We start from the raw sequence: 71,698 nt of genomic DNA, 5'->3' as shown, positions 1-71,698 counted from the left end.
TGCAGACTGCCTGAGAGTGTCTATGCAGAAGCTCTGGTAGTCCCTGGAGCCAGCAGCAGCCAGCCTCCCCACTCCTCACCCCCAGCTGGGATCTCTGCTCCACCCAGCTCGCACTGTCCTGAGAATCATCAGGATGCTGAACAGGCAGCATCTGGATTCGGCTCACACTTGCCCCGTGGAGCCAGGGGCTCCCCGCACACCTGAGGGAGATAGCAGTGTGGTAGCTGCCAAGGGCTCCTGGCAGCCCTGAGGGAAATACCAGCATGGTAGCTTCCACGGCCTCCGGACAAGAGTCACAGTCGTGAGCCTCATTCAGGGGGTATGAATTGCAGAAAGCAGGTGGGCGTGGTGATGCACACCTGTAATCCCAGTACTTGGGAGGCCGAGACAGAAGGATCATGGATTTGAGATCTGCCACCACAACTTAGCAAGACCCTGCTTCAATATTTTAAAAAGATGAAATAAGAGCTGGGGGTGTAGCTCAGAAATGGAATGTCCCTGGCTTCAATCCTCAGTACCAAAATAAATAAATAAATAAACAAATAAAATCCAGGCATGGTGGCATCCGGTGAACCAAGTACCTGAGAAGCTAAGACAGGAGGTTTGCAGGTTTGGGGCCAGCCGCAGCAATTGAGCAAGACCCTCGGCAACTTAGATCTTGTTTCAAAATTAAAAAAATAAAATAGGAGCCAGGCGTGGTGGCGCACGCTTGTAATCCCAGCATTTGGGAGGCTGAGACGGGAAGATCGCGGTTCGCGGGCAGCCTCAGCTACTTAGTGAGGCCCTCTGCAACGCAGTGAGACCTGGTTTCAAAATAAAGAATGAAAAATAGGGCAGGGGGTGTAGCTAGGAGGTCGAATGCCCCTGGGTTCCACCCCTAGACCTGCAAAAGAATTAAATTAAATTAAATTAATTAGGGCTGAGGGTGTAGCTCAGAGGTAGAATCCCCTGGAGTCAATCCCCAGTGCCACCCTTACCGACAGCAGGGACATCTAATTTAGTTTGATCACCTCATCACAATCACTGCACCTCAGACTTTGGCGATCTCGGGCGCAGATCACAGTGAAGCTGGTTCTTTGTGGTTAGGAGCTGTCACCAGACTTTACCTGTCTCCTGTCCCTGGCTTGCAAATGGTGCCTACCTTGTCACTTACTGCCCTGGGAAGCAAGTCCTCATTCTCTGGGCTGTTTCTCCATCCATTTCCAGGGAGCCATTTACTGGAACAAGTAAAACCCAGTTACCTGCGCTTTGGTCTCTGACTCATCAGGGAGATATTTGCAGCGAAAGTGCAAGTGCAGAGAGCAGAGGGCTGGTCAGTCTCCTGCTTGGGAGCAGGTGCAGCTGTTATCAGTCACCCACTGCTGTGTAACAAATGACCCCAAACACTGTGTCAGGCACAGTTGCTGTGGGCCAGGATGGAGGCGCCTTTGCTCGTCATCTGCCACCATCCAGCTGTCATCTGGGTCCTCAGTCATGGCAGCATTCAGCTGGAGCAGGATCAGGATGAAGCCCCCCAGGACTACTGGCGGCATTATGTTCTTTGTGGGCTGGTGGACAGAGAGACTCTGCTGCTCCCCAGCTGTGGGCTAAGGCTACCCTCTGTGTTCCTTTCCCAGGGAGCGGTGTGTGTGTGTGTGTGTGTGTGTGTGTGTGTGTGTGTGTGTGTGTTACTAGGGATTGAACCCTGGGTCATTCTACCTCTGAGCTATACTCCCCAGGCCTATTTATTTATTTATTTATTTTTAAATTTTGAAATGGAGTCTCATTAAGCTGCTAAGGCTATCCTCAGATCTGCGATCTTTCTGTCTCAGCTTCTCAAGTACCAGGGCATTCTCCATCATGACGTCATGGCTCTGACAGAGCCAGCCGGATGGAAGCCGTGATTCTTGTAACCTGTCGCAGTTATGAGTTACCCCAATAGACCCACGCTCTATTGTCTAGAGCAAGTGGCTCGTGGAAAGGGGACCGCACGGGGGCGGCTACCACAGAGGGTGTCCTGGGGTATCTTGGGGTCCAGAGCTGACACAGTATAAATCTCATAGCTACATTAAAATTGTAAGTTGGTAAAATTCAGTAATATATCTTATGTAATCAAAGACATCCGAAATATGATCTCAGCATGTAATCAATATAAAAACGATTAGAGATATTTGCAATCTTTGTTTCCTTCTCAGTTTTGAAATCCGGTGTGTACCACAATATGTTGCATCTCCACTGTAATACCCGAGTGGCTAATGGCACCCCTCCTTACCATGCAGCTTGGAAGAGGTCTCCTCTAGGTGTTGGTGGGCCAGTGGGTTCTGCAGTGGGCAGGGGCACAGGAGGCTGGGGGTGTCCAGTGGGTACTCTGAGGAGAAGGGGAGGCTGCCTGGTGTCAGCCCTGCGGACTCTTTCCAGGACCTGTGATTCTGCTGCTTTCTGCAGTCGGAGCCTGCACTCTCCTGGATCCCTGTTTCAAGCATCCATCCTGTGGGGCTGGGATAACAGTCTAATCCTCACACTTTGCCTAGCAGTCACTCCGCGTGTCTGAGCTACCAAGGCGGAAGGGGCCTTATGCTGAAGGACATCTGTGTGACTTTGGGGCCCAAGGAGGTCAGGGCTGGCTTTTGATGGAAGCTTATGCAGATGACTTGCCTTTCAGGAGGTAGTTCAGATGGAGGCCCCGGGGAACCTTGGGTCCTGGCTCTTCCTTCTCCCCTGCAGGACTTCCCGCAGACATGCTCTGGGCTTCTGGCTCACCTGCTTCCCCTGGGCAAAGCCACCCTTACCTGGCTCACCGCTGTTCCGAGTTGACCAGGGCCCTGTAGTCTTTATCCCAGTGTCCCCTCCTCACTGGGAGATTCTAGCACCTCTCCTCACTGGAGAGTCTCAGATAGCTGAAACAAACACGCCCACCTTTAGCACATTCTGAGGGCTTGCCCTGTGTCCTTTCTCAGAGGGTCCCTGAAGCCCACCAGCCTCTCTGGCGGACATCTGGCCCCAGCTGGGCTTTTCTGCTGGCAACCCAACCAACCATGATTCGCTCCAAAGTCTCTAACTAAGCTCCAGGTCTCCACAAACCCTTCTCACCACATCTAAGAGCAGGATGTAAATTTCACCTCTCCAAAAAAAGCAAGCATTTTCAGGTCTGTAAAAGCAAATACACTGGGGATTGAACCCAGCAACTTCCAGCTCTAAGCTAGACCCCAGCCCGATGTATATGTTATTTTGAAGCAGGGTCTCACTAAGTTCCTAAGGGCTTCATTAAAGCGAATCTGTTAAAATATCTTAACAGTGCTCACTTTAATTGGGACTACGGTGCTCTGGGGGCTCATGAACGGCTGACTCTTGTTGGGAGGGACTTTCAGGGCAAATGAGTCTCCTTAGACTTTAGCTATCTCCTTTTTTTAAAGTAAGGTAAAATTATCTTCTTCAAGTTTCCTGTCTTAGAATATGATTCTACAGCGATAACTCAGTGGATAGTAATGTTTTAAAAATGTAATCCATTTTCTCTTTCACTGCATGAATCCAAGCAGAAGGCTTGGTTGGGTTTCCCACCAAGCGGCCCAGCTGATTGGGAGCACAGGGCTGTAGCTGCACACGGAGTCCTCAGGCTCCCCTCCCCGGGCCTGTGCTGTACCAGGTGGCGACGTCCCCTCCTGGGTAGATGCCTGGCCCTCACCCCAGAGCGTGGTGGAGGACGCCCACGGGGCTCTCCTCCCCAAACCTGTAATTACAGGAAGCGTTTGTGGGGGTTTCTGTTATTGCTTAATGCCACATCTCAGTGCCACTTACAGAACAACAAAGACGGCTCAGAATCTGTCGGCAGATGTACGTCTTAGAGGGAAAACCCATTCTATTTCAAAACTCCAATATTTTGAAAGAAATATAGATAGGACCCAAAGCAACGTACACATATGCACACATAGCATTGTCTCTCCTTCTGTGCTGGGAAAGATGCACTGGGATGAGGTTGGAGTCAGATCCCAAGCAGATGAGTGCTACCCGGAAAAGGGATCCGTGACGGCAGAGGAGCAAGAGTGGAGCTGGAGTGCTTCCTGGCTAGGTAACGCCTTCAGCCCGATGGGACCCCAGGCCCATGGTCCTCTGTGGGCCTTGAACTCTGTGATCAAGGGAGGTCGCCTGTAGATGAGTAGCTAGTTGGAGCTCACTTGCGATAGGACCAATCAACTGGGAATTTAGAGAGCAGCTGAGGTCACTGTATTTGGTCTGGGAAGGTAGGTGGGGCTCCTGTGCTGCTGGAGCGATTAGGAGAATACCTTCTCAGGGGACCTCAGTCTCTGCTTCTCCAGACGCTGACTGGATGGAGGAGGCCCACCCACTCCATGGAGGGTAATCTGCTTACTCAAAGTCTACAGATGCAAGTCGTATTTCAGACTAGTATCTGCAGACTAGTGTTTCATCAAGTAACAGGACACCAAAGCCCAGCCAAGATGTCACATCAACTTAGCTGTCCCAGGGGGATGCTGGCTCTGGGGTGGTACTAGTTTTTATCCCCTGCTGGGAAGCTGAGGCAGGGCGCAGGGCATGTCTGTGCCTCACATGCTCTTGTGGGGCGCTTGCCCATGCTGACCCGTGCGGGGCTTTGGGAGAGATGTGCTTGCTGACCCGATGCACTCCCCTAAGTGGCTTCTCTCTGGCTCTCCGTCCTCCTTTCCCGGAGTGACCTCTTATGCTCCGCTCTTTCTCACAGTGAGAGACGTGAGTTATCTTACATGGTCAAAAGCAGAAGCTGTTTCCAAGAAACATCCTCCCTTTTTGATAAAGGTGCGACAGAGTGTGGAGGTTTGCTGGGTGTTCAGAGAGGAAGTGGCCCTGGATGATGCCAGCACAGTGGGGTACTCGAGAGAGGGCTGCCCATAATGGGAGGGGCTCCGGGTGCTCAGGGAGGCTGGCCCCCACGAGGGGCTCTGGGTCCCCATGCAGGGCGGCAGAGGTGTGGAGCTCCTTGGAGGATGCTGGGCTGGGCAGTCCCCATGGTGCACTGCGTGGGTAGCTGGGTGAGGACCCCAGGGCCTCCCACGGTTGTGCAGGATTCTGGGAGATGTAAGACTGTGGCTGAGACCTTGTTCCTGCCCACACGGCACACAGAGGACCAAAGTCAGAGCTAAGTGGATTTAAAGATGATAAAGACTTGGTTGTGATGGCCATGCCTGCAATCCCAGTACTTGGGAGCCTGAGACAGGAGGATTGCAGATTTGAGGTCAGTCTCAGCAAATAGTGAGACTGTCATTAACCTAGTGAGACCTTGTCTCAAAATAAAAATGATAATAAAATACACTGAGAGTATAGCTTGGAGGTAGAATGCCTCCGGGTTCAACCCCCAGTGCCCCTCCCCCCCACAAATAAAAAGATAATCAAGAAGAAATGGCTTGGCCTTCACCGTTTGCTAGATGAGAATTTGTACCTCTTCACTCACCTGTTCTCGCTCAGCACCATCACTGTTATCATTGTCGTCATTTCTTTTCCACCAGCAGCTATGGTCATAATGAGGTTATTTGTGCCAGTTTATCCAGACCACCCCTCACTTGGCCCTGCAGCCTCCTGAGGCTGAGCGGGGCCTCTCCCCTCTGCCCAGTGATCTGGCCAGGGTGGCTGGCAAAAGCATCAGCCTCCGTTAGCATCCGCATGGAGAGGCAAGCGCAGCTTCTCCCACTCCGCGGCCAGCCAGGGGGCTCCTGTGCACACACGGTCCAGCTGGACTGGCGAAGCCAAGCTGGGCCAGGCCAGGTGGCGCCTTTCAGAAAAGACAGCAAATGCGGCAGAGGCCAATGATCCCGTCCCCTCCCACCATGTCATCCCAACCTCATTCCTTCTCTGGGCTCGGATGCTCTGACCTTGACCTTGCTCAGGAGAACTCCAGCTCCATCCTTCTTCTTCTTCTCAGCCAGCAGCCTCTGGTCTTTGGCGGGGTGGGGGCTCCTGGTTTTACACTGCCTGTGGTAGCAAGGCTGCAGCTGTCATGGCTGCTGGAACCGGAAGGGACTTTGAGACATGTTCCTTCTGCCACCCAATTCAGTGCCTTCGTGAGAACTCCGCACTCTTGGGCTTCTAGTGATTGGATGCTGGATGCTCCCTGTAATGGAGAGCTCGCCACTCCAGGTAGTTCTCCCTGCCCGTTCTATAGGAAGTCCTTCCTCCCGGGGGCTCCACTGGCTCATGGTTCAGCCCACTCAGACACACGAGGGCTGGCCCTCGATTAGGGGCGCATTCCTCAGGTACCAAAGTCCTTTGACCGCTGCCCAGGGGTCTTTTGCTAACACCCCAACTGATGACCCTTGTTCCTGTGAGAGGTGACAGGGCCCAAGGTGTCCTGGAGGGAGGGGGGATCGCATAGACATGCTGAGGAGACAAGAGGACCTGCTATTTCAGTATTGAAAGCCCTGGCTTGCCTCTTCCCTGGGCTGGTGCTCAACACACCTGGGAGTGGAGTTGAACATGCCCTTCCCCTGTCAGGACAGCCTTCATCCTGGGACAGGGGGCAGCCTTCATCCTGCACAGGGGACAGCATGCATCCTGGGACAGGGGACAGCCATCATCCTGCACAGGGGGCAGCCTTCATCCTGGGACAGGGGGCAGCCTTCATCCTGCACAGGGGGCAGCCTTCATCCTGGGACAGGGGGCAGATTTCAAAATGCAAGACATTCTGAAGGTGGGTGCTGATGTTGGTCAAAGGAGAATGCAAATCTACTGAACGCCACAGCACAGTATGACTAAACAGAGCTGAAATGGTAAATTTTATCTTACGTGTGCTTTCCAACAATACACATGCATTTATTTATTTATTGGTGCTAGAGATTAAACTCAGGGGCATTCTACCTTCAAGTAACACCTCTAGGTTTTTTTTTTACTTTATTTATTTATTTGATTTTGAAGCAGAGTCTCACTAAGTTTCATCTCAGTCTCTCAAGCACTGGGATTGCAGATATGTGCCACCATACCTGGACAAAGAGAGAGAGAGAGAGAGAGAGAGAGAGAGAGAGAGAGAGAGAGAGAGAGAGAGAGAAAGAAGAGAAGGGAAGGGAAGGGGAGGGGAGGGGAGGGGAGGGAAGGGAAGGGAAGGGAAAAGGGAAGGGAGAAGGGAAGGGAAGGGAAGGGAAGGGAAGGGAAGAGAAGGGAAGGGAAGGGAAGGGAAGGGAAGGGAAGGGAAGAGAAGGGAAGGGAAGAGAAGGGGAGAGGGGAGAGGGGAGAGGGGAGAGGGGAGAGGGGAGAGGGGAGAGGGGAGAGGGGAGAGGGGAGAGGAGAGAGGGGAGAGGGGAGAGGGGAGAGGGGAGAGGGGAGAGGGGAGAGGAGGAGAGAGAAAAAGAATGAGGAGAAGGAGAAGGAGAAGAAGAAGGAGAAGAAGAAGGAGAAGAAAGGAGAGGAGAGGTGGGAGACAGCCAGACCACAGGGACTGAGTTTCAGCCTGCCCAGGGCACAGGGGGTGCACCCCACTGGCCAGTCAGTGGGGGCCCTGTGGTGTGCAGTGCCCGCCACTGGCTGAGCCAAATGCTGGCCTGGCTAGAGGCGGCAGGATGGTGTCCAACAGCCTCATACTCAGCTCCTGTTTCCACATCTCTGATTCTGACCCTCCTGCCTCCCTTTCATGACCCTGAAGTGACAAGGAGCCACAGAATAAAACAAGAGGAGCCGGGCGTGGTGACGCATACGTGTAATCCCAGCATTCAGGAGGCCGAGACAGGAGGATCATGGTTCATGGACAGCCTCAGCTACTTAGCGAGGCCTTTGCAACTCAGTGAGACCCTGTTTCAAAATAAAGAATAAAACATAGGGCTGGGGGTGTAGCTCAGAGGTAAAGTGCTCCTGGGTTCCATCCCCAGTACCGCAAAACGAAACAAACAAAACAAAGCAAAAACAGAACTAGCCCCATTCCAAGGGCCTAACTTCATCGCCTCTGTCAGTCCCCTTGGCCTCCTGAGGTGGCAGGACTTCTGTTGACAGGTCCCCGGGGGATGATGTTGTGGCTGCCATGTCAAGACAGGCCAGTTTTTTCATGGCCCTCCCCTGGCTGGAGGGCCCTGGGCCAGCCCTGTGTCACTTGTTTAGGACCTTGGGGAACCCTCACGGGGTGACATCACACTCCTTGAATCCCATGGTGGAGGCTGTTGCCAACATCCCCAGGGGCCTCCTTTCTTTCCCATCCTTCCTCCCCGCCCAGCCCGGTCCCTCCCTCCTTGTCTCTGTCTTGTCACGGCGGCAGCTCTGTGGCTGCTTAATAAAGCCTCCCAACCTCCACTCTTCTGACCATGCAGGAGTCCCTTCATCTCTGCTTTATCCTTCTTCTTGCCATCCTGATTTTTTTTCTTTTCAAGTAAAAAAAAAAAAAATACTGAAAATACACTGTTTCCCCCCACCTCTACTGAAATGGAAGAACACACACACACACACACACACACACACACACACACACACCCCTGAACGTTCAGCAGCTCAAGTGGGCAATTGGGGCCCATTCTGTGGATTCTCTGATGTCCAGGCCCACGCAGCCTGCTCTCTGCCGGACTTCTTTGTTACGACAGCCCTGCTGGGCCCTGGTAGAATGCAGTACAGCCAGCCCCGGCGGGAGCGCAGCCTTTCATGGTTGCATCTCTTGTTTCCAGCCAGTGTTCAGAATGCTGGGGAAAGGCAAAGGAGCTTTTGAAAAAACCAAAAAACCAGTGAGAGAGAAGCAAAGGACAGGGTGGGCTCTAGACGGGTCTCGCCAGGTCTTGGTGTGTGGCCGGACTGGGTTCTATTTGGGGTTGAGAAATGTCGGCATGGAGATTGGGATCTGAAGGCAAGAGCCGACCCACCCGTCTGAGAAAACTTTGTGCCAGGGACAGCACCAGGTGGCACTGGGTGGCATCCTGCCAAGGTCTTGAGGTGGGGGCGGAGGCTCCAAGAGCACCCTGGGATTCACTCCTATCAGGATGGGAGAGAATGCCACTCCAGGGCAACTGGATTATTGCACATACGTACAAATTGGTGGCTCACTGGGTTTGGGCTGGACGAGCGCTGGGGAGCTGAGCAATTGAGAAGGTCCCACAAGCCGGCGCCTGCAGCCAGGCAGGAGGCAGCCAGCCTGCAGGGGCGGGAGGCGGGAGCCTCTCCGATCTCTTCCCCTGCTGACTGTTCCTTTGCTTCTGTCTAAGCCTTCGCCAGATCTTGCAGAAGCGAAAGGCAGAGGCAGCGGGGAGGAGAACGAGGTGCAAGAGGCTATTCGGTGTCAGGAAATCTCACGTGTGCAGTTGAGGGTGGTGTTTGTGTTGGAAGGAGTTGGACCTTCTGGGGTGGAGAGAGGTCCCAAGGTGCAGGAGGGCTTTTCCTTCTGCGCTCCAGAGTCAGGGTCAGGGGCTGAGCCAGAGAGAGTCCTGCTAGGAAGTCCTGTGGCAGCATTCCTCAGGGTTACTAGTGATGAGCTTACAGTTAATTTTTTTGTTTGTTTTTTGGGGGGGGTTGTGGATTGAACCTAGAAGCATTCTACCTCTAAGTTACTTCCCCAGCCTGATTTTATTTATTAATTTATATTTATTTATTTTATTTATTTTTTTTTGCGGTACTAGGGCTAGAACCCAGGGGCATTCTACCTCCAAGCTACACCCCCAGCCTTGGGATCTGGGACTTTTTATTCTTTACTTTGAAACAGGGTCTCACTGAGTTGCAAAGGGCCTCACTAAGTAGCTGAGGCTGTCCACAAACCACGATCCTCCTGTCTCAGCATCCCAGATGCTGGGATTGCAAGCGCGCACCACCATGCCCTGCTTCCAATTTTATTTCTTTATTTGGAAACAGGTTCTTACTAGGTTTCTGAGAGCCTCGCTACATCTCAGAGGCTGGCTTTGAAGCTGTGATCCTCCTGTCTCAGCCTCCCAAGCTTGTATGGGGATCACAAGCCTGCATCACCATCCTGGTTCAGGGTTGATCTTTTCATACCCAAATTACTTTTTCTCTTTCTTTCTCTCAATGCTCTAATTGCCCCAAGTCCACAAAATTCAGACCTCAAAATTAGATTTTGGGGCCAGGTGAGGAGCAGGCAAGGGAGGGCAGGCTAGTGAATCAGGGATGCTGGGAGCATCCGCAGGACCAAGTGGCAGGCCTGGGGCTTGGGCTGGTAAACACTGAGCCAGCGAGTGGAAAATGCATCCCTGTGCCCCAGGAGTAGGCATGGGGTTTACTGATAACCTACCTTGAGGGTCCATAGACCACGCAGAACTCAAGGCCTGGCCTTGCTCCTGTCTCCCCTGCCAAAGGCTTCACAGTGGCCATATGCACCATGGTCCCTCCTGTTGCTGGGCCGTGGCGTCAGTGGACTGTCCTGCTGATAGAGGCCGGGCATGGCCCTCTCTGGGTCCTAGCAGGGAGTGCTGCCTGGGAGTTGCCTTCTGTTCCCTGTACCCCTTCCCAGAACAGGGCGCTTTGCAACTGAGGCTGGGTTGGACTCCAGGTGTGCGGTGGGGAACTCACGGAGCACTCGGCATGGGTGGCCCTCGAGGAAGAGGGTGGTCTGCACATCCTAGAGGAGAAAGAGCTTTGCCTGGCTGCCAGCCAGACAGGGCCGGGATGTGAGCGTGTGTGCAAGTTTCCTGGCTGACAATGATGCCCAGAGTGCCCCCCAAACACATCTCCATGTCCCGCACCCTGGAACCTGGGAATATAATCTTATTTGGAAAAAGTCTTTGAGGGTGTCATTCAAAAAGAGGGAGAGATTAAAAATAGCCAATTCAGAAACTCCGAAAACTCTGAATCAAAAGAATTAATGCTTTTACCTATGAAACACATTTGCTTATCCTGAAGATTCACCACAGCAACTTGGTCCCCCAATGAATCTATCTTTTTCTTTGATCATTATGAATATTCCTTCCCCATAATGGTGGGAACCATTATGGGGCTTAGTGCTGGAGACGTCTACAGAAATTGACATTATTTGGAAAGATACTGGGTCGAGTGGCCTTTAGCACCTAAGTGTGTTTCAGATGAAATCCCCTAGCCACTGACACGGCCCACTATCGTTATGACCCCTATAGTTACTAGTAATGTAATTTTAGGTCTGAATTTTGTGGACTGAATGTTTGTCCCTTCAACATTGAAACATTTGAAAGCCTGCTTCCCCATGGGATTGTATTATTAGGGTGTGGGCAGGGTGGTGATGAGGACGAGATGAGTCCTGGGGCCGGAGTCCTTAAGAATGGATTCAGTGCCCTTTGAAGAGTCATGAGAAGCTGGGTGTGGTGAACCAAACTTATAATCCCCTTACCTGAGAGGCTGACATAGGAGAATTTCAGGTCTGAGGACAGCCTCACACCTCACAGCAATGCAGTGAGACTCTCAGAAACCTAGCAAGACTCTGCTTCAAAACAAAATAATAAAAGGACTTGGGGGTGTTGTTCAGAGGTAGAAATCCCCTGGGTTCTATCACCAGTAAAACACACACACACACACACACCTGATGTATGTAACCTTCTTCTCTTTGTCCCAAGGATTTTCTCTATTTTATTTATTTATTTATTTATTTATTTATTTATTTATTTTTGCAGTACTGGGGATTGAACTCAGGGGCATTCTACCTCTGAGCTACACCCTTAGTTCTATTTTTTATTTTTTATTTTGAAACAGGGTCTAAGTTGCGGAGAACCTCATTAAGTAACTGAGGCTGGTCATGAACCTGTGATCCTCCTGTCTCAGCCTCCTAAGTACTGGGATTACAAGCATGTGCCACCATGCCAGGCTCTTCTTCTCACTGTATTTTAAGAATTGCTTTCTCATAAAACTTATTAATTTCTAAAATAGAATACAGCTAAGTTGGTAAGGCTGGCCTCCAACATGAGATCTTGTCTCAGCCTCCCAAGTACTGGGATTACAGGAGTGTGACACCACATCCAGCTATATTTTATATTTTCAAAGGCACAGTGACTAGAAGCAGTAAGGCCCCCATTGCTGCTTCCACTTCAGCTCATAGGAGCTGAGGCCTGCGGGCTCTGAATTTAACTACCTATGCTTCTAGTTTCAACTTGAGTTCTTTCTTGTCATAAAGAACTCTTCACTAGCAGAAGCCATGAGAATGGGCTAGTTTTGAATCCTGTAAGCCACACGATGGAAGTGTGGTTGAACAGGCGCTGGGCCCAGGTCTTAGCCTGGGGACCCCGCACCAACTGCAGTGACCAGGACCTTCCCAGTGAGCTCTGAGACCTTTCTGTGCTGCTCCTTAATCCATAACTGGTGTGGCGGTTAGAAGCCAGAGGTTTTGTTTATATCTGATGCTCCAAGCTACCATTTACCCAATGCTGCTTCTGCTAAAGAGGTTTGAATATGGACGTCTGACCCTTGAGTCCTGTGAAGTCCAGGGCTCTGGGAACAAGAGAAAGAGGATATAAGACCCATATCAGGTGGAGAGATAGTCCCTCCAGAAGACCCCAGGCCACAGACGAGGAGGGGAAGGAAGAGTTAACATTGTGGGGAGGTATATAATAATTTAGAAATTAATATGTTTTATAGAAAAGCAATGGCAAAAGATGCAGAGACTAACATAATAAGAGATGAACCTTTGGAAAAATGAGAGTAAGATTACCTAATCAGGTGTGTGTGTGTGTGTGTGTGTGTGTGTGTGTGTGTGTGTACAGAATTCAGTGAAAGTGAGGACTATTTAATGCAACCTTACTGAGGTCATATCAAAGGAGTAAGCTTTGGAAAGTAATATTTCAGACTCTCCCCTGAAGTTGGAGATTTAAACGTTGTTGCTTTAAGATTGTGTTAATCAGCCTTTTGTCACTGGGGCAAGAATCTGGGAACAGCTTGGAGGAGGAGAGTTTTGCTCTGGCCCCTGGTTTCCAAGGTCTCAGTCTGTGGTGGGCTGTCTGCATTGCTTCAGGTCCGAGGGAGGGGAGACAGAGCACCGTGGGGGAGGGTTGGGAGAGGAAGGCTGCTCAGCTCCTGGCAGGGAAGCAGAGGTTAGAGGTGGGCAGGGATCAGGGCAAATAGATACCTTCCCGGGGCATGTCCCCAATGGCCTTCTTCCTCCAACCATGCTCACTGCCTGCAAGTCCCCACCTCAGCAGCCCATGCAGCTCTCAGGGGGTAATACACTGCTGGGGACAGCACCCTCCTGGTCCAGTCGCCTCCCCAGAGCCCCCCTCTGAACACACTATGCTGGGACCGGGCCTTCAACACGGACCCGTTTGAGGGGATATTTCCAATTGGAACCATAACAAGGATTGACTTCACGTAATGTTCTAGTGACATGGAAAAGTAATTGACTGTGTTAAGTCAAATCAGATTAGAAACATCAATTGCACTATCTTGCCTTCTTCCTTTCTGCAAGCCACAGGCTGCTGCTGTCCACTCAATCCACCTCGTGGTGCTGCCTACAGGGGTGAAAACAGACAGTGTCTAAAGATGACAGAGAAATTAAAAACGTAGCGATGTAGAAAAAGGAAAAAGTAAAGAGGTGATTTCCTATAGGGAAGCTTACTCACACAGCTTATAATTATGTGCTTAGCATAATATTCTCCAGTTCCACAACTTTCCCTGCAAATGACATTATTCTGTTCTTCCTATGGCTGAAGAGAATTCCATTGTCTGTACATCCCATAATTTTTATAACCCATTCATCTGTTGATGGACATCTTGGCTGGCTCCATAGCTCGGCAATTCTGAATTGTGCAGCTATAAACATGAATGTGCATGCATTACTGTGGTAGTCTGGATTCAATTCCTTTGGGTAAATTAATCAGTCACAAAAAGTGAAAGGTCGGATGTTCTCCCTCATATGTGGAAGCTAGGAAGAAATCGGGACACGGGGAGGACTCCAGACAAATGAGGGGAACCCTTAGTGGAGTGAATGAGACTGAACTGAGGGAGATGGGAGGGGGAGGAAGACTTGAAAAGGGAGACACTTCAATGCACAGGAAGTACACACAAACTTATCAAAGCCAATCAGAGCACAGGAAGGTGGGGAGGGAGAGGGGGCGGGGCGGGAGCTCTGTGACTCCTGTGTGTGCGCAGGCCTCTATCACTCTGAACTTCATTGGCTGCATGATTACAATGTAGCACTAAAAAAGAATTAAGTGATTAGATTTCACCTCCAAAATTATTTTTTAGAAAATAATGACTAAAAAATACATACATACATACATATATATATATTTGGTAGTAGAAATTGAACCCAGACTCATTCTACTTTTGAGCTACATATCAAAACCTGTGTTTTGTTTGTGTGTGTGTGTGTGTTTGTGTATGGTACTTGAACACAGGGGCATTCTACCTCTGGGCTATACCCCTAGGTCTATTTTTTATTCTTCATTTTGAAACAGGGTCTCACTAAGTTGTAGAGAACTTCACTAAGTTGCTGAGGCTGTCCACAAAACCTGAGATCCTCCTGTCTCAGCCTCACAACTACTGGGATTACAGGTGTGTGCCACCATGCCCAGCTTCCAAAAACATTTAAAAGTGTTCTGAGAAAGGCTAAAAAAAAGTTGTGCTTTCACAACTCACAACATTCCCGCCTTTATGCCTGTATCCTGGCCAATCGCTGCACAGTTACCCATAAGCCCCTCACCAGAACGCTGAGTGAACCAAACACAATCGTTTTAAACTCCATTTTGGCAAATAGCTACGTGTGTATGTTGACCTTGATATCCCTGTCTCTCTCCCCTGTTTAATTAGAACTCACTTGTTTCCAAAATCACATAACACTTACTCTGGCATGGAACAGGATCTCTGCAGGACAGACACTTCAAGGTTGTTGGGAACGGAGCTCAGGAACATGCATCTTGTAGAGTTTCGACCTGGACCTGTCTCCTTGACACAGAACACACCTTGAGTTGCCGGGGTCCAGGGTCTGTCCTGCTGGGCTTTTGCCTTATGAAAAACATGTCCCTGGACACAGGGACCGCGGCCAGCACCTGTCCATCCTCAGGCACAGCTGTGGCTGGCTGCGTGCTGGGGAGGGTGCGGCCGGGCACGTTCTCGCCAACCTCGGGCTTTCAGTGCAGTTGGTGCCCTGTCGAGGGAAGGATGTTTATGGTGTGACTGTTGAGAGAAGGATGCAGGTTGCCTGGGAACAGCAAGGAACAGCAAGATCCTGACAAGTCGATAGGGCTGAGACCCGGGCTGCATCAAATAGAACTTGTCGCCATTTCTGATGTGACTCTCTGAGCTCCAGTTACAGACAGGCACCAGGCTTCTGCTTCCCAAATAGAGTCCTGCATGTCAAAGCAGTCCCGATAGCTGCTGCACACTGCAAAATTTTAGTTTGGGAAGCAGAAAGGAAGTGTCTGGGGGCTAAGCGCCTCACCTGCCTGTGCCGGGAGGCGGAGGGGGTTCAAGGCTGTTTGATTTCACAGCTGAGGCCCGCTCAGAACCGAATTAGCATTTTCAGATTTTAAAAGAAAAACATGCTCCCAAAGAGAAAACTGCCTTGAATATTGACGGGGGCAGAGAAATTCTGCTGATAAACAGCTTAAAGTAAAAGCTGAAGCCAACTTACATAGCAGTGTGGAAAATGAGCTCCAGTGCCTTTTAGATAAATTATGCTTAAGATGTTTGAAAATTGTCAATTTCCAGCCTTGCTGCTCTGTAAGTTTTCCAAAGAAACATCTTTGTAAATCAGTGGTGTTTGAGGCTACTGTTCTGTGCTAAGTGCAGCATCTCAGTTATGTTGAGAAATGTTACTAGGAATCTTTGGCAAACACGTTTGCAAATCTTAACAAAGCAAGTGGCAGCCGAAGGAGAAATGTTCTGTGTCCTGTGGAGGCACAATTAGATTTGGTTCAGTTACATTTTGTTGATTCTTATGGAGAAACCCTGTGACATTACTTCTGAGCTTCCATTTGGCAAACCACAAGCAAGTCAATGCTTCAAAGGTCAGAGGACATCACGAGACAGAAAGCTATCCACATGGACCACGCAGGACACCGCACACGAAACCCAGAGAATACTGACAACCCCCAACAGAGACCATGCGTGCACACAACAAACGTTCCATGTAAAGACATTTATTGGTTTTAAAGGCTTGCTTTCCAAAATTATTATTTCTCCCGTTAGGGCAGTGCCTCCAGATTATTTACTCATGCATCGACCATCTTCCAGTGCTTAACATTTCCTTCCTATCTAGTTTATGGCACATGCATTTTCCTCGTTCTCCTTTCAAGGATTACAGAATTAGAGGACAGCTTTGGGACGAGTATACACCGAAGTCTGAATGTGAGTTGTGGCGGTAGTCTGAAGGCCACCGGGACCCGTGACATGGAGTCAGCAGCCTCCACCGTCATCAGGACAACGTTCACAAAGTGAGGTCACATGGAGAGAGGCCAAGCAGAGACGAGACCAAGCGCAGTGGGTACAGCAGTTTCCATCTTAGCTCACGAATGTGATCATTACCAGTGACGGCCCAAGACCTAAGATACAGAATGAACGCACATCGACAGTGCCGGACAGCTTCAGCTTTGCCGGAGAAGAGGTGAATTGGCAGTGGGACGTGGCGGCCTGCGGGGCTCTACTCCCTCAGGGCACCTTGCCTCGTTCCCTGGTGAGGGTGTCCTTGCGCCTGACCTCTCCGTCCACTCTATTTGTCCAGGCCCCGACAGCCTGAAATAAAAGTTTGCCTCCGTTCAGATCTATGCTCTCTTCAAACACTCGGCTCTCGTGAGATCTGTTTGGACAGTACGCTTTGCTCCTGTGTTTCTTCTGGACTCAAGTGAACCTCACTTATTGCCTACCCGAATGTCAATACTGTTTGGCCTTTCTAGTTCATTGGCTACGTTCTGTGGACCAGATGGGCCCTGGGGTTGAATGACACTCAATACTGCAAAACTAGGGGGAAAAAGGGGCAGAACATAGCATAAAAGCAAGGAGCAGCTGTATAGTATTTTAATGCTTTGGAGAAAACATCAAAATTAAGGACTGTGGTTCCCATGGCTGAGCTTCAAGCCTGTCCCTGCATTATCCCAGAGCCACTGAAGAGGATCTGCACCCTTCCCACTGCTTGCTTTTGGCAGAGTGGGTCACCGTGGGTGTTTCTGTGACACCTGGGAAGACCCGCGGCAGCACTAGCTCCAGGGTGGGAGGAAAGCGCGTGCTTGGCTGTGGGCCCTGGGAATTGTCTAACGCTCTTATGAGAAGCATCACAAAGCATCAGAAAGCATGACATGGCCTGACTTTGCCCCCTTGACGTGGGACAAGCACTGGCCCCCTCTGGGGTTGCCTGAAGTTTGGCAAAGTGGCTGCCTGACCACTCTACAGTCAGGCCATGAGCTCTGCTTCCAGCCCAATTCGAAGAGTTCGGATAAAATGCTGACTGTAACCCCTACACCCGGGGCTATTGAAGCCGCCAGGCTCCCTCCTGAGATCAGCTCTGAAAACAGGGTCCTGGCAGGAGCCAGGTGGTGGGGAGCCTCCAGCTCTCCCCTCTGCGCAGAGGACATAGCACACTCTCCGTGGGCTAGTCCCAGCTGCTCCCATTGCTACACCCACCCTTCTTCCCTTTACCAGCTGTGGCTCGCACCAGACCTACCGCCTGGCATCTCCCTGCTCAGGCGCCAGGAAGCTTGGGGCTGCAGCACGTCTGTGATTTCTGCAGCGCGGTTGGCACTAGTCTCACTTGTTGCTGGTTTTTGTGTCTCCTGAGACGCATCTTAACTTCTGGGCTTGCCCCGTATCTAAGAGAAGAGTACTGACTATGTGGAGACCATCTGGAAGGATGGCTGGCTGGCTTCATGTAGAGGACTGGGGACTGAAAGCAAGTAAGTAATTATAAGATAATTGCATTTTAACCACTCTAATTGCATGTTCTAAGCAGGTATCCAATTGCGTTCTCACTAGAGCCTACCATTGCAACAGGAATTTCCTGATACCGTGACAGTGCGGTGTGATGTTCACACAATGTTTGGTCTCAGGAGCACTTTCCCTTTGTCCTTTGAGTCCTCCTCACATCAGTCTAGTTAAGAGTTGACAGCCAAGGAAACTGAGGCCCAGACAGGGGAGTGGCCCGCCAGCCAGGTATGCTGGCTCTTGTCTTTCAATTCTGGGTCTTTTTGGTCTTTTTCACCGGTCCATAGGTTTTTCTCAAAGAAAAAAAATAAGGTTGAATTTTGATCGGTAGAATGTACTTGGGGGCCGAAAGATCTAGGCCCAAACTCTATCTATTCTGTGACTAGTGAATTTAGAGACAATCTTTGTGGGAGTATTGTGTGCATGTAACTGGGGGGACGGACTTCCTGCGTGTAAAGAATTCTTGATCTGCTAGAAAGTTCGCTATAAACTCACGTGGCCTCATCCAGGCTCTTGTCCAGCTATGGAGAGCCTCCCAGGCCAGGGCAACGGCTGGAGGGCGAAGGGTCTGCACTGTGGAGCAGCATGCGAGTTTGTGTTTCTGTTCCTTGGGCTTTGTGGCCTGCTAAGAGCCCACTGATAGACAAAGACAGTGAGATGAAAACATCGCCACCGCCGTCCAGTTACTCCCTTGCTGCCTGTGTGACGAGGACTGCCTGTGTTTCTTGGCTGTACGGAACCGTGGGCCCAGGGTACAGGCACGAACCTCCTTCTCCCACTGGGCTCCACAGGCAGTCATCTACTTCACAGGAGTGGGATGAGGCTCATGGCCAGGGCATGAGAACAGCCAGGGTCCAGCTGTGAGGACCAGCATGCAAGGGGGAGAGGCGCCTCAGCAGATAGGCACCGCCAGGCCTGCTGGTCCCAGTGTGGGACACCGGAGGGAAGCCAGCCATTGGGGACTGCTTTATGCTATTTCTCACTGCTCCAAAAACTTGGAATTCTTACTAAATAAAAAAAGGTAACCTTTTACTAAAGAATTGATTTCTTCTATAAGTTTCTAAAAAACCTAATGGAAATACCATGCAGCATAAATCAAATTCCAGGTGGGCCGCGCAGCTGGCGTGGAGCGGCGTGGGCGGCCACCAAGCGCACCCGGGGAGGTACCACAGCTCCTGGCTGCGCCTTCTGGTGTAGCCCACCTGGAAATGGTGGAGGACATTACTGATTTGCAATCAGTAATACTCAAAGTTGCCCAGCTTTGAGTGAATATATTTTTTTCCTTTAAAAAAAGAGATGCTCTCACTTTTACATTAGAAGAAGAAAATACCTGCAAATCATGAAGTTCAGGTGCTTTCCTGAGCTAGGACAAGGTCTCTGCTCTAGGTCTCCAATGCCCACAGTAAAATTCTATCACAACCAATAGTCCCTGAGGGCCAAAGACCAACAGCTGCACGCAGATTTCCAGGATGGGGAATTCGGCCTCGGAGAAGCAGATGGATCGGTGCCCCAAGCTCACTGTCACGGAGTTTCAGAACTATTACTGATTGGCTGAAACTCAAGCAGGAGCTCAGGCATTCCCAACACACTGTCTTTTCAGCTCAGCAGTTACATTTGTGCATTCAGGGAAAATAGGAAAGTGGCAAAAACTAAAAGCAACAATAAATGGTCAATTTGGCTGATCGACAAAAAAAAAAAGGGTAGATTTTGTTGATTGCCAGCCATGCTTGGGGAAGCTAACCCCTGTCCTTCCAGGAGAGGCCTCTCGGGTCCCTAAGAACTTTTGAACAAGTGAGTAGCTCACCAGGTGGCCAAGACCTCTTGAAGAATTGTCTATAATAGGCCAAGAAGATGATTGGCTCTGCCTTCAGAGTGGTCAAATACAATTGGCACGTTTGCATCTGACCCACCAGTTATCCCTCAAGGCTCTTGGTTAGATGCGACTCATCTCTGTGCCTGCTTCTTGAGACCATTTTAATGTACTCAGTATTTGCAAAGACTGTGGGAACCTAAATCTTCACTTCCCACCTGGGGAGTGCTGCCCCTGCCGACCAAGTTTTGGTGTTTGCAGTCTTTGAAACATTATGATTTTATAAAGCAGATGGAACATTCTAGACAGAAGGACAGCCCACAATGACTGAATTCTTGAGGCAGTGCATCAGGTATGATTTTATTTAAAATGTGTCCAATAAGATTTTTTTCCACTTGGAATGAACATCTTACCTCTTTCTGCATGTTATCAACAGTACTTCCTCATTCCCTGGAGTTTCTTAGAAAGCTCTAAGTGACTTAACAGAAGAGAGTAATGAAACCGCGTGGAGATTAAATAACGGGGAGTTTACACCAGGGCAAAGGTACTTGCATCTCAACCTGGGGGACACACGAGTGACTATGGGGTGAAGAGACAGACCCGGTCATGCAACCCACGTGCGGCCGCTCGCTGGCTCGCCGGCGTCCTTTGGGTTCTGGAGTTCCCAGCCACTAGCACAGGCAGAACGAGGCAGACGACTGCGGCGGGTGGGAACCCGTCTGTTGCTTTTGGTGACTGAGAAGACGAGAGCATAGATACACAGTCACGATAGCACCCCCTAGCATCGGAAGCGACTGTCCGCTCCGCCCGGCCCTTCTCTGAGTCCCAGGGGTGGCCCCTGGCATCCGAGCCCTTGTCCACCTGGTGCCAAGGCACCCCTGCCTCTCACCGAATGGCACTGGTTTATCTGTGAACAGCAGCACACCACAGAGTCAGCAGAGAGAGAGAGAGAGAGAGAGAGAGAGAGAGAGAGAGAGAGAGAAGAGAGAAAGAGAGAAAGAGAAAGAGAAAGGACACCTTTTAACCACGTGGGCAGGTGTAGTTTGAAATCACTAGAACCTGGCAATTGGCAAGTCTGCGTTTTTCAGGAGCCGAAGGTCAGAGCACGGATGGGGTCTAAACGATGCCACAGAAGACCACAGGCCACAGAAAGAAGAAAGACGCATCTTCAGGCGATGTTGACCTGCCAGGGAGAGGAAGAGGGAGGCCGAGCACAGCAAACAGGGGCTGGTGCGGGGCGCCCGGCCCGTGCCACTTAATCTACACGGACACAGAGCACACGGAGCAGAACAGGGCCAGCCGGTGGAGGGTCCTGCTGCTGCTGCTGCTGCTGCTGCTGGAGCTGCTGTCATGGAAAGAAGCAAGGCCAAGGCGCGGGCGGGCAGCGGGGACCATCACCATCTTGACGTGTGTTCTAAAGTGACTTAGCAATGACCACTCGTCGCTCGTCAAAACACAATCCGAGCGGCATTCGCTCCTCCTCCTCTCTGTAAACACATTTGTTCATAAATAACTTAAATGTCTCCTTCACGTTCAGGATGCAGTTCTGGCTGGAGTAGAAAAGGTCGGGGCGGGGGGGGATGCGCAGCGCTGGGAGGAGATGGATGTCAGGGGAGGCGGTGTGTGTGGACGGGCTGGAGCGTCTGACGCACGTGGCCAACATCAGCCGTCGGAGACGGGAGGAGTGACCCAGCCGTACTTTTCGTGAGTCTTCACCAAACTCTTAAAGGTAGCTTCGGCCTCCTTGCGACTGAAGGACTTTTTTGATTTGCCGGCCTTCCTGCAGATCCGCCCCTGTGTGAGATACAAAGAGAAGCAAGGTCGGGACCTCTGCAGGAGTTATGCTTGCCACCAAGTCTGCCAAAGACACACAAAGCAGTGGGGACGTCCAACCGGCCAGCAGCAAGGGTGGCCACTCTGGCTGGGCAGGCATCCGTTCCCTACTGTGGCCTTGGTAGGGAGCGGATGGGGGAGCCAGGGGCTAGCCAGTCTTCAGGGGCTGGGGGCTGTCTTCACAAACCCACAGCCTCACTTTACCTGGATTTGTGTCTTCCTTGAAGCTAGAAGATACCCGCCTACCCTGGGGCTCTGTGGAAGGACCAGCTCTATTTAAAGAGCCTGTTCTCCCCGAGGCAAACAGCCTTCTAACTTCTTGTACTTCCTCAGCTGAATGTCTTTGTAACTTTTAATTCTTTTTTGATAGCAGTGGAAATTACAAAATTTATATTTCTTAATATACAGATGTGTTTATTTTTCATTTTTTTATTTTTTTGGTGGTACTGGAGTTCCTGGAAACCCTTCTACCTCCGAGCTATACTCCCAGACCTATTTTATACTTTTTTAAAATTTGGAAACAGGGTCTCTTAAGCCAGTGAGGCTGTGTTCGAACCTGCACGATCCTCCTGTCTCCGCCTCCCAAGCGCAGGGATTACAAACGTGTGCCACCACGCCCGGCCAGATGTGTATATTTATGTTACTATATGCAATTAAAAAACTCTAGCTTTTAAAATCTGAGCTTGGGGGGCTGGGATGTAGCTAAGTGGCAAAGTGCCTGCTTTCCAGGTACGGCGCTTCTGGGTTCAATAAACAAACAAAAAAAGACCCTTTGAAAATCTGGGCTTGGGAGCAATGAATGACTCTGTGCGCCTAACATCACTCAGAGTCATTGTGTCCACTCACAGCCTGGGAGGTGGGTAGGGGCTGGGGTCAGGGCCACCGCCCTGGCAGTGACCAGACGTGTTCTGAAGGGGAGCATCTGGTTTATCTAAAGATGGCAAAAGAGGGCTCTAGACCATGAGAAAGAAAAAGTCAGGTTACATTGCTGAGAGTAGGTTGCACTGCCTTGGCAAGCCCTGGAAAATATGGTTTATTTGACATGAGAAGGTATGAGCAGACAGAAGCTCTTTGGGAGATGGGGTGATGTGGACTCTTGATTACACAGATGTGCTTTGCTTCTACATCTCATGTTGGCAGATGGCCAGAGTGCCCCTTGAGCCTCACGGGGACATCTCTTCCCTCTGGGCCTCGTGTAGGCTGTCCTGGGATTCTGCCGGTCTCCCTGAGTCTCTTGGACAAGCATTCTGTGGATGGGGCAGAAACACCCCGAAACACCTGGCTGCATTTCACCAACTAACCAGTACCACAGATGACAACCAACTTCTTCCCGCTCTTTGTGAGCTTTACTAATTTACTAATTTTCTCTGGATAGGACCTCTACATTCCCAGTGTGTAATGATTTTGCAACAGCACCACCATGGGCACGTGCTGTCGAATCGGCCTCGTCATCTGTGGCCTCCTGCCCCACGCTGCGGGCCCTTCCCTTGGACAGGCACCAGGGGCAGAAGCCACCCAGGTCTGTGTGGCCAGGGGCAGGCAGTGCCCACCAGTCTTGGCTCTGTCTGACAAACCCAGTGGGATGGTCCAGACTGCCTGTGAATCCTCTGGCAATTTGTATATCTGAAGCTAGGTGGTGGTTCCTACTCAGCAGCCGCCGCTGCTTCAGTGGGCAGGCCGAGCCGTGCTTGGGTGGGTGGCGGGGGTCCAGGTGTGGCGCTCTGTCCCCTCTGGTGTATTGTCCATCTGCCACCAAGGCAGGGACACCCTTGCTAAAGGGCGGCTGGGTTCACATCATTTGAGCTCCTCACAGGGAGCAGTAAGGCCAGGCGAGAAGCCAGAAGTAGCTATGAATAAAGCACTGGAAACTTTCCCACGTCTCACCGGGATATGGCGCTCATTCTGAATTACGTAATGCTGTGCTTTTTCTAATGGGATGTAGGTATGCTTGTTATTGAGGGACCACCGAGAGCTAACGTTTTCATTATCATCCTCATCATCATGGGCTGAGGTCAGTCCACATGTTTGTCCTTAAACACATGAAGGAGCATCTTTGCAGGGACCCTTGGCATCCATTTTTACATCCAGTGAGAACAGATACCAAGGGCTGTGTTGTTACTTTTTTTTTTAAATAAAGTACATGGTTTAATTTATCAGTCTTTTTAATAACACTATGGTATAGCTTGAGAATTCTGAACTAAAGGTACTTATGACTAACAGGCGCACAATAATCTGAATATTCCATCGCTCTGGGAATGAGCATACACTTTGCCTGTTCTTTGTGAAAGTCTCAATTGTTACAAGAAACAACAAACAAAACCCGGCAGGAACAGGCTGCTCCTTGTTGCTGTCTCTTCCCTGGAGGGATGATGAACATGGAGCTCAGGGCTTAGTCAATTCAGCGACCAAGAGACGGAGCCTGTTATGAACTAGTTGGGGTGGACGGCTTTCACTCCACTGTCAGTAAACAGCTCTCAGCTCCTAGATCTGACACCCACCCCGACTGGGAAGAGATGCTTTTTCATGGGTTGTCTGTCCTCTCCGGATTGGCCAGTTCAGTATTACACAGTGAAGCTCTGGACTCCATAACCAGCCCTTCTATTTCCGGGCTGCTGAGCTGTTCTTGCTGAAATTCCTTTGCAACGCCTACAGCACAAGGAGAGGGACGGCCTCCACCCCCTGTGGTGACTGCTGCTGCCGTTTCCTTCTTCCAGATATGGACTCTTGGAACGTGGACTTCTGGCATGAAAGTGTGGATAATACCCATCTGACAGCGTTACTGGGCACATTCATTAAGACAACGAATTGAACACATGGAATTCTGGACTGCATCCTATTAATAAAGGACTGTTTCCCCCTCTCAAAACATTCATTTTTCCCTTGTCTGTTTCTGTAGAGCTGACAGTGAGTCTAGTCTGGGATGTTTCCCTGGAATAGCTCTTACTTCTCCTCAACTATCTCTACTTGTACTTATTCAGTTAGTTACTTACTTTTATCTTACCATCCAGAGCTACGGCAGCACCTTCATAAAGGAACTGTCTCCCAAGCCACAGAGCCTAAACCTACAGCTATGAACATCACAGGACTTTGCCATCAACAACCTAGAGGTCTCACGCCGACCCTGAGCAGAGCAGTACTAACGTGAACCTGGTCCTCTCGGGCTACGTGGTCCTCTCAGGCCCTTTAGTTTTCTTTCCTCTGGCTTTTGGGGGTCAACCACCACGATTCAATATGAAGACATGTCTACACAGCTAATAAGCTAATAGGACCCCAAACACAGGTCCTCGGTTCAATCCTGGTCTCATGTGGACTCCGTCACACCAGCATGCGCATGGAATTTCAGCCCGTGCCAGCATTCCTGCGTCTCCCTCCACCCTCTGTATGCCTTGTTCAGCCATTCATTCATTCATTCACTCATTAACGTGCCGGGCACTACGTTTAAAGAGCCACAGAGTGTGTCCTATAGGGGTGCGGGGCACATCATGGGAAGAAGCTGAGGAGGCGGGGGCCGCGTGGCAGGCTTCCTCAGCCTGAGGCCGGGCCCGCCTGGCCTTGCACACCCTGGGTGATCCATACACGGAGTAGGGTGCAGGTAGCACACCTGGCCTTGACCACTAACATGCCAGAACCACCACAACCAACCTATCTGAGACGCTGTCACACGTCCCCAGGAGGGCGATTCCCTGGCGTATGGATCAAGACGGCGCCCAGCAAAGGGGCCCAGTTCTCTCTCCTCCAGCAGTTGCCATCTCCCTTGGGCACCTTGGGCTGCTGGACTGCAAAGCTTTCCAGAGAAAGAATTCTGGGCTCCATGGAGCTCACAGTCCAGAGGGAATGGGGAGCTCTGGATTGAGGAAGAGAGAGAGTGAAGAGAGAAGAAGAGAGCAGCTTTGGTGGTCTAGGCATCAAGCAAGGTTTGTGATTGATGGCACTTGAGCTGAACCTTGAAATCCAGCCCCAGGGAAAGGCCCAGAATCTGTTCTCTGGGCACACTGAGCAGGTGACCAGCGGCTTGGGGACGGAGTTTTAGAGCTGTGTGTGCTGGGTGGCGGAAGGCCTGGCTTCTAATCCAACACTGCTTGGCTCTCACACCTTAGACATACCCCCCCCCTCTGAATCCCAATTCCCCAAGCCATAAAATAAGACTAATAAGAGTATTACCTGACACTGGGGTTTCTTAAGCATTTAATATATTAAAACAGATAAGATGCTTGGCCCAGCACCAGCCCCAGGGTGAACACAATAAATGGGGCTTTTTATTTTTTAAAGCTCCTATGAAGGGTTGATATCCTTTGGCTAAAGATAGTTTGATTAGTTTCTTCTTTTAAGCATGAGCATGCACGCACACACACACACACACACACACACACACACATTTTTCTGTCTTTTCACATGGATATCATGACTTTATTTATTTGATCACAAAAATGTCATTAGACAAATCAAATATATTGTATGTACATGGCTAATTTCTCAGCCTTTTAAATTATGTCCATTTTTATTTAATTTTTGGCCCTGGGACATTCTACCTCTGAGCTACACCCCAGCCCTTTTTATTTTTAAAACAAGATCTTGCTAAGTTGCTGAGGCTGGACTTGAACCAGTGACCCTCCTGTCTCAGCCTCTCAAGTACTTGGATTACAGGTGTGTGCCACTATGCCTGCAAATCATGTATATGTAAATCATGTACACTATGGCTAAATCATGTACATGCTAAATTAATTCTATATTTCTTACTTTCCAGAAATTTCTCACTTTCCAGATTTCTCCTTTTATGCCTGCTTGGTTGTGTGTGTGTGTGTGTGTGTGTGTGTGTGTGTGTGTGTGTGTGTGTTGAGGCAAAAAATGCAAGAGGCGGCTGCTTTACGTGGACCCAGCCATGGACACAATGTTCCATTTTCAAGGCTAAAACATTATTCATCAGGAAACAGCCCATGGTCTGTTTTCTCCTTCAGGATCGTTCTACCTGCATGGAAGGTTCTGGAAATACTGTCCTGAGCGCATCCCTACCGTCTCTCTGAATTGCCGGCTGAGGAGACACTGGTACTTCTGCATTTACCTAAACCCTTCACACCTAGCTTGGTGCCTTGAAGACAATGCTACTGCGGCCAGCCTCAGCAAGCCTGCGCTTCCTGAAGTTCCCAGGACCGAGAGGGACTGTGCCATCCTCCACTCTCGGAGTGATTTTCCTAGCTAACCTGACCCTTTGGCTCAGAATCTGGGCCAACCCGGCTTCCTACACACGAGCTCTTTTTTAGGGTACCACGTTATTCCTTCTTCTTCACATTTTGAGAAGGGAATTAGCCTCCCTCCCCACGATACCTCCATTTTAACAGACTACCCATGCTGGGCGGGCTTCCTCCTCACTACCAGGAGGTGGGGGGACAACTCTGCTTACTCCAGCCTGTGGCCACCCACCCTCAGCAAGCCCATGAGACCAAGACTCCTTCCATCTGTCCATGCAGCCTAATTTAGGGACGGGATTCCAGGTCCTCCTGATGCTGCATGTCAAAGATGGGAAGGATGTACCCACGGTCTGTCCTTGAACGCTGGGGAAACATAGCCAACAGATGGTTGCCAGGGAGACGAGATGCACTGAAAGTTACCCCATCCTCATTTCCTGCCTTTCCCCAGTTTCCTCTCCTCCTGTGTGGGAGGCGATCCCCTGCGACCCCAATCCCCTCCCTGGCATTTGCTGCTGGTTGGATCATTGGTCAGTGGAGACAATTTCTCATCTCCTGACCCCCACTACTCAGATTTCTTGGCACAGATCATAGTTACAGCAACCCCTCTGAAGGGAAACCCCACAGAAACAGAGACTAAGAGTGTGTTCCATGACGTGACAGGAAAGAGCGCCCCGGGATCTATCTGTCAGGACAGAGGACGGCCACATTCTGTTCTCTGCTCCTGTAAGAGCTCAGGAACTTCATGAGTTTGAACTGCAAACGTGGTTGTTTTGGAGAAATGGTATTGAGAAAGGATGCAAGACTTTCCCAGGCAGCCGGGGTGGCAGATGCCCGGCGCTTTCCCTCTGGAGCGAGTGTCTGGCTTCAGGGAGCGTGTCCGCCTTTGCACCCAAGGGTGACATTTCACAGCTTTGCTCTCTCCTGAGCAATGAGGACTTGTAATGACAGAGAAAGCGCTCATGGCGTTCTGCAGCACAGGAGTTTCCGAATGCAGAAACAACTTCTGCAGCACTGAATAAATAAAGCTGATGAGATTTTGCAAGCAGCTGAAGTTTTGAGATACATCCTCTATAAAGATTCAAGTGTGAAAGTGTTATGATTTGGGCACCAACGGTATAAAATATATATTATCTTTCAGAACAGTCTACTTTTACTGCAAAGACACAGCAAAAACAAGACTCTACATGGATTATTTACTTCACCTACTTTAGCACTTTACTGTTTTTTTTTTTAATGAACTGTGCTTATATAGATGTGAAATTTAATTTCTGCCCACTAGCTATGACCACCTCGCTGCTGAGCAGCAGTCTACCTGGCTGCAGTGGGGTGGTTTGTGGGGAACAGAGCAGGTGTGTCCTGAGTTTGATTTTTTCTTCTCTTGAGTCATTAGAGATGGAATTCACACTGTGGGGTGTAGAGGAGGCCTCTGAGCAGAGTCCTGCACATTCCCTGTGCACCAGCAGAGCCAGACAGATGCCATCACTGGCCCACGTGGACTTTGGCTCACGCAGGGACGCTTGACACTCACGGCTTCAGCCTCACCCTCACCCATGTGCCAGTTTTACTCGCCCAGCTCCTGTGGGACACTCACAGCAGGCCTGTCCTCGCTGTGCCCAAGGGCTGAGGCTCTGCTCACCCACCCTCTGCCCTGTGAGTTTCTCTCTTGAGCCCCCTATTTTGAATAAAGCTGAACCAACTTCCGGCCAGCCATTCTCCAAAGTTTGACATGTCACCAAGAGCCTGCTGGTGGGCTCCAGCCCGCTGGGTTTGGGGGCAGGGGTGGGGATCCACAGGAACTCTGGCCCCAGCCTTCTGGCAGGGGACACCAGTGACCTGCAGAGGGTCCCACCTCCCCCTGCCACACAGGCAACATGCCTTCCCGGGTTAACCCCAGCAGGAAGGACTGGGTTTGGGGGCCACTTGCTGAGACTCCTTGTCACAACTGAACGCACAGCAGGTCTACCATTGTGGCCCTGCTCCCTCGCCAGGACACAGAGGGGACACAGCCCAGGTTGGGCTCAGTTCTGGAGGCCTCCTGGGGCCTGTTGGGCGGGCGAAGGTGGACAGTCCTGTAATCATCTCGGCCCCTCCAGAGGGCTGTGGGCACTTGCATGCGTGTGGGGTGGGTGGAAGGCCTGCCCTCCTGTCCTTGACCCCTGAGGACATGCCACAAGGCCAGCTTCAGGTGACAGACCTTTAGCAACAATGCGGCCACTGGATCCAGGGTTCAGAAGTGAGTTTACCCTGGGACGCTGGGGTGAAGGTGGAAATTTGTGAGTCCCTGGAGTTGGGATCATGAAATCCCAAAGAGAAGGGGTATTTCCATCGTCTACTGAGAGGCAGGGACCACTCCCATCCCCGAGAAGGGCAGATCCTTGCTGATGGCGACAAGTGTCCAGTGAAGACAGCGCCATTTTACTATCATAAAGCTCCATGACAGTTTCCTGCTGAGGAAGCCGATAGCAAGTGGGCAGCGGTGCTAGAGATGGGGCTGCAGGTGGGGCTGCAGGGGCCTCATGGTGAGGGATGGGCAGGGGCTGGCCCAAACGTGCTGTGCATGCATGAAACTTTGCTGCTCCTGGGAGGCTTTTTACCAGGGCTACGAGGTTCGAAGCATAGGAGCGCACTGTCCACTTGAGTGGCCGCAAGTGGCCCTCGAGTGCCCCTTCCCCTAGACCCTGCACGCACTGCCCTCTACAGCTTCGCTCCGGGGCAGCAACAACACGGCAGCTCCCTGAACTGCAGGCAAACCCCAAACAGTTCTGTGGGAAAATTAAACCTTTGTGTGCTGAAAACTTTTAATAACCAAACACTCTATAAAAAACTGGAAGACACTGGCTGGGTGCATTTGCCCTGAGCACATCATTTGACTGTTTTGTGCAGAGGCTGCTAATGAGGTGCTAAAGAGGTGCCAGGCTAGGGCTGCAGAAGGAAACATCTACTCAGTGTAAAAATAATGACCCCCTCCCCTCCTGACCCAGAGGTACCAACCGCATGTGGTTCTAGAAACGTATCCGCTAACTAAGCAGGTGCGCACCACCCTGCTTTCAAGGACCCCGGAGCACCTGAGCCTTGGCCAAGGGTGCGATGCACTTTACACAGCAATCCTAACATTTCTTAGTTCCTAAGTGTATTCCCTAAAGCCTGCTCTGAGACGCAGCAGCCACCACAGGGGTGGGCTCCTGTGCCTCTCTGGACCAGGGGCTCTCTGGCTCTTGGTGGTCTGACCAACTTTCTCTACTGCTGCAGGGCACACATCGACCAGCTACACCATTATCCATGACCAGAGTGACCCTGGTAGGCAGCCAGGTAGAAATGAGCAGGGCAGGGCAAGACTGGGATGAACCTGAGGGGAAATTCAGGAAGTCCTCAAGAGAGAAAATACAGGAGTTGGGCACAGTGGTGCATGCCTGTAATCCTCGTACTTGGGAGGCTAAGATAGTAGGATTACAAATAATAAAGCTGGCCATGATGGTGCATGCCTGTAATCCCAGTACTTGGTAGACAGAGATAGGAGAATCGCAGGTTTGAGACCAGCCTTAGCAACTTAGCAAGGTCCTCAGTAATTTAGTGAGACCCTGTTTCAAAATAAAAATATAAATAAAATAGAGCTGGGGATATAGTTCAGAGGGAGGATGCCCCTGGGTTCCACCCCCCCCCAAAAAAAATCATAGGGCTGGAGGTGTAGCTCAGAGGAAGAATACTCCTGGGTCTGGGTATCCTCTCCCCCTCCGCACACTAAAAAATAAAAGAAAATAAATGAGATAAAATATGGCACCCCCCCATTCTGCTGTGGTTAGGGATTCGCAGTGATACCAGGAGGCTAAGTGTCTTTGCCCAAAGATGCCAAGCCTCTGCAGCAACACGAAGGTGGCTACGGCATCTGCGTTGACACCTTAGATCTCCTTCCGCCCTTCACTTAGACACCAACGGGAAAGCTTCCAAGGTGGCGGGAAACACCGCAGGGCAGACGCACTAAGCTGTGGTTTGGAAAGAGAGCAAGCCAGCGCCCTTCCCGTGTGCACGGGCATGGAGCGGAAGCCCCCAGTCAGCACGAAGCTTCCCACGCGGGACACAACATCGCTGTCGTCTCTCCTATCCCAGGCCCCCTTTCTCTGAAAGTAACCCTTTGTTCATAGCCTTCCCTTAAACTGTACCCCCACTTCCCTACATTAACCTCTTACCAGGGCGGAGGTTGAGGGATCACCTCCCTGCACCATTTATTTCTGGGAGAGAGTATCAACTTGTAGGGAAACGATGCTCCCGCCTCCTCTAGCTGCCCCTCCCTCCTCCCTGTCTCCAGCCCCCCACCTCTGCTTACCCAAGAACCCACGCAGCAGTGAGCTATGAGGAACTAGCCACGGGAAAGGGGTGCACCGTGTCAGCCCGTGCTTTGCTTCTGGATTTGCTGGGGTTGTTCGGGTGAGGATCCCATGGAAGCAGTCCCCCCACACATGCTTTCTATGTTTGCCCTGAAATGCAGGCAGGGCAGAGAGAGCTGAGTGCTGAATGCTGAGTGCTCTCAAAACAAGCTGGGGGGCTTTGTGGAAAACCTGGTGTTCTACTACCATAGACTAGTCTCAAGCGTGTAACTGAGCTACGGAGTTGCTTTTCTATTCAAATTTCTAGCGTCTGGTTAAAATGCATAGAAAACTGAAGGACTGAATTTGTTTGACCTAATAAAATTAGAAGGAGACTTCCTATAAGCAACTGGGCTGGCTATTATTACTTTAGGTCATTACTTTGGGAGATGTTCTGATTTTAATTATTTCATTTGTATAAAGGTGTCACTACTGATTTTAAACCTTTAATTTGTATAAGAGTGAAACACATATAAGGAGATTTGCTGTACTATTATTATTATTATTTTTGTATTAGGCCTTGAACCTAGAGGCATTCTACATCTGAGGAATATCCGTAGATCTTTCTACTTATTTATTTTGCAACAGGGTCAGCTGTGGGTGGTGGCACACACTTGTAGTCCCAGTACTTGGGAGGCTGAGACAGAAGGATTGCAGGTTTGCAGCCAGCCTCAGCAACCTTGTGAGGCCCTCTGCAACTTAGTGAGACCCTGTTTCAAAATAAAAATAAAATCAGGCTGGGCATGTAGCTCAGAGGTCATATGCTCCTGAGTTACACCAAAAAGAAAGAAAGAAAGAAAGAAAGAGAAAGAAAAAGAAAGAAAAGAAAGGAAATAAAGTCTTGTTAAATTGCTGAGGGTCTCAAAAAGTTGCCGAGACTGGTCTTAAACCTACTATCCTCCTATCTCAGCCTCCTACATACTGGGGTTATAGGTATGTGCTGTTGTATCTGGTGGGTATTTGCTTTTTGAGTAAGAATTATAATACGGATGGAAAAATTCAATCAGTGATTTTCGCATGTGCTACTCACAATCTTCAAGCAATGCACACTATATAATTAGATACAGGCTAAGTGGTGTTCTGCTCTGAGGCCTCCAATCTTCTCCAGGGAGAGACTTTTATGACCTCTCCTCATGACAAGAAAACTGAGACACAAGGTCATGCAGCTGGTAGGTATTAAAGCTGAAACCTCCAATTGAAACTATGTTGGGTCCCAGATTTTCTGACCATAAGCACTTCTTAACATGTGTTACCACAGTCTCCCAAGCTATGGCGTCTTCACTCATTATTTGGCTGATGGTTCTTGTGGAAAGATCACTCCTGATCTGAAGACCTTATGATACGGCTGGAGAGGGAATCTACAGGGCTTCATGAATAATGACAGTGCCAGCCTTGGGCTGCACCACTGTAGGCCATGTGCACAGGACAGCGTCCTTTCACTCAAAACTCCAACCAGCATGCAAGTGCTGACCGCAGCTCTCCAATTAATATCTTAATATGGTGTTATGGCTAGATACAGACTGTCCCCTGAAGAGCCCATGTATTAACGCTCAGAGTTGAAACGATCAAGTCATGGGGTTGTAATCTCATCAGCGTATAAATCCATTGTGGTGGATTTACTGGTGGTAATCCACCATTGTGGTGGATTCACCTAGGCAGGTGGGGTGTGGCTGGAGAGGGTGTGTCCTGGGGGTGTGGCCTTTGTCTTTGACTTCCCCTGATTGTTGACTCTCTTGTTCCCAGCCAGCCTCTATAATGTGAGAGCGGACTCTCTCTCTATGGCTCCACAGATGTAACCTGGCCTGACATGGACTGAAACTCCGAGATCGCCAAAAAACTGTGCGTAAACACACCTTCCTTCCTCTAAGTTATGTGGTCAGTTGTCTTGGATTTACTGCAAGGAGAATGATAACCGAGACTTATGGTAAACATTTTCAGAAAACCAGAGCTTCAAAGTAAAATCCTTCAGTTTTGCTGAAAGCACTTGCGCAGCGTGCGTGATGTTACATTTGCGGCCGACAGTTTTATGGAGGTTCTACTGTGGAGGAGGGCGCTAAATTAGATGTCCTAAGGAGTCAAAGAGTAAGTCATCCCGACTGCCCTTTTGCAGGTAATGGAAAAGTTAATCCCAGGTGTATTCTGTACATTGGCACAGGAAATTAATTTTCCTGGCTTTGTTATTGTGATATTTACATTGTAAATATCACAATAACAGAAAATTGTAATGTAAATTACAATTTACATTGTAAATATCTTGTGCTAAGATTCAAAGATAACAAAAATCAAGTTTATCTAATCTTCATGCTTCCAGTGGCAAAAATGGTCAGCTTTCCTCTGGCTTTGTTTACCTGCTTCTAGAATTATTAAGAATATTTCTGTGTCACCAAGATGTAATGTCACGTTAACTTTGATATTTGTAGAAGACAGAATTGCCTACAAAGGAAATCCTTATGGTCCGGCTATTTGGGGGGAGTGATCTTGGAACCTTCTTTTTATGCAGGTTTGAGCTCATCTCAGACCTTCAGATGGGACAGCAGCCCTGGCCCGAAGTTCTGGTGTGGCTTCCTGACAGGGACCCAGAGCCAAAGGCACGCGGCCATGCAGCCACAGGAACTGTGAGATATGTGTTATTTTAAGTCAGTTGGTGTGGGGCAATTTGCTATGCAGCAATCGATAACTAATGCAGAGACCTGGGAATCAACTTGACAGAAAAGGCTCCTAAAGATAATCAGACGACAAAAAAAAAAACAATTAAATTAAAAATGAAATTCAAGTGGTCAACTCCCCTCACCCCCCCCCAAAAAAAAATCCTGCTAAACAAGGAAAAATCCTAACCACATGAAAGATGCTATGCCTCAATAAAAGAAAATGTATGCAAGTTAAAAAGAAAACAGGATGTTTACTAGAAAGTTCCATGATCTTCAGGGTTGAGAGGCCTGGGGGTTTCTTTTCTTTTTCTTTTTTTTTGGTACTGGGGATGGAATCCAGGGGAATTCTACCTCCAAGCTACACCACCAGCCAGCCCTATTTTTTATTTTTTATTTTGAAACAGGGTCTCACTGAGTTGCAAAGGGTCTCACTAAGTAGCTGAGGCTGTCTGCAAACCATGATCCTCCTGTCTCAGCCTACTGAATGCTGGGATTACAAGTGTGCGCCCCCACGCCCAGCTGGCCTGAGGGTTTCTGTTTTCATTCTGTTGAAGCTCACCAGGGGAAAGCTTTCAGGAGGGCAGTTTGACTTTCTATGACCCATCAATAAGGGAAGTGCCCTGCCCTTCTAGCTCTCCCTCTGGTAAGGAAGGCTCAGGAGCAGACCTGATGTACAGGATGGTCCATGCAGCCCCTAATAGTATGGAGGGACCAGAAGCTCCAGACAGTCCTCTGGATGTCACGCACAGCACCCCCACTCCACAGGGGCCTCCCAGACCTTTAAAGGGTTAGCCGACCAGAAAAATGGCCAGTGTATTTGTGCAAAAAGATATTCATGTTTCATACCATCATGAAGAGCATGATTCCATTCCTGCAAAAAATTATTTAGACCCACCTAAGTGTGTGTGTGTGTGTGTGTGTGTGCGCGTGCGCGCGTGTGTGTGTCCATGTGCATATACACATGTATGCAGAGAGAGTCATTTTCCCTGATAGATGGAATCCTGGAACTTTTCATTCTGTCTTGTACTTCTGGTACTGCAAAAACTTTATGTAATAAGCATGTATTGTTTTCTGTGATCAGAAAAACCTCTGAAAAGCTGTAGGCATTAGACAACATAACATACACCATTATAATCATAGGCATGACCACACAATCTCAGTTCTTCCTATGGAAGCAATGGTATTCCTGGCAAGAACTGTAAAATAATGATGGTGGTGATGCCAGCTATTATTAAATTATATACTTGGCTCATTGCTGGCCTGGGCAGCAGTGGACCAATTGGAAATGGGCCAAGGAGCCTCCCAGAACTTCCCTGCGGGAAGGGCAGCGTTTCCAAGGGGCACCAGAGGCCAAGCAGAGTGCTGCGTCCTGTCATTGGTGTTCTGAACTCGGTGCTGGGCCACACACACAGCTGCGGCTCGGCCCTGGATGCCGGCTCATTTGCTCTGTGCTCGTGGTGAGCATCCCAGAGAACAAGGCAGGGTCCTGCCCGGGACCCTGCCACACAACAGCTCCTGTGTGCGCTCACTGCAGAAGGGCATTTGACTCCAACTCAACAGTGTCTGTTAAATTGAACCAAATTGGAGCAATCTAGTGCTCTATTAAGTCACTGTCTCGAGGGCAGATCAAAGTCAGCAGCAATAGAGAAACTCCATTTATGTTATTTTTCATTTAATTGGCTTTTTGGCTTAAATGCACTTACAGGAAAAAAAAAGGCCCTACAGATTATTTTAATTATATTAGTGTCAAAATCTGGGATTCATCCTGAAATTTAAATGTAAATACTTAAATTTATACTGCTTGAAAAAAATTATATAAATACTTTAAACATGTATTTTTATTTTAGAAAAAAAAGTCTTGGAGATATATCTCTAAGCTCCTAAAATATATATATCAAAGTCTCTCTATCATATTCATATATATCATATCATATACTTATCATCTATATCAGAGCCTGGCCCGATGCTACCTTGATAGACTACGGTATCTGTGAAGTTTATGGAGAGAAATCTCTTCACTCCTAAATGCCTGGGGGTTGGCCAGCCTTAGTGACTGGGCACAGAAGCCAGGTCTCTTGCCATCCACCCAGCTCTGGGACCCGGAAAGTAACGTGGCCACCACGGAGGTGACCTGGCAGGGCGCAGGCAGCTTTCCACCCTCTGTCAGTGCAGGTGGGAGGAACCCAGCTTGCCTTGTTCCTGCAGAGTCCAAAGTTCCAAGAAGGCAAGGGCTCGGAGGCTGTCAAAGGAGCAGGTGGAGCCGTGGCTGTGTGTGTGAATTCCGTTGTCTCTGTCTGGGTTCACAAGGGAGAGGTTTCCTGCCCTGTTCTCAGGTCTGGGTGGCACACTATGAGATTCTCTACTCTTGAGTGAGATAGAACCACACAGAAAGCGCAAATGGTTGGACAAAGGTGTCCCCTTGAGAAGCCTCTGATCCGGATACCACCCACTCTTGTTTAGAGCTTGTTTCGACTGGTTTGATAAAACGGCTAACCACCAATTGTTCCCTGATGTGGCTATAAATTAAATGAGTAACATTACCATAAAAGTGGAATTGAGGGTTTTCAGAAAGCATCTTATATCTAAGTTGGCAAGGACTTCTGAAATGATAAAAATAACTGGATTATAAAAAGCACTGACTCGGGTGGATTGGTGTGAAACCCAAGTGGATAAAAACCATTCACGGCGGAAATTTCACCCTTAGCTGCCTTCCAGGGTCGCCGGTCTCAAGGCGCTGTTTGAGATGGCAATCCACCCTTCATCCCTGTTGCCTCTGTTGCACCGGAATGCCCACACTGCCGGCCCGACCCCAGCCCTTCCGCTCTCACTTTGCCCAACCACCTCTTTGTGTACAGGCCTAGTGCACGAAGCAGGGCCTCCCTTATCCCAGCCTCCAGGGCTCTGCGGAGGAGGGGACCAGCTCCCCTGAGGTGGAGGACATGAGGGTGGACAGCTTGCAGGTGCCTCGCTCAACAAGGGGAGGGCGTGTTCATGACAGTGGTGGCTGAGAAAAACCAGGAAAAGAACGCTCTGGCCAGATGCCAAAGAGCAGCCTAAGAATAGAGATGAGAGACATTGAATAGGTAAATTGAGGCAAGAAATAAGAATAAATCATGCAAGAATTAAGGACAAACAGGGAAAGTGCCAAAGATGGACAGGCTCCTGGCCATCGACTAGAATAAAAGCGAGGAGAGGGTTGGGGATGTAGCTCAGTGGAAGAGCACTTGCTTAGCATGCGCAAGGTCCTGGGTTCGAGCCTCAGCACCAAAAAAGAAAAAAACAAAGAGTGGGGGTGGGGAAGCAAGGAGAGAAACCACTGCAGACAATACTAAAGATTCTTAAGATGGCAAGGAAGGAGAAACATTAAAAAGAAGAAGAAGAAAAAGAAGCAATTGTGGCTATCTGAAGAAAGTAATCAAGACAGGGTTTCTGGGACGGATAAGAAAAGGAGGCACCTGGGAAATCTAGAGTCCTGGACAAGGACAGGTCCATGCTGCAGGACCAGAGGCTTATTTGAGGGAGAGATGCCCAGTCGCTAATGCCGAGACCTGGAGGTGGCCAGGGCAGAGAGGCCAGGAGGGGCGGTGGGGTCAGGGAGTCCAGGGCAAGGCCAGGTAAGAGGAGACTGAAGATGCAAAGGTGGTTAGAGCTAACACAAATGACCCCAAATCACTTGTGTTTGGGAAAAGGCTTTGTTACGGGCTGCATGGGTCCCTCCACCTCCCCCCAGTTCATATGCTGTGGTCCCTAACTCAGCGGCTCAGAATATGACTGTCTTTGGAAACAGAGTCTCTGCAGAGGTGACTAAGTTACAATGAGGTCCTTGAGGTGGGTCCTGATCCAATCTGACTCGTGTCCTTGCAGAAGCAGAGATCAGGACACAGAGATCAGGGAGAGGAGGTGGCGCGAGGACACAGGGACAAGAAAGGTGACTCCCAGCCAAGGAGACGCGCTGGGGAGGGACGGCCCTGCCCACGCTCCATCCCAGACGTCCAGCCTCCAGAATGGGCGAGAGATGTGTCTGTCCCTTAAGTCACCTTGTCTGTGGTCCAGAGAGAGAGAGAGGGAGGGAGAGAAGGAGAGAGAGGTTGATTGAGATTAGAGGAGAGAATGAAGTCACATGGGGCAAAGACATCTCCAATCAGGAAAGACCACAAAGAAACAAAACAGTGATTACAGAGAAGTTCTTCTAAACTTCTCAACAAAATAAGTACCTGCCAGGCCTCAAGGGCACCAACTCCACTCACTCTGTAGCATCTGTTGAGTGCCCACTGAGGGCAAGGTCTGGGCTTGTCCCCAGGTCCTACGCCCTGGCCCATGGGCGGCCATGCTGCCCATCTTCTTTGGGAGTGCCCAGCCCAGTGTGTGGGTACAGGGCTCAGTTCCTCCAGGAAGCACTAGTGCCCAGCTGGCAGGATGCGCTCTGGGGACCAGGAGACTGCTGGCTCAGCCGGAGCCTGGGCCCAGGGAAGGCAGAAGCCTTGGAGCAGGTGACAGAAAGATGGGCCTGGCTGGCTGGGATCCCACAGGAAGACCTGGCCTCGGGTGCTGGAGGGCATCCTGACCAGCTGCATGTACTGACAGCCGCACTGAAAGCCTCCGAGGACGGCCCACGGGGAAGAGGCAGAACCTTGCTCCAGTAGTTGGAAGGGATTTGGGACCTGAAGGTCTGACCCTGAGATGTTGCAGCTGGACCTCCCTCGTTCTCGTAGGTGTGTGTGTCTGTGCTTCATGCCTCCCTGCGCTGGGCAGGTGGGATGAACAAGTCGGGACACCATAAGTGTCTCAGGGAGCCCTGTGCAAAGCCCCTGTCCTCCCAGGGTGCAGAGCGCCCTGGAGCACCGGGGACAGGAGAGCAGGGCCGAGGACCTCTGCATCCAAGGTAAGTGGCTATCTGGCGACCATGTCTTCATCTTCTATATTTCTGTTATAATATTAAAATACTCATATGGAGAACCATCTCATTATTGTCTGCCACTTCACTTGGCCCTGAAATTTCAAGCTGCATATACACTAAAAGTCTATGAGAACTAAAAAGGCAGCTACATTTTATTTATTTACTTATTTATCTTTGGTACTGGAGATTCTACCTCTGAGCAATACCTCCAGCCCCCATCCCCTTTTTGGTACTAGAGATGGAACCCAAGGGCATTCAACCTCCAAGCTACACTCCCCGCCCTATTATTTATTCTATATTTTTGAAACAGGGTCTTACTAAATTGTGAAGGACCTCACTAAGTAGCTGAGGCTGTCGGCAGACCTCCATCTTTTTGTCTCAGCCTTCCAATGCTGGAATTACAAGCACACGCCACCACACCCGGTTCTGTTATTTTTGCTTTGAAACAGGGTATGCTAAGATACTGAGGCTGGCCTCGACCCTGTGATTCTCCTGTCTCAGCTCCCCAAGTACTGGGATTATAGTTGTGTGCCACCATGCCCAGAGTTAGGTAGGTACATTTAAAAAGTGCTCCTCCTGCCAAGCTTGGTGGTGCATGCTTGTAGTCCCAGCTTTTGGGAGGCGGAGACAGGAGCATCGTGGTTCATGGACAGCCTCAGCTACTATTTAGTGAGGCCCTTTGCAACTCAGTGAGACCCTCTTTCAAAACAAATAAATAAATAATAGGGCTGGGGGTGTATCTCCGAGGTAGAATGACCCTGGGTTCCATCCTCAGTGCTGCAAAACATAAAAATAAAAAAAAAAATGAAAAATAGAGCTGGGGTGTAGCTCATAGGTAGAATGCCCCTGGGTTTCATCCTCAGTACTGAAACAAACAAACAAACAAACAAACAAAACTCCTCCTCTGCCTCCAGGAGTAGAGGATAGCCACACCCCAAGCCCAGATGACTCTATGCCTGAAATATCATGGTGCATTTAACAGCCTGCAGTTCCCAGGCATGCTGTGGTACCCAGCAATGGAGCCAGGTCAAGGTGGCGCTCCCCGCCTCTGGGCTCACAGGTGCCAGGTGTGGCCAGCCCTGAGCTCCTCCAGGGGCCGCTGGCAGGCAGCAGTCACCTTGGCCAATCTCTGACCTCTGCATGCCATTCACATCCTTCTCTGACTGGAAAAGGCCACCCAAAAGGCCAAGAGTGCTCAGCGACACCAGGGCTCCAGCCACTTCTGATGAGGACCTTCAGAAATGAAACAGATAAACAGAACAAATACAGTGTGGGGGCTGGGTGGTTCCCTTGGAAGCCAGGGGGGACTAGTTCTCATCTCCTTTCTCCTTGTGGGGTAGCATCTCACCGCCTTGGGTTTAGAATTTGTCTACTGTGAGATTTTAAGTGTTTCCTAGTATTGTTCACACTGCAGAACTCCAACTGACACGATATGGAGAAGAACATTTGCTTTGGATGGGGAGAAAGTGTCAAAAGAATCACAGCTCAATAAATGTCATCAAATCTTGGTTTCTAAGTTACCTTGTTCAACGAAGCCTACTTTTCCCAACTCAGCTCAATTATACAACTCTAGGTATTTATTTTTAAAAAGCCCTAGAATATTCTGAAACAAAACTTTCACATAAAGCCACAGCACAAATATTAAACTTAGTGGGGCTTTGGGAGTACGTGAATCGGGGCCAGCCTCCCAATTTCCCAGGGAGGGAAATACCACACATCAATACCACAGGAGTACCACACATCATAAGCCAGTGCCTTTCCCAGGCCACAACAGGGCAGATGGAGGGAGGGCGGCCCGTGCCACGCTGTCCCCAGGTCTGCCCCGTTAAAGCCTGTGTTGAGGACTAGACACGCGCCTATGCAAGCAGGCCTTATACCTCCATTCACAGCTGCCCCCAAACTCACATTCTTTTCCTGATTTCCCTTAGGATCACTGTATTATACACTCAAAATGTGGTGCACTTTCAAGGTCTGCAAAATATCACTTTCAAAGGATTTAACCATTCCAGGTTAGAAGAACCTTCTAGAGTATTCTACAATGTTTTCTAAAATAGGTTGGTCTGTAAGTACTGTGACATACTGATTTAAAAGATTATGAGAAAACTGAAATAAAAGAGATTGGAAGATGAAGAAACTGAGCTGGGGTACACCATTCTCATCTGAGCCATGACTGTAAAAAATATAACGTGCAAAGGAAAGAAAATATTTAGTAGCCAAGAAACGGATGATTTTGAGATACGTACTGCTGATAGGCAGGGTTGCTTATGAAAAATGCTTCTTTCTTTTTACCATCCACACTCACGATGGGCTTGGCGTCTAACACTAGTTGGCATTACCACACTGTCTTCATTAAAGACCAAACAAATCGCCAAATAGCCTTTTGCTTGCATGCAGCTTCAGAGCTGGAAATGTCAGAATCGTGCGGAGGAGTTCTCTGCATTTGCCTCAGCCTTGCTGGGCAGCTTAATGTAATGACCAAGTGTGGACTTTGACATCGACTGCTACAGGGACAGTCACATGGGGAGTATGGATGGGTTCCTCTGCCCAAACACAGGCTAAGAGAGGGTGGCGGTCCTCCTAACTCAGGTCCTCTGAGCAGCCTATCTGTCCCGCCGTGTTGGATATACCATCTTCTAACTAGAGGAGAGATGACCTTCAGAAATTCTTGCTAAGCAGGAAGGAGAGTAAGCCAACCCCCAGGGGCTGCTTGAGAAGCAGAGGTCTTGTGTGGTCACATCCTCGGGAGCTTGTTCCTCATGGTTACCGTCTCTCTTGTTCCTCATGCCGGAATCCGTCCTACTCTTGGGCTTGCAGAAAACCCTGCATGGCTTAGCAGGTGCTAAAGCTGAATGCAGATAGGGGCGGGGCCTCTGTCTTGCTCTCTGCAGCCCCCTGTGTCACAGGCCGGGCACCTGTGGCCTCACACAGCCTCCCACATTCGGGGTTTACATCCTGGGCTGCTGGGGTCCTTTGTACCAGGGCCACTGACCAAGGCCCAGTTCTGAATTTCTTGAGCATTTTCTGGCCACAGAGAAGGTGGGAGAGTATCCAGTTAAACAATGGCCACCCTTGTTCCTTGCATATATTTATCCAGCCTGTGGGCCCCCAGCAGGGGCAATAACTGTGTCAAATGCTAGCATCAGCTGCCCCAGAGCCTGCTGGGTTTGGGAGAGCCCTGTAGCTGATCTGTAAGGGGCCTCTGGTGGAGCTGGGAAGCCTGGCATGAACCTGAGACCTCTGAAGGGTCTCAGAGCTAGAGACTATGGCTGGAGCCACAGTACGGACTGAGGACTTTTTAGATTTGTCTTAGGATAGGGCAACTGAAATGATTTCAGCAAAGAATGCAGATGACAATGAAATACTGTATTTAACGGGGGTGAAAAAGAGGCATAAATAAATATGAGAAAACAGTCTGAGCTTCTGGCTAGAGCTGTTTCTACTTGCTGACTATGATGCTAAATGACCCCCTGAACATAAAGCAAGTAGTTATGGCAACGCAGCCCAGGCCTCCCAACGGATGGAGAACAGTATGTTGATATTGCTAAAGTACGCGGATGTTCTCAGAGACACAACAGAAACAGTGTACAAATTCAGGTGTGCGCCAGTTCCTGTCCTTGTGAGAATGCTAATTCTACCCACCGGTGTCTTATGACTGAGCAAGAACCCTAGAGATGGAGGGGCATCTCCAACTATTGCACAATGTCCTACCCTAGAGCCTGGGCAATCTTTGGGGCTCCAGACGACAGAGCAATGAGAATAGAAGGCAGCCATTGGTACTCCACTGCTGACGAGCCTCAGATGGCCAGAATGGCATCACGTCTGATCATTTCAATAATCCTTACGGGTCAACTAGGTTTTTCTCGAATTCTACCAGAGAAGGGGCCTTTCCTAAAAGTATCAGAAGGGCAAACTACAATGGGCTATGGTAAAATGCTCTTTCAATTACACAGAAATAATTCGTATCCATGTTGTGTGACCTGTAATGATTGCTGGAATTCACAACTTTCCATACAATTTTTAATGTGATTGAGAAAGCAGTTTTTCACTTCAGAACAAAAAAGGTGGCCAATGATTTTTCAAGTGGACACTATTCTATTAACAAAGAAATGATTCAACAATTTGACATTTGGCATGCAATTAAAGGTTATAGAGTGATTTAAATAATATCCTCCTATGTAAGTTTCTAACTTAACACTAGCAAAAAAAAAAAATCAGGATAATTTAAAGATGCTACTAATAAAATGAAACTCTTAAGAAACCAAAGTTGAACAGGTGAAAAAGTCCAGCTACCGATCTGTGGCAGGACACTAAGAGGACCATTGATCATTAAGAGGACCATTACCAGAAATTAGCTCTTGATAATGCAGGATGATCTGGGGAGGGGAGGGGAAGCCAACGAGCTCAGTGTGCAGAGCCCACAGGGACGCAGCGGCTTCAACAGGATGAAAGGGAGGCTGTCCTGAGTTTCTTGGGAATGTTTGTAAAATACAGAAGGATTTTGAGCCAAGTGGGTATTCCAATCACCATGAAATATTAGCAGACAGCGACCTCTGTGCATACTGGATGCCCCCACTTCTGTGTGTTTTTCAACAGATCGCCTACACCTTTCAACAAAGGAACATCTGTTGCTCACCTCCTCTCCTCTAGGAACCTGCGCAGAGCATCACCTTTGAGAGTCTCAATTCCCCTGTGCAGTGGGGTTTACGCGTTTCTTCCTTAGGGGAGGTGCCATATGCTCAGAGAGACAGTTACCATGCTGGGGGTGTGGGGAAGAAGGGGACTGGAGTCTCTGCCTCTGATCCATGGATTTATCCCAACCCCACCCAACAGTAAGACAGAACCCAGACATCCACTGAGCTCCTGAACCTCATTCCCAGTGCTTCTGGCCAAGGGCTGCAGAATCAGCTTTAAAATCTTCACCATTGTGGCCAGCATCCTGGAGAACCAGGTGCTACAGAAGCTCCTCACCTGGGGCCCATGCATTCTCAAGAGTTTATAAATTGGGATAATTGGGGAAGGTTCCTTACTGACACTAACTGCTAGCTGCAGTTCAAACCTTTCTTTAATTACCTTTGACTAAGTTTAACAAACTACTGCAATATGCCTTGATTCTGCCATCAGTAGCGGTCCTACTATCATGGCTGCTGTTGGTATTTGGAAAAATAACTGATGCTCGTGACAAGCACACTAGGATAATTCTTGGCTGTGCATCTAAACTCCATATTTGGTGTGTTAATAAAGTGCTTCTTTCATGTTTTATTTAGCCACATTTAAAAAAAGTGACAACTGTACTTAAGCAAAGTTGCTTTCCTATGAAATTGTATGAATTTTTGTGCTTTAAAAAGTAGTAGTCTGAGACGGTGGCCTTGGGGTCGGTGCAGCAGCAGGGGCTCCCAGAGTTTCCTGTTTTTCTGTGGTTCTCAAGAGTAGTCAACAAGAGACCTCCAGCTCTCTTATTAATAAAAGGCTAGATGCATCACCTTAGTCAATTTAGTGGAGTTCACCTTTTTATTGGGTTAGTTTTATTTATGAATTACGATCATGTCCTTTAAGCTTTATGTAATTTCGCTGGTTTATCCTTACAGCTGGAGAAGCCATCGTGTATGAATTCTCTCGGACTGCTATTTCACAGTATTAAAGAGATCAAGGGAATCGAAGAGCAGATCTCTGAAGGGCCAGGGTCGAGGAGCCCTCGCTACTCTTACAGCTTGCCTGTGAGCAGGAGGGATGGAGGCGCTTCCCTCCGAGGAATCTCTCTTGAGAATCCAGGGACAGATTCTCAGACACAAGCAAGTAAGGCCTGCAAGGACGGCTTCCATGAAATACGAGCTGCACTCTCCTTGCAAAAGGTGACATTAAAGAAATTATGATTCACACAGTGTTTTGGTGGCTCTGAAAAAATTAGGTTTTAAAGGCTTATAATATTCAACTACGTAGAATTAATGTATGCTTGGAACAAATCCAGCTCCTGTACGTTTCTTCCCTCATATTTCTATTTTTATGCTTTTATTAGTACACTGTCTTTGCACACCGCAGGCAGGCTCAGAGTGATACCAACGCAGACACACACGGCGCCTGCTTGGTGAATTTCCTTCCGAGTCCCGCCCTGCACCCCTCCTCCCTCCTGTGCCTGGTGATTGGTAGTGGTGCCTTCATATGCAGACACAAGGCTGATGGACACCTCGGCTGGTTCCGTACTTTGGTGAGTCGTGCTGTGGTAAATGTGATATGCCTGGATCACTGTAGTATACTGACTTACTTTTGTAAAGATGTCGAGCAGTGGTATAACTGGGCTGTTGGGTGGCTCCAGTCCCAGTCTTTTGAGGGACCTCCATACTTTCCTTCTCTGTGAAGTAGAGTCCTCGAGAAGGGTATGTCATTAACTACCAAGGACCCCAGCACAAATTAATCACTGCGACAGTTAACATTTATTTCATACAATTATGTAAAATTCTTGGCTGATATATCCAGGGAAGCAATATGGGCACCCAGCCTGAAAACTCAGAAATCTCTCTCACACATAGGCATCAGCGTAGCTAAAATAATTGTCTTAACAATTGTGAGCACAAAATGTCCACGTTCTTAAAATATTACCTGCTTTCTACCACCACCGCTATATTATAATCTTAACTCCATACATAGTCTGATTTTTGGAAATGCCTGATCTTCAATATAAAAAAATGGAAAGTACCCTTAAAAGATTTTTCTGGAAATTTCCCTTTTAACATCCAAGGGAACCGAATGCATTTCAACTTTACGTGTAATCCGATCCATTATGTGATAGCATTATCTCCCTCATCAAAAGGCTCAATAAAAATTCCGAGAATACTTGCCAAATATTGTGACGGAGAATTGGTGTTTATTTTGCAGAAATTATTTTTAAAGTAGTAATTTCTTCAATCTGAGTGATTTTACCAGTGTAATAATTATGTTCAAAAAGCACTTCTTTCTTGAGTTATTTTCAGAATCTTTCAAATGCCTTTCCCATTTGTATACAGAAGAAATAAAACAGCAATAATTATCTCTCTCCTACAGTTTGAAAAGAATTAAGGCATTCTTGCATTTCACACAATAAGGAATTTGGACCAATATATTTGTCCGGCTTTGCTAATAATTCAGGATTATGTGTCAAGTTTAATGGACATTGCTTTCCATGCCCACCCCATGGATTAGGTCTGAGTGTTGTAGCAGAACCAAGCACCACATAGCTGCAAAGACATTCCAACATCCACTGACACATGGGATGACCTCTGCAATCCTCAGCTTCCTCCTGTGTAAGGTGGGAATAACCCAGCACCGGCCTCGTTGGGAGCTGCAAGGACCGCGTGGTGCATCCCGCAAGCGGCGGGCCCAGGGGAAGTAACCGCTACATGTCCTCAATTCTTATCTTGCACTCCGAGAGGGGGCCGCGTGCAGGGCACGGGTGTCGGCTCAGATGAGTGAATCTTATCTGAGTCACAATGTGTTGGACGTTGTGTGAAGAGAAGAGGCAACAGGGTTGTAAATATGTAAGCACAGTCAAGCAGGATGCGTGTGGAAATGAACGCTTTCCGGTCAGTGCAGAGGGTTTTGGTGGAGAAAGGCATCCCTTTGATTGGAGGGGAGGGCAAAGGGCCCTCTGCAGAGCCGTGAGGGGTGTCTTGGCAGGGTTTTGAAGGATGGCTAGGAGTTCGTCTGGTGAACAGGGCCAGTGGGCTTTCCAGACAGGAAAAGAGAATTGGTGGGAGAGAGACCCTGGCGGGGGACAAAACAATAAAGGAGTGCCACCATGATGTGCAGCGGCCACAGGGGATGGAGGAGTGCCACCCAGACAGGCAGTGCTGGGCGTCTTGGGCTGGAGTCTGTAAGGGCCATCATGAAGGATCTGAATTTTAGAAGAAACACATTGGTGACAGCAGGGAGGACAGAGGGACCAGGAGGACCAGTGGGGGCTCTGCAGGAATCCAAGCGGAAGGCCAGATGCCCAGCTGGAGAGCGTGTCTGTGAATACCCTTCATGCACGCTTGCTCCCTGGCCATGCCAGACCTGTGGCTGGGCAAGGGCACACTTGGGCAGCTCCTGGCCTGCCTCGGAGGCCCCACCAGCATCCATCTCCCAGCCTCTGCACCCGCTGATTCCAGATCTGTCCCCCCCACCCCGCTTTTTCAACCTGGTGTCCCAGTTATCCTGCTCAGCTACCTCCTACCCAGCCTCCCAGGGTTAGCAGGCCAGGGAGAGGCCCAGGGCAGGCCCAGGGGCAATACAAAGGACCGGACCAGGAAGGATGCCATGGAGACAGGTGCCACGGGGCGATGTGGCTGAGGGGCCCAGATGATGGAGGGCCCTCAGCAGGGGGTGGCGAGTGACTTAAGAAATAAATGGACGGTGAACCCATAGCTCAGCTCCCCGACTCGCTAGGCAGGAAGGCAGAGTTGCTCCTGGGAGTCTTTTTTTTTTTGCCATTACAACAATTTCCTGATGGGTTTCTGGAAATGCCCCTCCACTTATTAGCAATGAAGCAATGTTTAGAACAGGCTAGCATGGAACGTCAGGGGCAAGCCTTGACCGCCCTTACGTAGAGTGTTCTGAGAATGCCACCCAGGGGTTGGAGACCCTCCTGACCTCAGAGAATCCCCTGGCAAGTCCCCAGTGCACACCCAGACAACCGGCGGCTCCGGGTCCGTGGATGTTCAACAGAGGCACTTCCCAGATCTGAAGCAGAATGTGAAGTCAAATACCAGCCCCAGTGTGCAGGAATCCTGGTAGAGAGGACACACTGGCTGGGCATGGTGTAGCACGTCTGCAATCCCAGGACTTGAGGCTGAGACAGGAGGATCACAGGTTCAAGGCCAGCCTCAGCAACCTAGCAAGGCCCTACTTTAAAAAAAAATCAATTTTTTTGATGGTCTGGGGGATGGAACCCAGGGGCTTTCCTACCTCTGGGCTATACTCCCAGACCTATTTTTTTTTTTATACTTTATTTGGAAACAGGGTCTCACTAAGTTGCTGAGAGCCTCATTAAGTAGCTGTGACTGGCTTCGAACCTGTGCGATCCTCCTGTCTCAGCCTCCCAAGTGCTGGGATTACAAGTGTGTACCACCACGCCTGGCTCTCCTGCTTCAAAATTAAAAAAATAAATAAAATAATAGGGCTGGGGGTATAGCACGGACATAGAATGCCCCTGGGTTCAACTCCCAGTACCCTCCCCGCCACACACATACACATGAATAAAGAAAACTAGGAAGCTCTTTGGCAGGCGCTCTGCGCTCATGTCCTCCACTAGAGCAGCCTGGGAAGTACTGGTCTGTAGCAGGTATTCAGCACCCAGGCCGCTTTAATGAATGAGCATCCGCAGCCCGCCCTCCACAGCCGGGTCCCATTGACAGCGTCTGTCTCAAGTATTTTCTTTTAGGGGGGGCTTACCCCGTGTTGGTCTACGGACGTGGTACAGCGGGAGGGGGAGGCCTTGGCTTTAGGATGGCCTTCTCTACAAAGCTGGGCTTTGAGGGCGCTGAGTGAGAGCTGACCCAGGGCAATGAGTGCTGTCAAGGTGGGGTGGGAGGCTGGCGTCTGGAGGAGGCGGCTGTGCCCCAGAGGGGCCGAGGGGGCCAGGAGACGTGAGCAGGAGTGGGGCAGGGCAGCCTTCCAACCCTGGCTGCCCGTTCCATCCACAGAGGGCTTTTCCAATGAGCCTCTGCCAGGACCTCACCAGACCAGGTCTCTGAGGGTGGGGGCCAGGTACTGGACCAGTCACAGCTCCCCAGGGCACCTAACCTGCCACCAGGGCCAAGGAACACTGGCAGGGAGGACAGGACCAGCACACCTGGCCACTTCTCCCTTCCTTCCGTCCCCTCGCCCTCATCAACCCGTCCGAGACAGCAAAATCTACGATGAGGAGATTTGAAATGTGACTTAGAGAACCCATTCCTTGCAGCTGGTTTATTTAATTATTATGTTTAATAAGGGGTCCCTTGGCTCTCCCCAGAGGAGCAGTAGAGAGGCCGTTTTCCTTCTTTCTAAACCTGGACCCAGGTGTGTAGATTCTGAGATGAGAAAGGAGACACCCGGCCTTGGGGGTCACGGCCCTCATAGGAAATGGCAACCTCCCGTCCCCCGGGAGTAGGTGCCACTTTAAACAGCAACAACAAACCTCCGCTGTCCCTTCAAAAGAAAAGCCAAGCTTTCCCTTCAGTGAGAAAGCCAACAGAGCTGCGTTGGCATCCTCTTCTTACGAGTCTGAGTTCTCAACAGTCCTGTCTCCGTGAAGGGAGTGGCGACTATTATTAACTGTCCTAGGAACCGGGGCCGGAGCTCTCCCAGGGAGCCCTCCAAGTTGGTGTGGGGCTATTTTTAGGATGCAGAGTCCTGTCTGCGTCCTCCTGCTTGCCCTACTTGATAGAGGAACAAGTAGCTATTTTTTTTTTTTTTCTGCCAACAGCCAGGCGTATCGATACCTCAAGCTGCAGAGTCATCGTGGTGGTAATTATCTCTGTCCCCTTCAGGCAGCACAGGACAAAACGGCACAGTGACTCATACGAACAGATATCCCCACCTCCTGGGTGAATCAGATGGTCCACCCCGAGCCCGCCGGCACTATTTACGCTCCCAGTGCCCCCACCATCCCTCCAAACTTGCTTCTCTGCTCAAGGCCGCAGGCATCTTCGTTGCTTTCCAAACCAGCAATAACCTCTAGAGAAAGGAGATGCTGAAGGGGTTAATACATTCCTGTTTGGGCTCATCACAGGTTAAGCTGTGCTCCCCCATGCAGTTTATATGCTGGACTCTGGACGCTTTATAATCAGAGTGTGGCCTTGTTTGGACAGAGGGTCTTTAATCAAGTTAAAGCGATGTCAATAGGAGAGGTCCTAATCCGATGTGACTGGGGTCCTTACAGGAATAGATTAGGACGCAGACGGAGAGGAAAGACCATGCAAAGATGGAGAGAAAAGACCATGCGAAGACACAAGACACCACCCACAAGCCCAGGAGAAAGGCTTGGAGAAAGCAGGCCCGCACACACCTGGCTCCGGTGCCTTCAGCCTCCAGAACTGCGAGAGAATGGATTTCTGTGACTCAAGCCACCCGGCTGCTGGTAATTTACAACGGCAGTTCTAGCAAATTCACACAGGGCTTTAGAATGCCCGTGTCAGGTACAGAGTTCAGGAGGCTCCAGGGGCCGACCATCGCTCTCCTCTTTAGGATGAGACGGGGTAATTCTACAGTCGGAGGGTAAACGGTGCTTCCAGGCCGAGAGCCGCAGAAGCTGTTCTGAGGAAGGGTTTTTCTTAGGTCTTAGTGTCTGTGAGCATGTGTGTGTGTGCGTGTGTGTGTACACATCTGCCCGTTTCTCAGTCAGTGACGCCCTGGTGTAAACCCAAAGCTCAAAAGCTACTCTCAGTGTGCACAACACCACCGAATAAAGCCAAGATATGCCTTTCGTTATCAAACTTGGTTGAATGGAGACATCTGTCACTTTCCTTTCTTAATAAGATCCCTGAAACTAGCGCTGTTCAGAAAACACGACTGTGTGTAATTGCTTATCAGATTTTTTTTCTTTTTGTGTGTGTGTGTATGTGGTATTGGGGATGGAACCCAGGTGCATGCTATCTCCAAGCTACACCCACTGCCCTATTTTTATTCTTTATTTTGAAACCGGGTCTCACTGAGTTGCAAAGGGCCTCACTAAGTAGTTGAGGCTGTCCGTGAACTACAATCCTCCTGTCTCAGCCTCCCAGATGCTGGGACTGCAAGCGTGTGTCACCACACCTGGCTGCTCACCGGTTTTACATTCAAATGCTAAGACTTGGGGACGTTTGAGCCCTCTTATTCTCAGTCTTCCGCAGACCTCCGGCTGTGGGTCTCTTCTCAGTGGATCTGTGTCATCATCTCTCAGCTCACAATTAATAAGCGACCGCCTGGAAACAGTGGGGGGCTTAGGCTGCCCGGGCCGGACTCTGTCCTTTCAGACTGACAGCTTTTACACCTGCTGCTGCATTTCCCCAGCCTGGGCAGGAGAGCTACTGTGAGACCTTGACGTTGTGTTAGCTCAGTTGGACATCGTGGGGCGGCGTGTGCAGTGACCGTGGGCAGAACAGAACCCGGGAGGCTGAGCACCTGTCCACTGGCTGGCCCAGAGCTTGGAGCAGGCAAACCGGACTGCTAGCTGCTTGCTGTCTCCGTTATTACCCACCCTGTGTCCATGCTGAGCCGTATGGTTAGTTCCGAGGGGACAGAGGAAGGGTGAGGAACTGTCACTCAGCGGCCATCTGGGTCCTTGCCGCCGGCCATGTCTAATTAATTAAAAAGGGGCAGAACCCTGAGTCAGGGCACGATCCAGTAGCTCTTTCTGGCCCTGCTGCAGGCCTGGCTGCAAGGGCAGGGTTGCCGGCCGTGTCTGCAGCACTCTCTCCTGTTCCTGCCCTGGAGGAGACACCACTGAGCTCAGCACCCCCTGGGACGCCACCACGCCAGTGCCAGATTGTCGAGGTTCACAGAGTTTGTCCTGGGTGGTCTTGAAAATTGTAGTTTTTTAGGCTATGCCTCTGCTAACGCACTTGCTGTATTCACTGGCAGCATAGTTTCATTGCGTTCCAAGATGTAAATCGTACACTCGTGAATGCCAAAAAACCTCACACGGGAACGAAGGGTGGTCTTATTTCTGGCTCAGTAAAAGATAAAAGATGCAAATAGTGATCTCCAGTATACTTTTAACATTTTAAGCAGTTCATTTTAAAGGTCCCGGAATGAGCCAGGCATGGTGGCGCACGCTTGTAATCCCCGCGCTGGGGAGGCGGAGACAGACAGGAGGATCATGGAGGTTCAAAGCCAGCCTCGCTGGCTTAAGAGACCCTGTTTCCAAATTTAAAAAATATATAAAATAGGTCTCGTAGTGTAGCCCGGAGGCAGAAGGATTTCCAGGAACCTCAGTACCACAAATAAATAAATAAATAAATAAATAAATAAATAAATGCCCCGGAATTTTTCATTGAAACCACAGAGAAATAAAAGGGTTAAAATGCCTCTGTTTAGCCAAATGAGGGTGTGGTCATAGACCAACAGGCCAGAGACTTGTGTCTATTTCTACACAGAATATATCCCCTAAGACATTTCCATGTTCATTTAATTTAAAGCAGCCACAATCCACAACACAACACGGGATAGATTCTGATGACGTGGAGCAGACACTCCATCAGGTAAAGCCCTCAAGAAGTGACTGAGATTTCCATACTGTGTGATATGCCTATACTTTAAATTTTGCACACAAAGCTGGTAAGCAGATATTTTTATAATATCATCCATGAAATCTTAACATTGTCTTGGGGTTTCTCTAAAGGTATAAAAGCAGTACATCCTCAATCCAGAGAGTGAGGCCAAGTAGACAATGTGTTTTATCTATGAAAGAAGCAAAAAAAAAAAAAAAAAAAGCTTTTTCTTACTTTGCAGCTTCAGAAAAACGAATCCTAAGGAAAGAAATCCTCAAGAAACGGAAGACCATCACTGGGCTACAGTGACTCGGTCCTTTAAAGTGCTCTGTGAATACCTAGGCAGGTATTTCGATTGCTCCCAAAGCACAGTCCCTTTACTTACGGAAATAACTTGGTAACTGCCTGCTGTCCCGTGACCAACCTGTGAGCAGAGGATCTGCAGAAGAATGCAAAGGCAGGAGAAGCCTCAAGTTACCTGAAATGCTACCAGGTCCTTCTGTGCGTGGAACCCTAAATCATTAATGGCCGGCTGCTTCTCCAGTTCCTTTGCCGCACTGTGACTATTTCACGTGTACCACGCATTACTTTCCTTTGGAGGAACTGTATGTTGAGAGCAGCAAACAAACTGTGCGTAAGAAGTTGAGTCGGTAATTTCAAAAGCGTTGATGCCCAAGAGATTACATAGTACACTATACTAGGCGGAAGGAACGTCCTATTCAGATTTTATCGAGGGAAGAAATAAAAATGTTGATGATTGTTTCTGACAGTGAAAACTGTAACTTGCAAACGGAATGCATGACTTCATTTGTGACTACAAAGAAAGTGAATATACCACCGAGACCTAGTGTAAGAGAACTACACAGGTGTGTCAATGAAAATGATTATTTGTAGAAGTGGAAAAACACTTCTTTTACTGAGGCATTTCTCTTGTGAAAAACAACCTTTGTTTTTTCTCATTTAAGATATTTATTTCCCCGTATCTTCTAGAATGAAGGCTGCTGTCTACGATCTCTTCCAAGTCTAGAATGTTAAGATTCTGTGACTCTAAAGCAAAGTGACATTCCTCTCCTGACCCCAAAGTCATCTTCACGGAGAGGACAATGAGAGCCAAGGGCAGGCTGTTCCAGAGACTTCTGATCACCCACGACTTAAGAAACACAGAGCCAAGGCACTTCTGTGGAACATTTTCCACATCATTTATACAAACTGGCTTAAAAATAAACTCAGACTTCTCACCCTCCACCCTTGTATTCAATCACATGCACCTTGCATCAGACCCGGCATTTCTCTGTGGCAGGAAGAAGGAACCCCTGACACTGAAGCACCAATCCTTGCTCCGTGAAAAGTCTTCCTGGAGCTGTTATAGCTGCCCTCTTCCTAACTCAAGAAATATGAAAACCCTGAACCCTAGACAGGTGGATTGGCAGGTAGGTTCAAGAATTAAGTGACCTTCTCTGCTGGAGCCAGGATGCTATTTGTTTGGAATCCCAGGGGTTCCACCTCCAGTGAAATCAGCAAAACAAGCATCATTTGATTAGTTCCAAGTATCCCGCAGGGAAAAGGACAGAGGCTGCCATGGGAAGGGTCAGATCGCTTCCGGTGAAGCTGGCTGCAGAAGGCCCCACCTGAGGTCATTTGGGGTCTTTTCAAGAGAACAAGCATTCCCCACAAAAGACACCCATATAGAAATACAATTGTATTAGGTGCGTTCAATATTGATTTGGGACAAGCAGAACATTTGAACATGGTCAAGAACATGTAGTGCGGGGAGGCCAAGCCATCTGTCCCCGGCCGCAGTCCCGAGGGGTCACATCTCGGAATTCATTCATTCTCTGCTCTAACCTACTCTGTTTTTTTTTTTTTTTTTTTTTTTTTTAATCCCATAAAGCTGTGCCTTGGTGGATCAAGGACTGATAGGATCTGCTCAGCCTTCCTGTGTTGTGTTAAAATCTTTACCCCCATACCCCCACCCCTAGTTGCGGGGGTCAAGGAAACAAAAGGGAGACAGAGACCGAGACCTGGCCATCTGCCCCAGAGGTGCCAAGCAGGAAGGGGATTGAGGGGGACCACAGAGTCTGGGTCTGCCAGTTTCGGAAGGGCTCACAGCACGCCTCTGCTCTAGAGAGAGACTTCCTAAGAGCACAATTTTCACCTTGACCGACTGAGACAGCGGGGAGAGGGGTCCTCAGCAGGAAGCGGGTCCTCTGCAGAGTGCCCACCTGCAGCAGAGAGGCCGAGAGAGGCCTGGGGAGGAGACCTTTTGTGTGTGGGAGAGTGAGGGGGAGGACGGGAGAGGGTGACGGCTCCCCAGACACCTGGATCCCGAGCTGCACACAGAGATCCCACCACCATCCTAGAGATTCGGGGGCCACGGGGAGGGGCAGAGAGGCGGAAAAATGGGAGAAGGCCAGAAGAATGGTGTGTGTGTGTGTGTGGGGGGGACTAGAGGGTGGAGAGGAGTCGAGCAGAAGGAATAGAGGAGAAAGGGAATGGGGAGGCGGAGGGAAGGAGAAAGTCAAGGAGAGGGAAGGAGAGGGAGAGGCGCTCGCAGAACCGAGACAGGGGACCGAGAAGGGCAGGGTGGAGACTCGGGAAGAGATCTGCCTCTTTGCGCAGAGGCGCTCGGGAGCCTCTCTCCCTGGGCTCCCGACAGCCAGACTCGCGCCAGCCGCGGCCCGAGCTGGGTAGCCGGGGGGGCCGGCCCGGGACCTACCTGGCCCTTGACCAGGCTGGCGGCGAACTGGCGCATGACGGCCTCCACCGTGTAGGCGCTGGACCAGCCGCGCGGCGTGAGCAGCTCCATGCAGATGGCGCCGCCGTCCAGCACGTAGCCGTTCTCCAGGCGCGGGCTGAGCACCCGCATGAAGGGCGGCGAGAAGGGGAAGTTGTCGGGGAAGGTGAGGTTGAGCAGGATGAACTCGGTGTTGGTCTCCTTCATGTCCTGCCACAGCACCGAGTCCTTGTCCACCTGGTGCAGCTTCACGTTCCAGTCGAACAGGCTCTCGTCCACCAGCTCCACCGAGATGAAGCGGTCGCTCAGGCGCGCGATGTCCTGCAGCTCCTTCATGAGCCGCCGGCTGCGCACCTGCGCGCAGTGCTCCCGGCGCGCCGCGGGCACCAGGCTGCCGCCCGCCGGCCCCGGCCCCGGCCCGGCCGCGCGCTCCCGGGGCCCGCCCGCCGCCGCCGCGCCCGCGGGGCCCAGCTCGGCCGCGCGCCGGCCCTTGGCGGGGCCGGGCCCGGGGCTGGCGGCGCCCGCGGCGGCGGGGGGCGGCGGCGGCGGCGCGGCCGGCTTGTGGCCGCTCTTGGCGCCGCCCTTGCCGCGCAGCGAGGCGCTCTGCGGGCCGCCGCCGCCGCCGCCGCCGCCGCGGTGGTGCTTGGGGTCCTCGGTGTCCCGGCCGTGCAGGCGGATGAGCCCGATCTTGCGGAGCAGCGTGGCCATCTTCGGCGGGCCGAGGGCGGCGCCGAGCCCAGCCGCGAGCCGCCCCGGCCGGTCCCGCGCCCGGCGGCCTGCTGCGGGCCTCGGCCGGCGAGCGCTGCGGATCCGCGGGGCCCGCGCCGCTGCCTCCGCCGCCGCCGCCGCCGCCGCGGCTGCTGACATCGCAGGGCGGCCGCGTCGGAGCCGCGCCGAGGGGCGGGCCGCGGCCGCGGGGGGCGCGGGGCGGGGACAGCGCGCCGCCCGCCCCGGAGCCGCCGCTGGGGGGAGACCGCGGCGCGCGGCCGGCCGGCGGCGGGAGGGCGGGGCCGCGCGCTCAGACCCTCCCCGCGGCCCGCCGCTCACCTGGGGGGGCGGACCCAGCCGCCGTCGGCGGATTCCCTCGCGCCGGACCCCGCGGGCGTCCCCGCACAGCCACGGGGGCGGGACGGGCGGGGGCTCTGAAGAAGATGATCGGAAGGAGGGGGCGGGAGGAGGCCCGGCGCTCCCCTGCTCAGGACTTCGGCAGCTCCAGCTCTCCTCGCGGGCCCCACTCCGCCGAGGGTCCCGCGTTCCCCGAGGGGTCTGGGGAGGGAAGGCTCGCAGAGCGGAGGGCGCGTGGCGCCCAGAGCTGCTGCTGCTGCTGGGCGGGCGGGCGGGCGGCGGGGTCTGCGCCCCGGGGAGCCCGCCGCGCTGGGGGCCTTGGGCGCCAGGGAGGTGAGCTGCGGCTCCCAGAGGCTCCCAGCGCCGCACGCCCTCTCCTCCTTAGCCCATTGAAATTTCTGCAAAAAGCAAATTCAGGTCCTGAACCTGGAAACGCCAGCGAGCTCCAGAACCTTCGGTGATGATGATGATGCCTTCGACCCTACTGCTCAAGAAGAAATCAAGAAAATGCAGAAAACATGGCCATCCATCTAAACTGCTTAGGATTTTAAGCCCCCACTGCCGTTTGTGGCTTGACTTTTAAGTGGGGAGTCCTCTGAGGTTATCGGAAAGGGTGTTGAATCTGAGCGCCAGCATATTGGCTTTTTGGTTTTAAGTGTCTTTTAACCCGTTTCACTTTCCCCACATCATTAGAGATTTTTTTACTGTGAAAAATACAACTTTGGAGCCAAACGTACCTGCACACGCGTGTAATCCCAGCATTTGGGAAGCTGAGACAGGAGGATCCTGATTTGTGACACCCTCAGCTCCTTAGTGAGGCCCTTTACAACTCAGTGAGAGCCTGTTTCAAAATAAAGAATAAAAAATAGGGCTGGGAGTGTAGCTCAGAGGTAGAATGCCCTGGGTTTCATCCCCAGTACTGTATACACAAAAAATGATATTATACAGTTTCGGGCCATCCTAGAGACACAGGCCTAAAGTGTCTGGAGTTCAGTTTCTCCAGGATGTCTAACAGCTGAGGGGCCTGCAGCCTGAGTACTCTTGAAGTGGTTGGGGAGACAGGGGTGCACTCCTGGAGCCTCACAGCCCCTTGGTTTTCAGGGTAGGTGGAGGGTGGAATCACCCACAGCAGGCTGAAGGCCTGTTTGTCCTGGCTTCTTTGGCTTTTTGTTTGGTGACTTTATTCATTTATTTATTTATTTATTTATTTATTTATTTATTTGCGGCACTGGGGATGGAACTCATGGGCATTCTACCTCCAAGCTACACCCCCAGCTCTATTTTGTGTTCTTTAGTTTGAAGCAAGGTCTCACTAAGTTGCAGACAGCTTCACTAAGTAAGTAGCTGCTGCTCTCAGCCTCTCAAGTACTGATATTACAAGTGTACGACGCCACGCCCGGCTTTGTGACTTTATTTTAATCAGCTGTTTAAGAAAAGATAAGGTCATAAGAAAGATGACGGTGCCCACCTGCAGAGTTCATTTCACATAGGGAAAGGGTGTGCAAAGGTTGAAAGCTGATGATACCGCAGAAAGGGAAACAGGCATTCCAGGTTTTATCATTTACCTTCCACAGAAGCCCTCTTGGGTTTTTTGGGGCCTGTTTTATTGGTGAAGAAACCAAATTTCAAAGAGGCTGGGCAGCTGGCCCACATCAGCCATTTTCTTAGTGGGGAGGCCCAGTGGGGCCTCACACCCTAGATCCCTTTGCCTCCAAGCCCTGTACTCACTACAGATCAGCAGTCCTGCCCGCTGCATTGCTGGTCTCAGACCCAGGGGTGGTGTCAGCCCCGGCCTGGGGGGCTTGGCACATACCAGAAACAGCCCGTGTTGGATAAGGCCTAAGTGTGTCCCCCAAGGGCTCATGTGTTGGCGGTGTGGTTGGTCCGTAGTGTGGGGGATGCTGTGTGGGGTGGGGGACCTGTGAGAGGTGGGGCCTCACGGAAGGTCACCGCCGGCCCCTTTCTGGTCTTGGCCTCCTGTCTTTCCAGCTCTCTTTCTTTTCTTCTGCACCACCTCCCACAGGAGGCTCTCTGCCTGGGGCTCTCGAAAGAGTTGCTGCCACGCTGTTTGGACTTTCAGCCTCCAAAACCGTGAGGCAAAAAAGACTCTTTACAAGTTACCCAGCTCTAGTTATTTCATTAATAGAAAACAAATGATTATATGTGATATATAACTATACAACTCAGTGTCTGGGGCCCCTGGCATCTCACAAGTTGTCTATCTATCTCAAGTAGACATTCCTGGATCAAATGTTAAAGATCAGAAGCAACCAAACTTACAAGAGGGAATGTGTTAAGAAAACCACACCTACCTGGGTGCCGTGGCGCACGTCTGTAATCCCAGCATTCGGGAGGCTGAGACCGGAGGATCATGGTTCGCGGACAGCCTCAGCTACTTAGGGAGGCCCTCTGCAACTCAGTGAGACTTGATTTCAAAACTAAAGAATAAAGAAAATTGCGCAGGGGATGTAGCTTGGAGGGCGAATGCTCCTGGGTTCCGTCCCAGACCCGCACAAAAAAAAAAAAAAAAAAAGAAAGAAAACCATACCTAATCCACTTGGGAATATATTGAATAAATTATAACATCATTATAGTTATGAAGACCATATAGCCCCTACCAGTAAGTGCAAGATCAGATCCACACTTCAGCTACAATGACACAATGACACACAACTGTGGTATACCCAGGAACAAGGACTAGAAGAACCTTGTGAGTGGTTACAATTACTATGCTAGAAGTTGGTTCTTCTAAACTTTTTCCTTATCTGTATTCTCCAGCCCATGGATCCAAATATTTGCCTCAGTGATAGGATGGTAAGGTCAATGTGGGCAGAAGGCATGTGTGGTCCATAACCCCACCCCGCCTCTCCTATCCCAGAAGATTCCAGAAGGTTCTGTCTCACTAGAGAAATGATGAGATATGTACCCAGTACAACAGTGGGACGGGTTACATTTTATTCTTACAATGATTTCCTTTTACTTGATTTTCAAACATGTTCAAAAGGAACATGTTGCAGTTATAACAACAACAACAACAACAACAAAAATGCTACCTAAAAAGCCATTATATTGAAGATAAAGTTTATAACATTGGGATAATTGAACTGAGGGCTGTTAGTTAAATAAAATAGTGTCTAGGACCAACTACGGATTCAAGGAGAGATGGGTAGGGAAGGGAATGGTGAGGGAATCTGCAGGCAGAGTCTGAACCAATCTAGTATGAAGGGGAGGGAGGACGGAGGGAGGGGTCATCACAATAAACCTGTCATCTGAGAATTGAGTCACACCTGCCAGGGCTTCTCCCTTGAGCATTTAATCATTGTTCCCAGGAACCAGCTTTCTCCAGTCGCAGTTTTTATAAAGAGACAGAGCTGGGATTTTTCATTTACTCTGCCTCCCAGTTCTTTTGAATGGTCTTGTTTCCTCCGGGGCACCCGTCTCATGCGGTCACCAAGACATCAGCTGCAGTACCTCAAAACACCTGCCCCAAATTGGTGCGTGTCATTTATTCTCTTGAAGTCAGGCTTTAAGGCCATTGTGACTGTTGAAAAATATTTTTTTTTGTGTGTGTGTATCTGTGACAATACAAGATCCTGGACCAGTAATGCCAGTCACTTCTCCATCCACAAAGCCTCTACGTAGATGGCATTTACCGTATCTGAAGCAATACCTGAGCGCTCTGTATATATACAGATCAGTTTCATCTTCATAATTATGTTGTTAAGTAGGTACTATGTCTGCCCCTAATTTAGACTGGGAAGCTGAAGCACAGACAAAAAAGTTAGTGGGGTACTAGGGGTTAAATCAGGGATGTTCTACCTCTGAGCTATACCTCCAGCCCTATTGTTTATTTTTATTTTGAAACAGGGTCTCACTAGGTTGATGAGAGTCTCACTACTGCTTGCTGAGGCTGTCCTCAAACCTGTGCTCCTCCTGTCTCAGCCACTCAAGTACTGAGATCACAGTCCTGAGCAGGGGAGCACAGGGGAATTAGGGTGGGTCATCATAAAGTAGCGAATGCACACTGAAGCTCACAGTGTCAGCTCCAGGTGACTCTGATACCCAGCGCTCCGTGAGCACCTGCTTATGAGGCCACTGCAGAAACCATGCTCAGGAAGCCCTGCCCTCCCAGACCTGGGGCTCTAGGGAGGACGTCTTTAATGGTAAAGACGTGTCAAGGAACATGCCAGGGTCCCCTTTGCACTTTCTCAAAACACATGGTGGACTCACACCCACCTTTGTCTTGCTGTTGAATTAAAACTCAGTCTTTGAATTCACAGCACATACCTTCAACGGGCAGAGAAGTCTGTCTTGGCCAGAGTCATACAGAGGTTATGGGAGAGGGATTCCTCATGGTACCTTTCTCTCCTGAGCCTCCTGGGGTGAAGAGCAAAAAGAGAGGGGAAGAGGAAGGGTTGGGGGACAGAAGAGAGATGGGGGCAGTGCAGGACGAGACAGAGAGGCAAGTGCTGCCAGCTGAGCTAGGCAGTGGGGGATTTGTGGAGTCGTTCATACATGCCATTAGCACACACCTTAGGCCTGGAGAATTTTCCTCCCAAGTAGATGGTGTTTTCCAGAGAAGGCTGTACCACTGTCTTGATCCTGTTCACATGTTTTTGTACTTTGTCCCTTTTCTCGCAGGGTAGAGGTGAATTCTCCCTCCTGTAGAGTCGGGTGGGCTGTCGGCTGCGACTGGTGGAGCAGGGGTAAACAATAATGCCAGGTCATTGGAGGACATAGCTAAGACTGGCCTTCTTTCAGGATGCCTGCCTGGGAGTCCAGCCACCATGTTGAGAGGAAGCCCAAGCCACGGGGAGAGGCCACGTGTGGGTGCTCAAGCCACCAGCCCCGCTGAGGTCTGTATGCATCCCACCAGATCTGGGATGAGTATCTGTCCAGTTGATTCTTCCCCCTGCCCTTGAGGCTTCCAGCAGAGGCCCAGCCTTTGTGACCCTGAATCAAGCCATCCCTGCTGTGCCTCGACTGAATTCCCTACCCACACAAAGCATGCGAGGTTAAAGGACCATTGAGTTGGCTCTATTTGCAATACAAGGGCAAATAAATGACACCGCTGCTTGTGAGCTCCTCCACCACCACCAGAAAGTCGCTTTTCCAGATTCCCTTGAACTAGATACAGTCATGTGACCTGGTCTCAGCCAATCCCATGCCCTGAAGCAGAACTTTAGGGTAGAAGATAGACGCCCAAAGAGGGTTTGTCATGGTAAGTGGTCGAAGTGGAGAACTGTTATAGTGTGTCTTTAAATTCATGAGTGCAGTGTTGTGTGGTTTTAATAAGAGTTAATAATCAATGATAGATAATTAATTTAGTTAATAACTAGTTAAGTAATGTTTTTTATGTCATATATGGATTTGTGCTTGTAAGTTTTGTTTTAAAATTGACAGGCAGAGAGCAGCTGCCCAGGTCTACCCTGCCTGTGTGTCTTAGATAAGAAACCCCTGCCTATGCCTTATTTGAAGTTAGATGCTTTAGGAGTTGGTTTAAGTTTTATAAATTTGCTGTGACTAAAAATAAGATTAGTAATTGTGACAATAATATTATGTAATAATATTATTGTATGAGATAATAACAATAGTATTATGATCAGTAGTATTGTGTGCCAATAGTTCAATAGTATTGGGTAGTAATTATAAGCCTATAGTTATAAATTGAATAGCAGAAGTTTGTAATAGCTGATAATAAAAATAAGATAATAGGGGATTAGAAAATGGTTTTAATTGTATAAAAGCTCCATAAGTTGTAAGCTCAAGTGGCCAGTATTAATGGGCAAATTCCTAGAAAAGCTAAAAGTGTAGAGTATCTGCCCTGGCTAAGAGCACCCGCCCCTACCAGGGCTGTAAACCTAGATAAGGGACCCTCTGCCCCTACCCCCCTTATCTTAAAAAATGTCCGTATAAGTTACGCGGGAATTGTAAAGCGGAGAATGTAGAGCGGGAAATTTAAAAAGCTGTTACCGACTGGCTCAGTCCTGTGGGGGCAAGTCCACTCGCGACCGGGAGCCTCAGAAAGATGGGGCAAAAGGCAGGTGGTGTCCTGCAGAAACTTATCTGCAGCGATTCCTTTCCCTCTATGAATTCCCTAAGTTTTTGGGTACGACGCTTGGGAAAGAAATCTGAGGTGGACAAAGGCTTCTTGAGCCAATGACACTTTATTACAAAAACTCCAAGAAATTTATACCTTTCACCAGTAAAGTTAATAGTAAGAGGAGAGGGTGGTGGGTGTAATCATTGTGAAGTAATAATGAATGACATGTAAACAAAGGTAATAAAACTAGTCCTTCAGCTGGCTGTTGATCTTCGAGAGATATTGACTTCTGACTCCTGATTCTTTTCCAAGGTCTTTGCAGATAAGCAGTCCCAGGGGGCCACTTCCCAAAATAAACAAGCATGGCCAAGGCTTGGGGGTTTCTCGGGGAATCTTCTTTGGCTCTCTTGGAACTTTCCATCTTTTGGGCTCAGTTCATATAGCAAGTGTGGGGAGACGTGGTGATTCAGGTGGATGTGATAAAGTTTCTCCAGGTGTTGGCATTTTTATCTCCTAAATCTGAAAGCTTAAGCAAACTCACAACACAGTTTTTCAGACAAAATACCACAAACAACACCACAAAGTTCTTGGTTTTAATTGTCAGATATATTACCTTAACTGCTGAACACTCTTCTTTAGACAATAAGCCTATTAAAAGTCTAACCATCTTTAATAACCCATTTCTCTGTCACAAACCCTCTGCAACCTGCTTCTAACTTTCTAATTCCTTTCTTTCCCGGTTGGGACTTTCTTATGATAAGCTCTTCTTCATGCAAAAATGCTTTTCTTACTCTTACACGGTATTTCCTTTCCTTCATACATATATATATTTAGAACGTCTGTCCTTTATTTTGTCATATTCATTAACCATGCGATCAGCCTCTCTGTCTTCAGGAATATTTACACTGGGCGTAAAAGTCACCACTCTTTCTCCTTGAGTCTATTGTATTTGGGCAACTAAGTTGTTTATCAACTAAATTGCTTTAAGGTCACACACAAGGTTTTTATCTTCTCTGTCTCTAGGCAGGATCTCAAGGGTAAACAAAGTTTCCTTAAACTGAACTACCTTACCTGAGTTAATAGCTTAACCTAAGTTAGTGATAGTGAGGGTCAGAGACCCTTTGTAATTGCTGCAGCTGGAATGCTTATCACAGCATCTGAATTCTGGCCAGTTTTTATTATTATTGAACAAAGCCAAGGACGTTTATTTCCACGGACTCAGTTTCTATTTATAGTCCTAATTTCACATCACTGGAGCAATTCGTGTAGAAAGTTAAAGGAAATATTAATAGTCATGAAGGGTAAAAGTGGGGGATATTTTGGCCAGAGACGATACCTCTTTCTCGGGGCGTTCTGCCGATAACTATGTGGAGTGGGGTCTCAACACATAGATGCCGAGGCAGCAGGATGTCTTGGCAAAAAGCGTCATCAATGATGTAAAACAGTGACTTGCAGTTTAATGTAAATTGTATAAATTTGGCCCCTGAGCGGAGCTCTGAGCCCATGATATTTCTGCTGTGCCAGAGGTGCTTGGGTCCAGGTTCGAACCTGTAATAAAGTGTGGCTTGATGGACTAATAATTGGCTGCGGACAGTTATGCTCGCTACAACAGAACCACCCAATTTCGGGTGAGTGATCCAGGTCCTCACGGAGCTCCGAAGCTCGAGTTCATGCTTCCATTCAGGGTTTGGATCCTTGCTAGAGCAGAGACATTTTCCCAGTGTTGGGATCTGGATGACCCTGTAGGCCATGTAGCTTCTAAATAAAAATTTTGACCCCCTAGAGATTCTTTAAGCAACACCTGTACATTCATAACCAAGGACTCCTATCCAAGCTGGACTGCTCTTGCTTGGGGCACTGCCCGGCACACAGTCCATGCACAGTGCATTTTCTGTTCCCACTACCATCCAGCCCACCGGGTCCTTACACTACTCCTCACTTCTCCAAGCCTTTGCTTTGGTGACTACCTGTTTGATTTTTTTCTATCCAGATCTGACTCAAGAGGGAAAATGGGTTTTACCTCCACCCCGGCTTGGATTCGTTAGCAGAAGCAGAGCTGTGCGGGGAAGGACAGGCAGAATATGGTCATCAGGGAAGGATGTTTGTTGTACCTTCCAGGGGTGAGGGACTGCACTCCGAACACCAGGCTGACCTTGACTTAACCACAGGAGTCTGGAAGTAAATAAGTGAGCTAAACTGTCATAGAGAATTTTAAATACCCTCGCAGTGTTTATATTTTAAAGCAGTAAGTCTCGTATTAGTTAGAGCACTGGTTAGGTTGCTATAACACAAAGAAATCCAGAGGATCATGTACAGCTTTTATTTCTCTCCTGTGTGTAGGATGGGGCAGCCAACACAGCTTCAGCCACTGCCTTTTCCAGATTCTAGAAATAACTGTAATTAAATAGCCTGGAAGTTACACACGGCACCTTCCTCATACCCCATGCCATAGCCAGTTACAAAGTGGCCCGGGGAATGTCATCTTTGGCTGGATACCCTGTGCTGAGCTTAAACTCACTGGAAATAAACTGGGATGATGAACACTGAGTACTCGTCACAAGTCTTTGTCCAAGTGCACTGTCTGAAATGGATTTTTAATAGCTCAATTTAAGTGTGAAACTATAAAATGGATTTCAGATCAGGCACGCACATGGTGTTTATTTTATTTATTTATTTATTTTTATTTTTTATTTTTTTTATTGGTGCACTGTATTCATACATCATAGTGGGATACAAATTTTTGTAGACATACATGCACACATCGCCCAGTCAGCCCCCACCCGATCCCCACCCCATTCTCTCTCCATCCCTCCCTCCCATGCTTGGCTTAGTGGTTGACATCTAGTATTATAGCAATTTATCCAAAATTAAAAATGATAATCTCACATAACAGTTTCATTTGTCTGATATCAAGCTTTTGATGACTTAAATATAACATTTCAATATTTCTTTTTACTTTCTTTCTTACCAGAGAATTTTTTTCCTATTTTTTTAGGTGAAACTATCATATATTTATATATTTATTTTTCAGAATAAAAAATCTATCCTAATATGGAATATGGACTCTAGATACCCACAACGATCTTGAAAAAGAACAAAGCTAGAAGATATATATTTTCTGATTTCAAACCATATAAAGCTACAATAATTGAAACAGTGTAGTGCTATTCTAAAGGCAGATATACAAACCATTGGAGTTAAATAAAAGCCTAGAGCTAAATTCTTCCCTATATTGTCAAGTTATTTTTGACAAGGTTTTCACGAGCATTTGGTGGTGGAAATAATAATCTTTTAACTAAATATTGTTGAAAAATAATAAATTACATGGAAAAGAATAAAATTGGACCCTTACCTAATCCCATATACAAATATTAACTCAAAATAGATAAAAGACCTAAATATAAATCTTAAGACTATAAACTTTTAGGAGAAAATCTGGGTCATAAAACCTCACTACATTGAAATTGGCAGTGATTTCTTGGATATGATTTCAATGGCACAGGCAACAGAAGAGTATACAAACTCCCTAAAAAAAAATTGTATATCCAAAGACAATGTAAACAGAGTTAACAGTTACTAATAGAATGGGATAAAATATTTCCAAATGCTATATCTGAAGGTATATTAATATTCCAACTAGAAATCCTAAAAATCAACATCAATAAAGGCAAACAATACCATTTAGAGATAGGTAAAAGACTAACATAAATAATGAATCTCCACAGATAACCAATCTTAGTTGTCTGTTGGATGGAAAATCTTGTTTCTCTGGTTCTGGTGTGTGTTACCTATTTCTTCTTTGTAGTTAATCTCTTTGAGTATTTTCTCTAGCGCTGGTTTTGAAGACAAAAATTCCTTCAGTTTTTGTTTATCGTGGAAGCTTCTTATTTTTCCATCTAATTTGATAGAAAGTTTTGCTGGGTAGAAAATTTTTGGCTGGAAGTTGTTTTCTTTCAGAGTTTGGAATATGTTACCCCAAGCCCTTCTGGCTCTCATGACTTGGTTTGGGAAGTCTGGAGTGATTCTAATTGGTTTGCCTCTGAATGTCACTTGGCTCTTTGCTTTTGTTGCCTTTAAGATTCTCTGCTTGGCTTCCACATTGGTCATTTTGACAATTATGTGGCGTGGGGCTCCTCTTCTTCAATCCTGTGTAAAGGGAGTTCTATAAGTTTCCTGGACCTGTGTATCAACCTCTTGCTCTATGTTTGGAAAATTTTCTGCTATTACTTCCTTGAAGAGATTGTTGATCCCTTTGGTTTCACTTTCTTTTCCCTCCTCTGTTCCAATTATTCCTAGGTTAGCTCTCTTAAAATGGGCCCATATTTCTTCAATATCAGATTTCTGCTGTCAGATATTTTTTCCTAGATTAGAAACTATGCGTTCATTTTTGGAATGATCATCTTCTAAGAGCGAGATTCTATTCTCCATGTGGTCTAATTGGTTGTTTGTGCTTTGAATTGAGGCCTTTACTTCATTAATTGTATCCTTTATCTCTTTTTGGCTCTCTCTGAGTTCTTTTCGAAGCACCTCTATTATTTCTACAGTTATTTTCCTGATTTGATCTTCTAGAAATCTCTGATTTTCTGTTTTATCGGGTTCTGATGTTGTGGGGTTGTGGGCATTCATTGCTCCAGTGTTATTCCTCTTTCCCATGATTTCGGAAGTTTGTGCCTTCTCTGGGTTCTTCCCTTGGGTCACTACGACTTCACTTAAGGTGCTCTGGATCTCGAGTCTGTGGTATCTCTGACCTCACTACTCCTTTACTGGGTTGTATCACAGAGTCTCCGACCCAGAGAGTCGATAGAGGCTGCTTTAGACTGGGGTGGGGGGTGCCAGGTTGCACATTCTCCTATGGTGTGATATCTCTGCCACCACCACTCCCCCACTGGGTCAAGTCTCAGGGAGTACAGTACTGGGATTTCTCCTCTGTGGCCCATAATTTGACTCACTGTTCTTGAGTACGCACATGTAGCTGTACTGGACTCGGTGAATTTGCTGCTGCCGCTGCCGGTGGCAATATGGCGCCGCTGCTACGCCCTCAGCCGTGAGGCTGGCATATTTCTTCTTGGTTTTGAGTTCCACTCTGAATCCCTGTAGCGTGTGCTGAGCTCAGCCACTGGGAGCTTTAGATGCTCCCTGTGCCAAGAAATCCCACCTGGCTGTTCCGCAGCAGCTCACCTTGGCTTGCTGTAGCCGTCCGGTGAACTCGCCGCTGCCGCCGGCAGTATGGCGCTGCTGCCGCGTCCTCGGGCGTGAGGCCGGTGTATCTCCTCTGTGGCTCTGAGCTCTGTTCTCAGTCTGCTTTCTCTCTGGAGCCTGGTGATTTTTTTGTTTCTCTGGTGATGGTGTTTTCTGGCTATGAAAGGCGCTGATTTTGTGGTACTGGAGATTGGTTGTTAGCGGGGCTCTTAAGCCCCGCTTTTCTCGGTCGCCATCTTCCCAGAAGTCGCACATGGTGTTTATAAGGCCCTTCTCCGGCTTGTGCCTGAACAATCCTCTCCTTTGCCCTTCGAGCTGGGGTACAGGTGTCCCTGCTGAATTAATCAACACCACCCTGCAATTCCTTGGAGACATAAGTTACATCCTCTTGGACCAGACCTGGCCTTTGTCCCCTGGTGCTGTGCTGAGCTCCGTTTGGCAGCACCGAGGCACCATGGGTGAGTGTGGACTACAGCAGGCGTCCCTTAGCAGGGTGGCTTCCTGGGGGTGAAATCAGCTCAGGGTCTTGGCTGGTCTTCTCAACCAGGCCAGGAGACGCTGCCTGTGCAGTAAGGAAGGCAAAAGGGTGTGAGCTGGAAGGTTTTCAAGTTTTCCGAGTCTGCCCAAATGGACTGGCTTCACTTCTCAGGGTCCTGCTTATTCCCAGTGGACATGCCAACTCTCACGGGAGAGAGTTGGCAAGGCTGGAAGTCAAGGTACTTCCTAATTCTGCAACATCAAGAATCGAGGTTTGGGCTGGGTGTTGGCAGTCTCAGCCAACAGCAGCCCTGTGGGTCTTTATGATCTTCCGGACTATCCACATTACATTTCTGACTTCTTATTGTCATTCTCTCTTGGCTGCAAGACATCCATCATATGTAAGTAGTCCCAACTCTTCTTTCCATGGCTGTTTTCAAAATTAAATTTTAAAATGTCAGTCAACAGTGGCCCCTACGCCTACCCCCGATAGTCACCACTCCTTCCCCACGGTGAGAGGCAGAAGCTCCTTGCTCTCACAGCTTCACTCAGGCCACCACAGGTGTTGATTATGGGATGCGAGGCTGCCACCTTACGCTGACCACCACGCTCCCATCTTTCATGGGCACTGATGTCAGGACCAGCCAAGGTCAATGTCGATTAGCTAGTCCTCTCAGTCTTGGAACCCACATCTGACACCGAGCCCTGAATGAGTCAGGTTCAATCAGGAACACAGCATATACGAGATGCTTCAAAGAAGAGATTCATCCTGATAACTGGTCACAAAGATGCTGAAGTGTTCAAGGACCAAAGGAGAGTATGGAATGCTGGAGAAGCAAGAAGAAGGAGGAGGAGGAGGAGGAGGAGGAGGAGGAGGAGGAGGAGGAGGAGAAGAAAGAAAAGAAAAACTAACCAGAGAATTATTATCCCGAGTCTTGAGTTGCTAACCTTCCAGAACACGAGCCCATACCTGGAGCCGTGCTGCTGTCCTTCCTGGGTCCTTACGAGGTTCTGTCACACGAGTGGCACCAGCGCACAGTGGCTTTACCTCCATCTCCACTGCAGCAGCTGGCAGGGGCTGCCAGGAACATCGGAGCCTCTCTGCTAACTCATGACCTCCCCATGTCGGGGGCTGCATCCCAGGGTGTGCGGGCGTGTGGACCCACTTAAGGACCCGTGTGAACCATTTCTGTGACACTCTCTGAATGGTGCCTTTTGGGCTATGCTTAGCTTTTTGAGCAAAAGAAGAGGGATCTGAGATGGCTTTTGTAATCATGGAATACAGGTTTTCTCTGGCAGTTGAAGGGATTCTCAAGTGATGAAATGAGTCATGCACTCCTTTCTGAAGAAGGAACTGCTCGGTCCTAAAAAGATTTCCAGAGATGATAATCTCATCTTCCCTGTCCTTTTCATCTTTGCTTGAGGCAAAGACAGTTACTTTCTGGTTGTGTGGAAGTGTGGAATGACAGCTGATATTGTGTCAAGGTGGCGTCTCTATTTAATGCTACCTTAAATATTAGGTCTAAATATAGGTCCAAATGTAGTATTCTGAGAAAGGAACGTCTATCCTGCTTCGTGGCACAGCTGAGGGTGGTGAGTGAAATATTATAATTAGTCGAGACTGAGAACATGTATTATATTATGCACTTTCAAAGCATTAGAATGTAGCGGAACCTTTTGAATATTTTTGTTGTTTATCTTACCAGCAGTGTATGACAGAAAATGCGTTATTGCTCCCATGTCAGCTTTGAAAAATATAATTAGGCATAAATTCTCCAATTTTGGTATTCAAACATGGTATCTAATTTTAAAACCATTTTAAATAGAGGATTAATTTACATACAGGGAAGCACACAGATCTTAATCGTACAGCGCTGTGGGTTTGGGAAAATGTGTAACTTACGCTTCAATCAAGGCACGGAATAATTCCATTATTCTAGAAAGTTCCCCATATTCTTCTCTGGTCAAGTCTAACCCATCCTCCAGTAGAGGCACCCTGTTTTGATTTCTAGTACCAGAAGTTAGATTTGCTTGTTTTCTATGTGACACACGGGTAGAACAATATAGCATGAACGTTTTATATCTGACTTCTACCAGCCAATGGAAAGCCAATATATAACCTCATGATGAGATTGGCTCAAGTGGTCACATGTGTCTGTAGTTCATTTTATATTGGTTAGTAGTATCCTTTGTATGATTTGTCTATGTGGTCATTTGTGTCTGTATTCATTTTCTATTGATTGGTGGTATTCTTTGTATGTGTATACCATGATTTATTTGTTTTACTTTTGAAGGACATTTGGGCTTCTTTTAGTTTTGGTGGTTGTGTACACAGCACCTAGAAATGCTTACATACAAGTTTTTTTTTTTTTTGACACTATTTTTACCTCGGCTATATACCAAAGAGTGGCTGTCAAAGGCTAGGTATATATTTAAGTTCATAAGAAACTTCCAACCTCTTTTTTTCTAGGCTAACTGTACCATTTGACATTCCTACCAGCATAGCTGATGGAAAACATAAAAGAAGATCTTCTGTGGACCTGGAACTTGGAGGAATACCTAAGGGGCTATTCAGACAGAAGGAGACAGTCAGAGGTTGGACACCAGCATGGCAGGAGACTTCTGCTACTGAGGCTGGAGCTATTGCAGACTAAGCAGAGACGAGGACAGGACAGGATGGAGCTGAGTCATCACCAGGTTGCTCTGGGCCATGACTGCAGGTCGCAACCCTGAAGGATACATCCATTCTTAGGAGAAACTTGGGTGTGGTTGGATGGCCCAGTACAAACTGGAAGATGATCACCCACATGCCAAGTGTGATTAACTCCTTCAGAAAGTATGCCCTCTTGCACAGTTATAGAAGACAAAACATTCAGAATCAGCCCCCAGCAATAGCGGGGGATTGCAAAACACTCAAACATTCACAGAAAATGAAAGAGCACCAAATGTCAGAGGAAAGGCAACCCCTAACCAGAGACCTGGCATTGAAGGAAACAGTTAAATGGAAAATGATCAAGAAAGAGAGGATTTTAGCACATACAAGAAATAGCTCCAAGAGAGATGTGAGATAAAATGTAGTTGGTTATCTTTCCAAGCATAGCGTTTCTGAATGCATTCTTATTGGAAGATTGACTATGTGCCTACATGAATTAATCCAGGAATGAATATTTAAATATAAAAGTCTGTCCTAATCAAAGCAATCCCCACCAGAAATGTGCTCTCAGAAATGTATCTGGGCAGGGCTGGAGCTAGGGAGGAACCACAAGCCATGCTGGATCCTTTTGCTGTCCTTTTAGTTCTGTATGTCCCACGACATCAGGCTCCTGCAAAGTCCTTCACTGCTTTGAAGATTGTGAAAAGACACAGATGAGCTCTGGCATTTTCTCAGAATCCCTGACACAGGGTCTAGGGAGGAATTCTATTCAACATGTGCAATAAGAGCCCCAGAGGGTCCCAACTCTTGATGGACACACCTGTCTACCAGATCCTAGAACGGAGTCTGTTCATTCAACCTGTGGGGAGAAGAGCAAATAACTAACCTAATTTAGATCGTGTTAACTAGGGAAAATGCATCAAATAAAATGGTACCTTTAATGGAATGGAGAGTAATACTTAGGGCTGTCCTCCTTCAATCATGATTTTAGAAACCAAAAGTTTTCTAAAGCTCAAGAATATTTGTATAACCAGCTGAAAAGCTTGGTATATAGAGGTGGGAAATGCCAGAGTGATGAGAGGCCCCATAAACCTATTTTAGGAGCAAGTGATATTTTGGATTGCCTGGGTAGAGTCTGGGTCGACTTCATACTTCTATAACCATATCTGAGTTTCATTTTTATCTTGTAAAGATATAAACTTTAGCCAGGCATGGTGGCACACACTTGTCATCCCAGCATTTGGGAGGCTGAGACAGGAGGATTATTGTTTGAGGACAGCCTCAGCTTTGCAACTCGGTGAGATCCTGCTTTAAAAATAAAAGGAATAAGCCGGGCGTGGTGGTGCATGCTTGTAATCCCCACGCTTGGGAGGCGGAGACAGGAGGATCGTGCAGGTTCGAAGCCAGCTGTGCTGGCTTAAGAGACCCTGTTTCCAAAAAATATATATAATAATAGGTCTGGGAGTATAACCTGGAGGTAGAAGGGTTTCTAGGAACCCCAGTACCACCACCACCAAAAAAAAGAGGAATTAAAAAATAGGGCTGGGGTGTCACTCAGAGATCGAATTCCCCTGGTTCCATCCCCAGTACCGCAAAAAAAGATGTAAATTTTAATCATAAACATTTCTGTAAGAAATTTATGTTTGGACACATGGGGTATGGGAATGGGCTACAGCTTATATATTATGGTTTGAATTTAAAATGTTCCTCCACAAGCCGGGTGTGGTGCGCGTGCTTGGAATCCCAGCATCTGGGAGGCTGAGACAGGAGGATTGTGGTTCAAGGATGGCCTCAGTTACTTAGTGAGACCCTGCTTCAAAATAAAGCCTAAAAAATAGGGCTGTGGGTGTCACTCAGAGATAGAATGCT

At 48.9% G+C, this 71,698-nt stretch overlaps 1 protein-coding gene across 1 annotated transcript; it reads right to left on the bottom strand.

The window, feature by feature from the left end:
* Positions 1–21,214: 21,214 nt before the first annotated feature.
* Positions 21,215–55,100, bottom strand: UBE2QL1 (ubiquitin conjugating enzyme E2 QL1; the record flags this gene model as incomplete). Its single annotated transcript, XM_080710908.1, has 2 exons — positions 21,215–21,346; positions 54,375–55,100. 2 exons carry the CDS (start codon positions 55,098–55,100, stop codon positions 21,215–21,217), a joined length of 858 nt encoding a protein of 285 aa, XP_080567034.1.
* Between the last annotated feature and the right edge of the window lie 16,598 nt (positions 55,101–71,698).

Source organism: Muscardinus avellanarius (assembly GCF_963383645.1).
Source record: "Muscardinus avellanarius genome assembly, chromosome: 1".
Taxonomy (NCBI): domain Eukaryota; kingdom Metazoa; phylum Chordata; class Mammalia; order Rodentia; family Gliridae; genus Muscardinus; species Muscardinus avellanarius.
This window is presented reverse-complemented; position numbering and strand designations above follow the sequence as displayed.